Source organism: Pieris napi, chromosome 18, assembly GCF_905475465.1.
Source record: "Pieris napi chromosome 18, ilPieNapi1.2, whole genome shotgun sequence".
NCBI classification, from domain to species: Eukaryota; Metazoa; Arthropoda; class Insecta; order Lepidoptera; family Pieridae; genus Pieris; species Pieris napi.
This window is the reverse complement of record NC_062251.1, coordinates 4,295,094-4,367,182: the sequence shown is the minus strand read 5'-3', so window position 1 is coordinate 4,367,182 and position 72,089 is coordinate 4,295,094. Positions and strand designations below refer to the sequence as shown.

General features: G+C 36.3%; 4 protein-coding genes across 4 annotated transcripts; 2 read left to right on the top strand and 2 right to left on the bottom strand.

The window, feature by feature from the left end:
* Nucleotides 1-5,373: 5,373 nt before the first annotated feature.
* Nucleotides 5,374-10,504, bottom strand: LOC125058328. The gene is made up of 2 exons (XM_047662395.1): nt 7,521-10,504; nt 5,374-7,133 (listed from the first exon to the last, which is right to left on the bottom strand). The coding sequence occupies exons 1-2, from the start codon at nt 10,141-10,143 to the stop codon at nt 5,602-5,604; spliced, it is 4,155 nt and encodes a 1,384-aa protein (XP_047518351.1). The 5' UTR covers nt 10,144-10,504; the 3' UTR covers nt 5,374-5,601.
* Nucleotides 10,505-22,596: 12,092 nt separating this feature from the next.
* LOC125058358 (protein ANTAGONIST OF LIKE HETEROCHROMATIN PROTEIN 1-like) lies at nt 22,597-33,563 on the bottom strand. Its single transcript, XM_047662436.1, has 2 exons — nt 28,953-33,563; nt 22,597-23,540 (listed from the first exon to the last, which is right to left on the bottom strand). Exons 1-2 carry the CDS (start codon nt 29,243-29,245, stop codon nt 22,658-22,660), a joined length of 1,176 nt encoding a protein of 391 aa, XP_047518392.1. The 5' UTR covers nt 29,246-33,563; the 3' UTR covers nt 22,597-22,657.
* On the top strand, nt 25,678-28,332 carry LOC125058329. Its single transcript, XM_047662396.1, has 2 exons — nt 25,678-28,109; nt 28,193-28,332. Exons 1-2 carry the CDS (start codon nt 26,155-26,157, stop codon nt 28,254-28,256), a joined length of 2,019 nt encoding a protein of 672 aa, XP_047518352.1. The 5' UTR covers nt 25,678-26,154; the 3' UTR covers nt 28,257-28,332.
* A 30,273-nt stretch (nt 33,564-63,836) lies between the features above and the next one.
* Nucleotides 63,837-66,034, top strand: LOC125058865. Its single transcript, XM_047663007.1, has 5 exons — nt 63,837-64,064; nt 64,527-64,656; nt 65,095-65,178; nt 65,365-65,445; nt 65,931-66,034. The coding sequence occupies exons 1-5, from the start codon at nt 63,927-63,929 to the stop codon at nt 66,032-66,034; spliced, it is 537 nt and encodes a 178-aa protein (XP_047518963.1). The 5' UTR covers nt 63,837-63,926.
* The last annotated feature ends 6,055 nt before the right edge of the window (nt 66,035-72,089 follow it).

The following is a 72,089-nucleotide window of genomic DNA, read 5'->3' as shown; positions in this document are numbered from 1 at the left end:
TTCCCCATGAATTCGGTGTTGTCTATTGATGTCATGGATCCAAATTCTTTTCTTAACTGGTGAGTCAATTAAGGCTAATAAAAGTAAAACTTCCTCTTCATCACTATCCATCACTAAAATCAGATGCTCTGCAGAAATTACAACGTGACTGACGTGTATATTCTTTGGCGACTCAGAAATGACTAACTGGCGCAAATTTCTTACCTCTCTGAGCGAAACTCGACTACCGCGCGTTATTCTACCCACAAGGATAGCGAAATCCGTTTTCGTGTGAACAGTAATATTACCGCATACTCACTGGGTTTTCCCTGCCGCAGACGGTAGCAAATACCGCTTAGGTCTGAACAGTAATATTACCGCATACCCACTGGGTTTTCTCTGCCGCAGACGGTAGCGAATACCGCTTAGGTCTGAACAGGCCTTTACTTAGAGAAGCAATATTTACGCGTGTTTTGTGCACCCTAAACACTATTAGTCCGGTCTATTTAAGCCTAAAATCAGGAGGAAGGTTACATAAATTCCCATAAAGCTGAATATTGGCATAGTTGTTCAAAACATCATTATAAAGAAAATCTCAAAAGTCCTCATCGTTCCGAGGTGTGCTAAAAATTTGGCACGGGGTCAAAGGTCAAAAAAATGAGTTTTTTGCGATTTTTAGCGAAACGGTGAGTTTTTTCGCAAAATTACCCCAGTACAAAATTGTAGATCACGAAATTCTCTACAAAAAATATATTAATAATTTTTTTCCTAAAAGCCACCATTTTGGAGATATAACGTTCCGAAAAGTTGGATCAGTCGTAATCCCTCTATTTTGCACACGTACGCCACATATGAAAGTCACTAAAGGTGTAATAGAACTAAAATAAGTTCGCTATTATTTATTGTAACTTGCTTATGTAAAATATAAGTTAAACTACGAGAATCTCAGGTATAATGAAACCCCGTTCCTAAATTTGTACGTCAGTATAACCTTGGGATAACATCTGTCTTTTATTCTATTGTCCGCGTGGCTAGGGTCGTATACCTGCTTTATGTTGGCATGCCCAATATATGAAATACATACCGTTAGTCTTGAGCGCCACTGCGTAGGGAAAACATGTGCTTATCTTAACCTATCTTTTAACCTATTTTGTGCGTTTTAGATTTTTATAAGAAAAATGTCAGAATATTGTTTTATTTGTACTCATCTTTTAACTGAAAGTGAAACTGTAACTGTTGATCGTGGTATGAAGACACTGATTAATGCAAGTGCTGAAAGAGATGATGGATACTCGGAATTTCTTAAAAAACAAAAATCTGTGACAATACATAGCAACTGTCGTAAAATTTATACGCGGAAGTGTTCTATTGCTGCTGCCATCAAAAGAAAACGCGAAGAACAAGAAGCTAACACATCTACAGGATCTACAGTAAGTAGTCCTCCTCGTACTAGATCCCGTTCAAGTGATTCAGCTTTTTGTTTTAAAAAACTATGTTTATTTTGTGGCAATAAATTGAATGAAGAGTTGCAGAGAAAAAAATCCTTAGATCGTCGCAGTAAAATTTGTCAAGTAAGTACACTCCAATTCAAACATTCAATTTTGGAAGTAGCACGAACTCGTTCCGATGCTATATCGAAAGCTGTTGTTGCTCGAATCGAATTTGACTATGATTTAGTTGCTGCTGAAGCAAAGTATCACCAAGAATGTTATACTTCTTTTTTGAAACCGACTACTGGCGGTACAGTTGGTCGTCCTAAAGATGAAGCAACAGATCTGGCAATGCAGGAAATATTTACATACATTGAGAGTAGCAATGACTGTCAGTTTACTTTGGCTGAGTTAAAAGATGTTAGCAAAATTTTAACTTTAGATAACAGGACTATTAAGCTGCGACTTAAACTGAAATATGGCGATAAAATTATTATCACTGAAAAACCGGGAGCGTTAACATTTGTATGTTTGATAAACAGTCACCATGAAATTTTAAATCAATCTTGGTCCGAAAATAAAAAAATTAATAAACAAGAAGAACGATTAAAAACTCTAGAAGCAGCAGCATCTATTATTCGAGAAGATATTCAATCCTCGGTATTTGATAATTCCTACTACCCTCCACCAGGTCGAATGTTTGAAGATTTAAATAATGACATCCCACAGTCACTGACATTTTTTTTGGAGCAAATGATCTTAAAAAATAAACGATCAAATTTCGATCATTTAAAACTAGTATGCACCAATATTTGTCATAGTATCATGACTGCTATTCGACCAAGATCGTTCAAGTCCAAATTACAGTTAGGTCTTTCAGTTTTTTTTCATCGGAGGTTCGGGTCTAAGCGTCTTATACAAATTTTGTCGTCTTTTGGTTTGTGTGCTTCTTATAATGATACATTGATGTACGAGTCAGCAGCAGTTTTTCATCCTCTTCCTCATGTCCTACCACCTGAAAGTGGCACACTTATTCAATACGTTGCAGATAATGCTGATATAAATGTTAATACGCTAGATGGTAACAATTCACTCCACATAATGGGTATAATTCAAATTGTAACTCCAAAGCACTCTGTTTTACTAGAAGAACCTATGCAACGAATAAAAGAAGTTCTTTCAGCAAAACACTTCAAAGCAAAAGCTCATGTGCCAATACAGATCTATCAGAATAGTGATGTAGTTGGTTACAGTAAAATATATGTCCAAGATTTTGGATATGGAACTGAAACAGTATCTTTTCATAAAAATTCTGATGTAGTATGGTTTTATGGAAAGTGGAAAAATACATCATTACCTGGTTGGAACGGTTTTATTGAGCGCTTAACAAATTACCATACAAATTATTCAAAATCTCAGATTACATTTTTACCATTCATCCATCAACCAGCTAGTAACTATAATACTGTCTATACGACTTTACTTTGTGCATTAGAGAACGCGAAACGTTACGGCCACACTGTATGCATCGTGACTTTCGACCAACCCTTGTATGCGAAAGCTCGAGAAATTGTATCAGCCGCACCTGACGGCTCTGAAGTATCGAAGATTATTGTCAGACTTGGAGGATTTCATCTACTCATGTCTTATCTCGGAGCAATTGGTTATATTATGCAAGGTAGCGGGATAAAAGAAGTACTCTCAGAAATCTATGCACCAAAGTCATTAGAAAAAATGCTCAATGGTCATGCTTACGCAAGAGCTGTTCGAGCACATACACTACTCCAGCTGGCTTTAGCAATTACAATATTTGAACAAAAACCTATCACGGAATGACACACACAACACAATTTCACTTTTTATTTATTACTTAAAGAGAGGGACACTTGATTTATACTATAGAAACTTCTAAAACTTCATTATATTAGATAAACCTTAAATCCTATATAATACCAAGACGTTGTTACGCCATCGCGTTTTAACACACGCCTAACGCCATCTATTACTTAAACAAATAATTAATTTAGACATTCCGCCCACCAAGGACGAGTCCTTTCGACATTGCCATTGAGTTGCACAAAATTTTGATAGAATTACTTTCATAACAAACAAAAAAAATAACATGTTCAGTTAAACATAACATAAAGTTCATCAAGAAAAAACAAGTTAAAGAATTCGAATATTATACTAGGTAAATACGTTAATAATAAATCTAAAATCTACAACAATGAAAAGAAAGAATTATTATAACATTCGTAATTGAATCAAACTTGCCGCCCACCATGATGTAACAAAAAAAAACTAAAATCTACACTCGCGAGCAAACAAATCGACTCAAGCGCTACCTCCGCATTCAAAGATTGTTTTAAGTGAAAGTATACAACATTTTAATAAAAATGATATGTCATTTGAAAGCTTGAAACCTAAGCTTTACAAAAAAGGTCAACACGATTAAATAAAACCAATACCAACATGTTAATTTGCGCAATGAGCGCGTATGGGACAAATTACTCACTACGCTACCAGCCAGTTGCGCTACCCTCTACCCCTATAAAACCCCCGTTACCCTTCAACCTTTATCAATCACTTATCAACAGTTGACCAATACACATCTCCACAACATGCATTCATTGTTTTCAAGAAACCATGGATACCACACCTCAAGAAGCCGCTCAAGTTTTTGCCTTATTGCAACAAGGACTCAGACAGCGAGTAGTCGCTTACCAGCTTCACTTGAGTCAATCTGCTGTATCCCGAGTATGCAGACGATAGACAAGAGACTGGAGCATTCACTCGGAGACCAACAACCAGCCGCCTCCGTTGTACTTCTGAACGAGACGACCGTTTCATTGTCTCAACGCCCTGCGAAATCGGCACCTTACGTGTGTCGACGTGCAGGGCGAGCTGAGACGTGTTCGAGGTACAGCTGTCAGCGAGTGGATAGCAAGAAGACATCTGAAGGAAGCCAACCTGACTCCAAAAAGGCCTGCAACGGGCCCCAAATTGACTGCAGGCCACCGGCAAGCTCGGCTACAGTTTGCTCGAGAGCATCTTAACTGGAGCATTGGGCAATGGCGATCGATCCTGTTGACTGAAGAGTGCAGGATGTGTCTGCATGGTAGTGACAGGAGAGGCCGGGTCTACAGGCGTCCGGGTGAGCGATTTTCCTAATGCTGATTCGCAGAAATCGTTGCCTATGGTAGCGGTTCGTGTATGATGTGGGCTGGTATCTCGTTGGAGGGAAAAACCGAGGTCGTTTTCATGCCTGGAGTAGGCCGAAGAGCAAGACTGACAGCTGATGGGTACATCACAAATATTCTCCTGGAACATGTTGTGCCCTACGCAGGATTTTTTGACGAAGACTTCATCCTAATGCATGACAATGTTCGATGCCACACAGCGCGCGTTACTCTGCAGTTTCTTCGAGAAGTCGATTTGCGCACAATGAACTGGCCTGCGCTCAGTCTAGACATAAATCCCGTCGAGCATTTATGGGATGAGCTCAAACAAAGGGTACGAGCAAGAAATCCAGCCCATTCGAGCCTTGAAGAATTGAAAGCAGCTTTGTTAGAGGAGTGGGAAGGTATTCCTCAAGACACCGTCAAAAAATGAATAAGGTTGATGAAGAACCGAATATGGGCTGTAATTAGGGCTAGAGGGGCAATACCAATTAGTGAACCAATAAATATTATACTCTTTAAGATAAAAAAAACGTGTTTTATTAGTAAATTCTGAACACAACTCCTTTACCCAAAATCACAGTTTTACCCCATTTAACTTCAGACACCAATAATAAAAAAAAGGATACATGGATATTAAGAATGATGACATCTCATAAAAGCTGAAGTTTTAAGCTTTCAAATGACATATCATTTTTATTAAAATGTTGTATACTTACACTTAAAACAATCTTTGAATGCAGAGGTAGCGCTTGAGTCGATTTGTTTGCTCGCGAGTGTATTTCTGAAGTATACTTATTTTACTTAAAGGTCTCTTTATAAGGCCATTCTTACATTTTATGGTTATCACTCTAGTGATATTATCAGGACCAGTATGTTTTTCTACAATTTTACCTAATAACCATTTACACGGTGGCAAGTTTTCTTCCCTAACAATACAAATATCATTTATACAAGGGTCTTCAAGTTTCGAATTCCACTTATATCTTTGACTTAAAGTTAACAAATATTCTTTAGACCATTTTTTTCCAAAATTTTACAACAATTTTCTGCATGACATTCCATCTTTCTTTAAGATTTACATTAAAATTAATAACTGATGTGTCATCAACAATATTTACAAGAGGTTCACCAATCAAAAAATGACCTGGGGTTAATGGGAGAGGGTCATCTGCTACGTCACTAAGCAATGAAATCGGTCTTGAATTTAAGCAAGCCTCAACCTGTGATAGAACAGTAACCAGTTCTTCATATGTCATTAAATTATCACCTATTGCCTTGTTCAAATGTGTTTTAACAGATCGCACTCCGGCTTCCCAAATGCCTCCAAAATTTGGTGCTTGAGGTGGAATAAAATGCCACGTTGTTAATTCAGATGTGAGTAATTTTGCAATCTCATCAGGTATGTTTGATTTAGACCGATCAAACATGTCTCTCAATTGTTTATTGGCACCAACAAAATTTGTGCCATTGTCGCTATACAGATCTCGACAATAACCACGCCTAGCGATAAATCTTCGAAAAGCTGCAATAAAAGCCTTAGAAGTCAAGTCGGTGACTAATTCAATATGTATAGCTCGTGTTACCATACATACGAAGAGACAAATATAACTCTTGTAGGTCTTAGCTCCTCGTCCTGGAGAAAATTTTATATGATATGGACCTGCATAATCAACGCCGGTTGCTAAAAATGGTTTACTCGGCTTAAGTCGTGCATCAGGAAGTTGGCCCATAAGCTGTACTCTCGCTGCTTTAGAATGCCTTAAACAGGTAATACATTTCCGATAATACTTCTTAACCTGATCTCGAACTCGTACAATCCAATACTTTGAACGAAGAAAGTTTAGCATTATTTGAGGACCGCCATGCAAAGTCTTTTCGTGTGCATCTGAAATTACTAAATTAGTAAGGTGAGACTTAGCAGGTATAATAATGGGATGTCTTGCATCATAGCTTTCGTTGGCCATGCTTATTCGACCGCCTACCCTTAAAATCCCATTTTTGTCTAAAATGGGACAAAGAGTGCGTAACACGCTCTTTTTAGGTACTTCTTTTCCATTTGCTATAACTGTTATTTCTTCGCCAAATGCAAATTCTTGCACTTGCTTTATGTAGACTTCTAGTGTTTTTCGATCTTCTTTTCTCATTACAAATCTTCGACAATATGATATTACTCTCAACATTTTTACTAAATTAGAAAATTTAATCCATTCAAAATTTTCATTCCTTTCTATGATATTCATTGAAACTATTTTTTCTTCTTCATTTGTATCACCAATTTCTAAATCTTCAATTTGAATATTCGTGTTTCTTAACCATTGTGGACCTTCCCACCATAGAGTGTGAGACAGTAACTCAAACGGACTCAGACCTCTTGACGCGCAATCAGCTGGGTTTGTTTCAGATGAAACATGACCCCACTGAGAGTATTTCATAATAGAAAGTATTTCTGAGACACGATTACTAACGAAAGTCATCCATTTACTTGGTCCACCTTTAAGCCACGCCAAAACTATTGTTGAATCCGTCCTTCCATACAGATCATCTTTAGGTATTTTCATAATTTGAGATATTTCGTTAATTAATTTTGATGCTAGTACAGCACCGCATAGTTCTAGTCGAGGATTAGAAACTTTCTTCTCAATTGGAGCTACCTTTGTTTTCGCGGATACTAATCGAACTTCTATTTTATCATCTGAACTGATTACACGAATGTATACTGCGGCTGAGTAAGCTGAACAAGATGCATCTGAAAATGCATGTAATTCAACTCGACTTTTGCGCGTGTAACCTAACCATCTGGGAACTCTCACCTCCTTACTATTGCTTGTCAATTTTTGCAATTGAAAGCCACCAGATGTCATTAAAGCATTCATTTCACCGTATACTTCTTTAGCTTCATCAATAGTCTCAGTTCCTGTCATCAATTCATCAACGTAAAAATCAGTATTTGTAATAGACGCTGCCACTGGAAACTTCCTCTTCTCTTCATCTGCCAATCGTTGTAAAGTCTTTACAGCTAGGTACGGAGCACAAGCTGTTCCAAATGTTAGCGTAAGTAACTTATAATGTTCCACAGGCATGTCTGGATGTGGCCTCCATAAAATCCGCTGAAAATTAGTTTGCGCAGAATTAATTAATACTTGTCTATACATCTTAACTAAATCAGCAACAATACTAATTTGATGAGTTCGCCACCTCATTAAAATATGTCTTAAATCTTGCTGGATTTTCGGTCCAACCAAAAGATCGTCATTTAGCGAAACATCATTCATACCCTTACTAGATGCATTGAAAACCACGCGCACTTGAGTGGTTTCCTTATCTTCTCTCACCACTGCATGGTGAGGAAGATACACTGTAGTACTGTTATCCACATCATCTTCTGCAACTCGAGACATGTGGCCAAGTGTCAAATATTCTTCAATCACTTTTGTATACCCTTCACGGAACCAAAAATTATTAGATAATCTTCTTTCTAACGACACCAATCTTTTCATTGCAATATCCATAGATTGTCCATACTGACATTCTGGATCCTTATTTTTAAATGGTAATGTAACAATGAACCTTCCATTCTCATTTCTAGTAGTCGTAGCCTCATAAAGTGTTTCACACATTTGCTCTTCCACAGAAAGTCTCTTCTGAATCCTATCTGGTTCAGCCTCTATCTCCCAAAAACGTTTTAGATAATCATCTTCCTGTTTGACTTGCAAATGTAAACTCGTAATGTTAGCTGTGGAATAAGTATCAGACATTTTTCCCGATAAAACCCAACCAAAGGCCGTATTTTGTGCGATAAGTTTTCCTTTGGGTTGTTTTATTAGGCCATCTAACAATATATCTGAGTATACCTCAGCTCCTACCAATAAATCTATTTTACCTGGTATAGTATAACCTGGATCAGCTAATTCTAACGTAGAAAGTTCCTTCCAATCAGGTAAATCAATTCTGTCACAAGGCAGCATATCAGTGAGTGACCGTAACACGTAAGCATTAACTCGAATTAAACATTCTGGATTATGGCGAGATTCTAAATACAATATAACTAAATATTTTACATGCATTTGACCATCTCCCAGACCTGAAACATTACTATTAACAGATAATTTTTTTAAATTTAACAATTGAGCAGCCGCTTCTGTGATAAACGAAGCTTGCGAGCCTTGATCTAACAAAACCCGCAATATACTCCTATTTCCACTCCTGGACCTCGCCTTGACGACAGCTGTCGCCAGAAGCACTTGTTGATTGTGCCCTTGACGTTTTGCAAAATTTGCTACAATCGATGTACTTGGCACTGGATTCTCTTCTCCATTTTGAACTTCCTCCAATACATTATTAATGTGTGTGTCACTTCCTTCCCTCTCAAAATGCAGCAAAGTATTATGTCTTCTGCCACATTTCTTACAACATGTCGATTGTCGACATTTATTTACTACGTGAGTCGTTTGTAAGCAATTGTAACAAAGTCCTTTCGACAGAGCAAAATCTCTTCTTTGTTGAACAGTACGAAGTCTAAATTGCTTACATAAATTAATATAATGACTTTCTCCGCATAAAGGACAACTAAATTCCGTTCTTTTATTATTCTCTTGAACTGCCGCGTGAAACGTTTTAGGAACATGTTTTTTCACTTGAAAACTAGGTTTAGGTAATTGTTTTCCAGTCTCAACCATCTCTAGACTCCTAAATCTTCCCTCAAGAAACTCAACAAATTGCGACCATGTTGGCAAATCATCTGACAAATTATTTATGTGATTTTCCCACTGTTTATGTGTTTCTAAGTCTATTTTCGAGACTGTCAAATAAATTACAATAGAATCCCAAGAAGCCGTAGATATGCCCATATTATCCAAAGCCTTTAAACAAGAAGTTGTTGTATCTAATAATTGTTTAATTGCTGATGATGATTCACTAATTGTTTTCTGTGAAAATAAAGTCTTAAGAATTGCATTACTATTATATCTTTTGTTGTTATATCTTTTTACTAATTGATTCCACGCTTCTTCATAGTTGAGATCTGTAGTCGAATAATTTCCTATTAAGTTTAAGGGTTCTCCTACTATACTACTTTTTAAATAATGCAATTTCTGCGCAGGCGATAACTTTTCATTATTATGAATAACAGAACAGAACAAATCATAAAATGTCTGCCATTCACTATATTTTCCAGAAAATGAGGGTAGTTGTATCCGTGGTAATTTTATAACATCTACAGAATGAGCCTTTGCTTGATTTTCCCTACATGTTGAACTCTCAAACTGTTCTAACTTTTCTTTTAAATCTGTCATATATTCAGTATATATTTCTTGGAACGAATCACAAATGTCTTCTTCAAAATACGGAAACGACTTTACTTGCTCTGGAACCACTATTTGTATTAAATGCTTATGATTATCCATAAATTCCTTCAGCAACTCATCTAAAGTATTTATACGTGTTTGGACATATGCTTTTGTTATTCTCACTCTTGGACTTTTCTTATAATTTGAATGCGCCTTTTGTAGCCTTGAATGTAAATCCTCTTGATTTTTTATTATGTTAAAAGCCATTATTTCAATTTAAAATTACGTAAAGTCTATTATTTCAAATCACTAATGTTTTAATTATTTTAATTTACAACACTTTTTTTAATTAGTTCAAGATTTGTTGAAATTATTCTATGTCCAAGATTGGTTGAAATTATTCTAAGTCCATACTAATTACTATAAAATTTTACAAGTCCAATTGTCACTAATGAATAAATATTCTAAGTCTTTTGCATTAACTCACGAGTCCAAAGTCCATCTCGGGTTTCGGCACCATGAACAAAAACCTATCACGGAATGACACACACAACACAATTTCACTTTTTATTTATTACTTAAAGAGAGGGACACTTGATTTATACTATAGAAACTTCTAAAACTTCATTATATTAGATAAACCTTAAATCCTATATAATACCAAGACGTTGTTACGCCATCGCGTTTTAACACACGCCTAACGCCATCTATTACTTAAACAAATAATTAATTTAGACAATATTAAAAACAATAGATATTAATGATATCATGGGAGCAGATTTAATCATAAATATTGACCATATATTAGATAGCACTCTTTCATATTCAGATATTGAAAATGATAATGAAGTATCAGGTGCTTTACTTCATAAATTTAATATGAAATTGAAAGATTTTGAGGAACGAGGACCAACAGCGCAACTTTGGATACAATATTTTAATATGGTTTCACTTGCAAAAGAATTTTTGAGAGCTGAGCGTATGGGGGACTGGAAAGCTCATTTAAGTTGTGTAAAAGAAATGTTACCTTATTTCCACTCGTCAGGACATTTTCCATATGCTAAATCTGCACACTTGTATTTACAAGACATGATGCAATTACAGGACTCGATGGATCCTGAAGTTTACGAAAAATTTACCGAAGGATTTTTCACCGTGAGACGCTCAGATAAATTGAGTTGTGGAACTTCTACAGACATGGTTATCGAACAGTCTATGATGAAAGCCATGAAGACAGATGGAGGTATTGCTCGAGGAAGAAGTACAAAACAAAGTGTAATCAGTAAATGGGTTTACAGCATGCATGCAATGAACACAGTTTGTGAGAAATTAGAAGATCTTGCTAATGTTAGGATGGATACGACTGAACAGCATGTTGATGCCAGTGATTCACGTGTAAAAAAAGACGCTAAAGACATACGAATGCTTCTTGAGTGGTTCTCGATTCATGATCCTTTCCCAGAGGTTAACAAAGTCATCTCGATTGCAAGTGGTGTCGTTGGTGATAATACAATTAATTGCTATAAAGCACGTGAACTTGGGCTTATCTCTATTGCTAAAATAACTGGACTGACATTTAAAGATATTAAACTTAAACGCGCTGACAAAGTTGTTCCTCTTTTAGCTATGAGTAGCACCGTAAAAGTTCACGAAGAAAAAGTACCTGTTGACCCAGTGTTATTATTCCAACGTATGAGTGTTACTGCGGCTTTTCAAGATGAAATTGAGAAATATTTCGAGTATGAATTAGCTCCTTATCCGTTAACATTATTTGATGACATTGGAATGCGCAAGACCCAGAAGTCGGCTATTTACGATTGTTTTCAGACTATAAATGTTGATATTAATAACACTAATTCAACGTACATAATTGACGGAGGATTCTTATTACATCGAGTGGTGTGGGATAGCGAGGAAACATTTAACGTTATCTTAGATAAATACGTTCAATATGTACGTCGACATTTTGGTTCCAGAGTTACTGTCGTATTTGACGGATATGATGATTATACGAGAAATATTAAAGCAGCAGAGCAACGCCGTCGAAATGCTGCTTCATCAACTTCTTCTGATATTATATTCGATGAATCAATGACAGTTCCTACCAGTCAACAGAAATTCTTTGCAAATAATCACAATAAATCTAGGTTTATTTCGATGTTGAAAGCAAAATTTACTGCTGAGAATATATCCGTTGAACAAGCTAATGATGATGCTGATGTATTGATTATTGAAACAGCGATAAAGAAATTCAGTGTGACAAATACAACTGTTGTTGTTGGTGAGGATGTTGATTTACTCGTCTTGCTTACTGCTCGAACTCCAACTGAAAAAATTATTTATTTTTTTAAACCCGGAAAAGCCCAAAATCAATCGGAAATATATTCATCAAACAGTTTATCCAATTTTCCTAAATGTCAAAATCATGTATTGTTTCTACACGCAATAACTGGCTGCGATACGACATCTGCTTTTTACAGGAGAGGAAAAACAACAGTTTTCAAAATGTTTGAAAAAAAAGATTTACTACAATGTGCTGAAGTTTTTAAAAATAGTAATTCAACTCAACAACATGTTATCACCAACGGAGTTCAATTTCTTCTTGCTATGTACGGAGCCCCCAAAAAAACCACTTGCTTAGATAAGTTGCGATACACATCTTTCGTGAAAAATACGCGTAATAAAAAACAAGTCAACTTAGCTTCTCTTCCTCCAACCTCAGTAGCTGCTCATCAACATCTGTTTCGGGTATATTACCAAGTTCAAGTGTGGCTTGGTAATCAGCTGGACCCTAAAGACTGGGGTTGGAAGTTGATCGACAATACACTAGAGCCAGTTCAAACTTTACTTCCACCAGCACCTGAGAAACTTCTCAACACAATATTTTGCAACTGCAAGAAAGGGTGTAGTGCAAAATGTGGTTGCAGAAAAGTTGGACTGTTTTGTTCCCTGGCATGCACACACTGTCAAGGCCGATCATGCTCGAATGTTGAGTCACCAACTCTTGAAGATTCGTTTGATACCGATCAGGAATCGCTATTGGGGCAGTTTACGTGTGAAATAGAACAAGAAGAAGAAGAAGAACAAGAGGATGAACAGGAAGAAGAAGGAGAAGAAGATCAAGAAGAAGAAGAAACAGAAATCTTGGACAGTTATGAATCAGACGACTAACTTTTTATTTTAAGTATTTTATTTAATTACACCGCCGTTGTTTTTGCCCACTATAATATATAATATTATTTTGCAATAGTTTTAAAACATATAAAATCTCAGCAGACCCGTGGAATAGGCCTACTGGGGAAACCACGTTAAAAAAAACGCGCTTTGTACACTACCTCATAGGTGGCGTGGAAACGTGTGCAAAATAGAGGGATTACGACTGATCCAACTTTTCGGAACGTTATATCTCCAAAATGGTGGCTTTTAGGAAAAAAATTATTGATATATTTTTTGTAGAGAATTTTGTGATCTACAATTTTGTACTGGGGTAATTTTGCGAAAAAACTCACCGTTTCGCTAAAAATCGCAAAAAACTCATTTTTTTGACCTTTGACCCCGTGCCAAATTTTTAGCACACCTCGGAACGATGAGGACTTTTGAGATTTTCTTTATAATGATGTTTTGAACAACTATGCCAATATTCAGCTTTATGGGAATTTATGTAAACTTGAATGTGTAAATAGACCGGACTATATTGCTTGTGAGACGGATATATTTAGTTGCACACTGGCTGAATTCACAAGAATTTCATTATTTATAATTAGTTATAAAATAGTTTAGGTTTTTAAGTTTTTACTTTTTATGTTTATATTATGTTTTACGTTAGTTTTCTATTGTATTAAGTTACTGTAAAAATAGGAAATAAATAAATAAATAAATCTTGGCACAAAAAAGTCATAGCGCGCGACTCGAGAGGCTAGGTAAGGAGAATCAGTGGGGGTTGAGCTCATGTATTTCGTGGAGAAGTCAGCTAGCCAGGGTTGGTTTTGCCATCCCAACATTTACTCGCATTATACCACTCACTAGGGGACCTCAAAATAACTGGGAATAATAGTGTCAATTTAATTACTGAGTTCATTCACTGTTCTACTGATACCTGGTCTGAAGTGTACTGCACTCGGCCATCTTCATTCTTGGAATACAGACGAGTACTGTGTTAGGAATGATGAATCAGAAATAGGGTATAAGATAACTAGAGCTGATGACGCACCAACAAGGATGAGTCTGGATGATAAAATCATCGAGATTACGTGTGATAGAGATCTTCAGCTTTCAGTGTCCCCAGATCATTGCACTAATGTGCAAATTCATGTGTGGGATATAAAAAATACTACATCAGATCTAATGATCTCAGTCAGAGCTTTATTTGAAAGTAATCATGGTGTCTTCAAATTTCCTGATTCACTACACGTGGAGTCTAAATTTTCGATTCACAACACTACTCTAAAATAAAAAAATAAAATATGTTTATCATGAAACATAAGATACATGTATCACTTATTCCACGTCATTAAATTTGAATTTGTCGGCATCCCTACTCATCGGCAAAGAAGACAGAGGGTGTAGGCCGAGAGAAAAAGCCGGCGTAAAAAACTCTCGGTACTCTTTTAAAACAGCAAATCATCAAACAACACTTATTTAAAACAAATATCGCAAATTAATTAGAAGTAGCCTGTCTAGCACTAGTCCCAGGCCCTTTTATAAATCTATGATCAGGTCTTTAAACAGTTCAGGGTTAAATTACTTCATGCACTCAAATTTTAAAGGCATTGTTGATGATAAACTAGGGGGTCATGAATCGGGGGGAGGATTACTGGATCCTTTATTTTTTGTTTTTATTTTCACACGAAGTATTATGGTTGCCGCCTTACCATTGCGACCTCAACCCGATTGAGAAAATTTGGAGAGTTGTAAAAAGAAAGGTGGCAGATAAGAACGTGGCACAAGATCCAAAAGAAATTGTAAAATTAGCTGAAGAGACCTTTGAGTCTATTACGGAAGATTGGACAGCTCAGTGCACGCATGTCGAACATTTAGAGGAGGAGTATTTAAAAAATGTCGGCCTTATGGATGAAGAGATGAACCGAATAATTATATATACGGCTAGTGATACTGAAACAGAATCTGATTCTGTTTCTATCCACTCTTCAGACAGTGATGTTTCTATGGCCGCTGATCACAATTATTCAATAAACATTGTTTCTGCGCATGCCAAATTTATTGTACGTCCAAGAACTATATATAGACAAAATCCATACCTATTGCGAGCATGTCGTTCTTTTAATGTGGCATATCGGGAGGTTGATTTGTATTTATTCTGCACTAGTGTTACTAGAATGAAGAAAGCCCTATGTGATCAATAATTTGAATTAGATTTTAATATAGCTGCCTTGATAGTTTTTTGAGCATTAGTATGTAAAGATGTAATAATACCTAAATGTAGAAACTGATAATTGGCGTTCATCATATTAATTATATAATATTGAACCTTTTTTCGCATTGAAATATTCGCATGAACTGCTAACAGAATTTATAGGTTTTCGAAATAATCCTTGCCTTTGGAAAATTAGAAGCCATGATTACAGAGACTAAAATATGAAATTATAAAAATATACGTACGGTGGAAAGAGATGGTACCATAGATAACGTCAAGAAAAAAATTAAATTAATTTTCTTTTCGTAATCCAGCTTTACTGTCGTTGTTTCTTAAAATGTAGTATGATATAATTCCCAAATAACACAAAGCTTCTCTTGACGACATCGCGATATAGTATGAGCAAGTTTCACGTGTGTCTCAAGCCTAGTAAGTTCACGATCTTAAAAACCGCGTACTTTAAGTTCGTACGTCTATCACCCACTTAAGAGACAAGCATATTTTGCGAACTTCGTGCTACCCGCCGCCACTCGGAGATCTCGGTAGGCCCCTTGCGCACTAGCGGTCAACCGCGGGGGCGGCTAACCGCGCGGTCTGCCGCTTTCCCAGTTTAATATGCAACCGCCTGTGATTGTACGCACTTGACCGCCGCAAAGTTTCAACCGCGGCGGTTGAATGGAGAGCTGCGGCCCGCTCCGCGGCTGGCCGCCATCTTGCTTGTACGCACTTGCGATTTCAGTTTGCGGCGAGCCGCCGATGAGTTAGTACGTGAGTCGCAGTCATGAACTTCGACACAGAGAAATTCATTGTTGAAATTCAACAACGAGAATCAATTTGGAATTGTCAAGGAGCAATATATAGGAATAGAGATTTAAAACGGAAACAATGGAAAGAATTAGTAGACATTTTTGGAAAAGATTAGATGACAACAGAGGAAAAAAGAAGTCTTGGTAAGTATTTATTATAATTATTATTATCCCTACTAACATTATAAATGCGAAAGTAACTCTGTCTGTCTGTCTGTTACCTTTTCACGCCTAAACCGCTGAACCGATTTTGATGAATTTTGGTATAGAGATAGATGGAACCTTGGGAAAGGACATAGGGTACTTTTTATCCAGATCCCGATCCCGGAATTATACGGGTGGAAACGCAGAGTGCAGTTGTGTATCGTATATCCCTACTAAATGAATTTTGGTATAGAGATAGATGGAACCTTGGAAAAGGACAAAGGCAACCTTTTATCCCGATCCCGATCCCGTAATTATGCGAGTGATAGATAACGCAGGGTGCAGTTATGTATCGTATATGCCTACTAAATGAATTTTGGTATAGAGATAGATGGAACCTTGGGGAAAGACATAAACAGTCTGTCTGTTTCGTTTTCACGCCTAAACCGCTGAACCGATTTTGATGAATTTTGGTATAGAGATAGATGGAACCTTGGGAAAGGACATCTTTATTTTTTATCCCGATCCCGATCCCGGAATTATGCGGGTGAAAACGCGGGGTGCAGTTATGTATCGCATAATTCAAATACTCCTAGCCAGCTTTTAGAATACTTTCTGCCTGACATGTCCATCAGGCCCATCGGCCTATACACTATGAATGTGTGAGTGTGACGATGCTTGGTGTGGTGTGGCGGGGCTGGCGGGCGCGGGCGCGCTGCGCGGCGCGGCGGCAAAGACGTGCGGGGGACGCGGATGGCTCGGTGGGAGGAGTGTAGATCACAAAGTATGCTTACCCGAACGGGCAGACACGTGAGGGCAGACGTCGTTGGCGGACGCATGCGATATCTACAATTTTGAGCTGCAACGTATTCGCTTTCTTTACGTTTTCATTGGTGTTTAGGGTTTCTTGGATAAGCATTTTGTGTTATTTACTTAGTTGTTTTGGTTGTTATTATTAGTTTAGCATAAGTTAGTAGTAGGTAGAATTATAGTTAATAGGTAAAATAAATACTTTAATTCATTTTTTAGGATAGGTATAAAATTGTAGTAGATTAGTAGGCAGGTTTTTTTAAGTTTTTTCACATTTAGTAAGTAGTTACGGTACCTAAGATGGTCAGCATAGTTTTTATTGAGTATTAATAGGTAAGTAATGTTGTTTTGTGAATAAAATAGTTCCAGTAGTTTCGCATATAATTTTATCGATTCATTTTGTTTTTATTCCATGTGGATAGTATATTTTTTTTAACATTTAGTTTTAGTTTAGCAATTCGTTTTGTTTTTGTTTTATTTCATGTGTATAAGTACCTACCTTAAGTATAGTTTCGTACTCAGTACCTTTAACTAAATTTTTTTGTCAGCTAAAGAATTTTTTTTTGCATAAGTACTTACCTGTTTTTATTACTTTAGGTAGGTAACTGGTTAAGTAATATGCCTCGCAAGCGTAAATCTAATTTAGCGCGTAGCTCTAAAAGAGCTCGAACTGCGCAAGTAGCTAGATCTCAAGAATCTGAGGAGCAGACTCAGGCCCGGCAGATTTTAGATGCTGAGCGACACGCAACGCAAAGAGCTGCCGAGACCTATGAACAAACTCAGGCCCGGCAGATTTTAGATGCTGAGCGACACGCAACGCAAAGAGCTGCCGAGACCTATGAACAAACTCAGGCCCGGCAGATTTTAGATGCTGAGCGACACGCAACGCAAAGAGCTGCCGAGACCTATGAACAAACTCAGGCCCGGCAGATTTTAGATGCTGAGCGACACGCAACGCAAAGAGCTGCCGAGACCTATGAACAGACTCAGGCCCGGCAGATTTTAGATGCTGAGCGACACGCAACGCAAAGAGCTGCCGAAACCTATGAACAGATTCAGGCCCGGCAGATTATAGATGCTGAGCGACACGCAACGCAAAGAGCTGCCGAGACCTATGAACAGACTCAGGCCCGGCAGATTTTAGATGCTGAGCGACACGCATCATTGATAGCTGCAGAGATGCCAGAAGAATCCCAAAGACGACGTGTGTTAAATGCTGAACGGCAGTCAGAAAGGAGAAATGCGTTTACAATGTATACATGGGGAGCATTCCACAATGCTGCTTTTGATTATGACCCATCGATTGAGTATAATAACCATCGATTACTTCTCATAGGTGGAATGGATAAAAAATGTATACATTGTGAAGCACTCAAGTGGAAAGAAGAAACTCCGGGTATGTGTTGTTCTGGTGGCAAGGTTTCAATTCCAATACTTGGAGAACCAGAGGAACCATTGAAGTCTTTACTTTTAGGTGATAACAACGAATCGCGGCGTTTTTTAATCAAAATAAGGAAATATAATTCATGCTTTCAAATGACGTCATTTGGTGTAGAAAATGAGGTGGTTATGCCTGGGTTTTCATCTACTTTTACAATCCAAGGTCAAATCTATCATAGGATTGGTTCTTTGCTTCCTACAAATAATGAGCAACCAAAATTTTTACAGATTTATTTTATGGGAAATGAAAACGACGAGGTTGACCGCAGGTGTCAAAACATTCAATTAGTAGAAAAGGATATTGTCTTAAAGATTCAGAGAATGTTGCATGAACATAACCGCCTAATAAACACTTTCACAACAGCCTTAGAAAGAATGCCGGGAGATGATTATAAGTTGGTGATTCACCCAGATCGTACACCAAGTGGGGAACACGAAAGACGATATAATGCACCTTTAATAAATGAAGTCGCAGCCATGGTTTGTGGTGAACAGTTTGCTTCCCGTGATATAGTTTTACATGCCCGTGATAACACACTAACTAGGGTGCCGGATACACATAAATTTTACGATGCGTTACAATATCCGCTAATATTTAGCAAAGGGCAAGAAGGGTATCACTTTCAAATTCCACAAGTCGATCCTGTAACTGGCCTGCCCTTGCCTAACAAAAAGGTATCATGTATGGACTTTTATGCCTTTCATATCATGATTAGAGAAAATGATTTTAATATTATATCACGATGCAGGCAACTGGCCAATCAGTTTTATGTTGATATGTACGTTAAGGTAGAAAGTGAACGATTACGATACATAACATTAAATCAAACTAAATTAAGAGCAGAAAATTATATCACCTTCAAGACGCAGTAGCGAATGACGCTAATCTAAATCCAAATGATATTGGTAGAATGATAATTTTACCGTCTTCATTTGTAAATAGTCCGAGGTACTTACACGAATATACTCAGGATGCGTTTGCTTATGTACGTACATATGGTCGCCCTGACTTATTCGTTACGTTTACTTGCAACCCAGCATGGCCGGAAATAGTAAATGAATTAATGCCGGGTCAAAGCGCGATTGATAGGCATGATGTAGTCGCAACAGTTTTTAGGTTGAAAGTTAAAAAACTTATGTCTGTTATTTCCAAAGGCAGAATATTTGGAGAAGTGATCTGCTTTATGTATTCCATAGAGTGGCAGAAGCGTGGCCTACCACATGTCCACATATTATTGTGGTTAAAAGACAAGTTGAGACCCGATCAAATTGATAATATTATCAGCGCAGAAATACCCGATCCAAGCACTGACAAGACACTTCATGATATTATAGTTAAAAACATGATTCAGGTCCACAGTGCCCTTGCATGAAAGATGGAAAATGCACAAAGAAATTTCCTCGCAAATTACACAAAGACACTGTCCACAGTGAAAACGGATTTCCACTCTATCGTAGAAGAGCACCAGCAGACGGAGGTCGAATGGCATCTGTGAAACTACGAAATGGGAGTTACGTCACTATTGATAATAGTTGGGTGGTCCCTTATTCCGCTATTCTATTAAAAATATTTAACGCCCATATAAATGTTGAGGCTTGCAGTTCAGTGCGCGCTATCAAATATATCTGCAAATATATTAACAAAGGCAGTGACCAAGCTATTTTCAATTTTAGGAGCACAGAGCTTGCAAATCGCGTAAATGAAGTACATACATATCAATCTGGTCGTTATGTTAGCAGCAACGAAGCCGTGTGGCGGTTATTAGGGTTCCCGTTGCACGAAAGGCACCCCACCGTTACACATCTAAGTGTACACTTAGAGAACGGTGAACGAGTTTATTTTACAGAAGATAATTTCCACGAGCGACTATCTACTCGACCAAAAACCACCCTTACAGCTTTTTTTGAACTTTGCATAAGAGATGAGTTTGCAAGAACTCTTATGTATGCTGAGGTACCGAGATATTACACATGGGACGCAACCAGAAAAACTTGGAAACGCCGAATTCAAGGAACTTCGGTTCAGAACTGGCCTGGTGTCAAATCTGGAGATGCCTTAGGACGGGTTTACACAGTCCATGTTACTAACATGGAATGTTTTTGTTTAAGGATGCTTCTACACCATGTGCGTGGGCCAACCTCTTTCAATGATCTCAAAAAATACAACAATCAAGAATTTTCAACATTTCGAGAGGCATGTGAGGCAAGAGGATTATTGGAGGATGACAATCATTGGAATATAACACTGGAAGAGGCTGCACAATGTAGATCAGCGGCCAAGGTGAGAATGCTTTTTGCTATACTAATAGCGACATGTGGGCTTTCAAACCCTCAACAACTGTGGGAAAAGTACAAAATTCAAATGGCCGACGATATTTTACACAGAGTACAACATCATAATCCAAACGTTACATACAATGATTTCATTTTTAATGAAGCCCTAACAAAGATAGAAGACCAAGTCATAACTATAACTGGGAAAGATTTGTCAGATTTTGGGTTGAGCAGGCCGCAAAGAACTGGGGAAGTTTGCAGTGATATAATAAGAGAATTGAGTTACGATGCTGCTTCTTTACAACAACAAATAACTGAGTCTGTTCCGCGTCTAAACCCAGAACAAAGATTAGTTTTGGAGAATGTTGTGCAAAAAATCGAAAGTGGCGAAGGTGGTTTATTCTTTTTGGATGCGCCAGGAGGCACGGGTAAAACATTTCTTTTAAATTTACTTTTAGCCCAAATTCGTAAAGATAAAGGAGTTGCTGTTGCTGTAGCTTCTTCTGGAATAGCAGCTACGTTACTTAATGGTGGCCGAACGGCACATTCAGTACTTAAACTGCCATTGAACTTAGCTCATGAGGAAATGCCAGTTTGTAACATTACTAAAAATAGTGACCGTGGACGAATGTTACAGCAATGTAAGCTGTTGGTTTGGGATGAATGTACCATGTCCCACAAAAGAGCGATAGAAGCACTAGATCGGACCATAAAAGATATTAAGAGTAACCAAAGTATCATGGGTGGTATGGTGGTACTTTTAGCTGGCGATTTTAGACAGACTCTGCCGGTAATTACTAGAGGCACGCCGGCAGATGAAATAAATGCATGTTTAAAAGCGTCTCCATTATGGGTGCATGTAAAAATTTTTTGTCTGACTACAAATATGCGAGTACAACTGCACAGTGATACACAATTGGTGCAATATGCGGATGCTCTTCTGAAAATCGGAGAAGACCGTATGGAAACAAATAGTGACGGAATGATTACATTGAATCGTGAATTTTGTAATGTTGTCTGTAACATGGATGACTTAAAGAACAACGTCTATCCCGATCTTGCAACCAATATGAAGAACAGACAATGGCTGTGCGAAAGGGCAATTTTAGCACCGACAAACGAAGTAGTGGGGCAGATCAACGAACAAATCATGTCAGATGTGGAAGGTGATTTTGTTGAGTATCTGTCCGTAGACAATGTCATGGACACTGAGCAAGTGACATCGTTCCCTGTAGAATTTCTTAAGTCCTTAGAATTATCGGGGGTGCCTTCCCATAAGTTGAGGCTAAAAGTAGGTGTCCCGGTCCTGTTGATGCGAAATCTTGACGCACCAAGAATGTGTAATGGCACACGTCTACAAATTACACACCTGGGACGCAATATTGTGAGAGCAATAATTATGACAGGAACAGCAAAGGGAGAAGAAGTGTTAATTCCCCGTATTCCAATAATCCCTACCGATTTGCCATTCCAATTCAAAAGAGTACAATTTCCCCTGAAAGCAGCATTCGCTATGACGATAAACAAAGCTCAAGGACAGACACTCAAAGTAGCTGGTGTTCATTTAGAAAAAAACTGTTTCTCCCATGGGCAACTGTATGTGGCGTGCTCACGAGTATCGAGTCCACAAAACCTACATGTTTTGACCAAAGAAGGAAAAACAAAAAATGTCGTATACAAAAACGTATTAAACTAAGTTAAGTCAGGGATCAGGGTCAGGAAAAGTCTACCTATGTTAATCTCAATAATTCAATGTGCCGGCTTCATTAGAATCGTTTCATTATAGTTTCAGAGCCTATTCAGTCCAAACAAATTTACACGAAGTAGTAGTTCTACGCAGACGAAGTCGCGGGTAACAGCTAGTTATATTTATATAAACGAAACTACACATACATTCAACATCTTAAAACATAATAAATACGTCTATTTTCAATTAAATCATATTTCTTTGCCATTCTAATTTCCCATCAGTCATAAAATATTGGGCAAACAATTCTCTGTATCTCAACGCAGTTTTAGCGTTCCTTCTTAACCCTTCCTGTGTTAAGTTTTCTGTCAAAGTGCAACTGAGTGAGTCGTCGTAACAATAACCATCTCGGTCTCTTACAAAATTATGTAGTACACAAGTAGCTTTTATAATATCTTTTGCTAGATCAAAGTGAACATTTAGAGGTCTATGAAATATACGCCACTTGTTTGCATAAATTCCAAAACTGCATTCTACATATCTTCTTGCTCTAGAAAGCCTGTAATTGAACGTTCTTTTAGTTTCATCCAAATCTTTTTTTGCGTATGGGCGCATCATATTCGTAGATAATGCAAATGCCTCGTCGCCTACAAAAACGTATGGCATACATGTCTCGCTGTTTTGTGAAATAGGCTGTGGCTCTGGAATATCCAATTGGTTTTTTTGCATTCTTTCGTAGAAAACAGAATTTTGAAATAATGACGAGTCACTGAATTTACCAAAAGCTCCAATATCAACCATAACAAATTTGAAATTACTGTCGCATACTGCTAATAAAACCAAAGAGAAAAAACTTTTATAATTAAAGCACATTGAGCCACTGTTATTAGGTGCTATACATCGTATGTGCTTGCCATCGACAGCACCTAAGCAGTTAGGAAAATTAGCTCTTTGAAAAAAATAATTCGCAATTTTTTTCCAAGCGTCTTTTTTTGGTTGAGGCAAACAAATATCTTTCAGACAAAACCAAATTGCAAAACAAACTTCTCGTACGATTTCTGCTACAGTGCTTACTCCAATTTTGAATGTATAATGTAGTTCCGCAAATGTACAACCTGTTGCAAAATATCTGAAACAAAAATTTTATAATTACTACATGCATTATTTAATTCAATTTAGATATGTACCTATATTATACTTCTATTACTTTATGACTATATCATTAACTTGTTTGTTGTATTGTTCTAGGAAAAGAATTACAAAAAAATGGAAAAACATCAGGGATAATTTTGTGAAAGCTCTTAAGGACAATGTTAGCAGGAGTGGGTCAGCAGCTAAGAAAAAGACTCAATACATATTTTACAATAATTTAATGTTTTTGAAAGACACAGTATCCATCAATGAAACTGATTCAAATATACCAAGACAAGAAAATGATGGAAATGAAACAGAAAATGTCACTGACCCAGTCATACCACCACCGCCAAAACGAAATAAAAAGAAGATGATATAGGAGTTGAATTGATTAACGTCTTAAATAAGAATGTCGAGTTCAGAAAGGTCGAAGAAGATGAAGATAGACTGTTCTTTTTGTCGTTGGTTAGTGAAATAAAAAAAGTGCCTGAACATATACGCCTACGTACAAAAGCTAAAATAATGCAAGTCATTACTGAAGCCCAAACGTCTGGATACAACTACTGTAACTCTATTTGGGATTACGTGCGACCATTTAACTACAACCAAGGGCCACATCAAGGATATCAGACACCATCATTTGCTAGAAATAATAACCCACCACCACCACCACCGCCCTCAGTTCCACCTACACATCGTGGAACATGGAATGAAGGAGAATCTGTAACTTCTCCTGAATCAACATATTCATATGTCTCAAGAATCTGATTATTTAGATCTTTTTAATGATAATAATTCTCAGTAATAGTTATAGTTTCCTACTTTTATTGTTCTTTGTGGTTATGAATACACATTGCGATTCAAATTAAAACATAATAGGGTCATTCCACGTCAAATCGACCAATAGTTGGACTCGACCCCTTTCGATTTGGATAAATTTTGGTCAGAAGTTATCTTTTATCTATAGGATAGTTCTGCCAAACGAAAAAAATTAAAAAATTTTTTTTCAAAAGTTATGCAAAATCCAAAATTTCACTATTTTCCATATTTTTTAAATTTATGTTTCAAAAATCTCGAAAACTATTGCAATTAAAAAAATCGCTTATGGTAAACTTCAAAGGGGATACTTGGGGCTATTAAAAAAAAAATTTCCAAAAAAAAAATTTGAAAAATCTCCAATTTGTGAAATTTTGAATTTTTGAAAATTGTCAAAATTGACCGTCGACAATAAATTTTTGGCTCAAATTTTTTTGTGTACTACCTTGTACCAATCTTAAAAGATCCTGAAATTTTTGGAATTGTGTTTTTTGTTTTTTCAAAAATATGAATTTTTGAAATTTGTTAAAAAAAAATTTTTTCTTAATTTTTTTTTTTTTTATTCAGTTTGGCTAATCGCGTAATTTTGATATTTTGAACAGTTGAAATTTCATTTAGTGGCATAATGATGAGAAAAAAAAACATTAATGACATTTTTTGGGATCATTTTCAAAATAAAACTCGTAAAAAAAATTGTGGCGTCCTCGTCGTCATTGGTAGCTGAAATAGAAATTACCAAAATAAATTATAAAATTAAATTATTAAAAATGTACTTACCAACTTCTACGTATAGACCGAGTCTATTGTTCTCCGCGGCAGGCGGGGGGCGAGGCACGCGCATTCCACAGCGCGCTCCGCCACCAGTACGGCCCACGATTTCTTAAGCGACACACGTGCAACTCGCTGCCGACGCCGCGGTTTATTTTTTACGAATTATATACATCGTTGAGATCATACAAGTTTTATTATTATATATATAGTGTTATATAGTGTTTATACGACAACGCAAACACTTATAAAATGATACTGACACCTGTATTATCATTTGATGTTAAAGTAGAAGAAGTGGTGACATCTGTGGCGTGACGTTTGAATCTTTAGGTGTAAGATAAAGTTAACCTTTCTGATTTTTATTTCGAAGACAGTCATCATTCTAAGTGTCTAGAAATAACTCTTTCTTCAAATTCTAAACTTATAACAATTATCTTATCAAGTGTTTAATTTGAGGACATTATCTAGTTAAAATTTTGAGTGCAGAAAAAAATAAGAGATTAGTGATGGAAAATAAAAAGTGTTCGATTGGATTATTTAAGAATGAAATATGCTCTGAAAAAAAATTTATTAATTGCAAAGATTTTTCTGACGAAGATCAGATTACTCTGAATTCTAGAAGTGGTACAGATGTTAGTTTTATTTGCTCTCAACATGACAAACAGTATCGTATCAAATATACTTCAAATCAAAAATCTTGTGCTGATCCCTTTAAACTTCATGACAGTATAGTTCGTAAATCTTTGAGACCAGTCAGTTTAAAATTGTTCGAACAGTGTAAGATTAGGTTACCTTCCATTATACCGGGAAGTAAACTATGCATTTCGTGTACTAAAAGAGTCTATAGTGAATTACCAGAACATCAAAATGAAGTTGAAATATTTGAAAAAACTGTGAATGTCGAAGAAAGTCAACTAGTTGAGAGTGTCTCTGAAGATTCCGTTTCCAAATCATCAAAACCATCCGAAACACCTGACCAAGTAGGAACTCCAATATTAATTCAAAGCCTGGTGGACGAAAAAATGTCCTCTAATTTATCTGAGAACTTGCAGTTGTCAAATGTGACAACTTCAACATCTGAAATGTGCAGCTCAACCGGTGAAACTTTTACACCTACTGAAATACATCTAGATCGCCTTAATTCTATTGCCAAAATTTTTAATTTATCTCCTGTAAAAAAAATAGATTTAGATCGATCAAAAACATACGCTCAACGGAAATATCATGAGATGACATCGAAACTGCAATCATGCTTTGAACATCTTATGGAAAATGATTCTGACACAATTAAAAATAAACAATTGAACATTGACGATACTCCTGAATTAACCGGAAAAGAAATAATAAATCAGCTAAAAGAAAAATTTAATAACTGCAGCAAAGTGAGTGAAAAATTACAGATTTTATCTGTTTTGCCTTTAAGTTGGTCAACAGAAAAAATTGTTGATGTTTTTGAAGCATCTACATACATGGTGAAAAAAGTAAAACAAAAAGTCAGTGAAGATGGCATTCTATTCACTCCACAAAGAAACAAAGGTCATTCATTATTAAAAACTACTGAAGAGAAAATTCAACAATTTTATCGAAATCAAGATGTAAGTAGAGAGTTACCAGGTAAAAAAGAATTTAAATCTGTTCATGAGAATGGTCAACGGGTTCCAAAACAAAAACGGCTGATTTTGGGTAATTTAAATGAAATTTATCAATTGTTCAAGCAGAAATACCCATTTGAAAAAGTCAGTTTTTCAAAATTTGCTAGTCTGAGACCCCCTGAATGTGTTCTAGCAGGTTCATCTGGCACTCACGTAGTTTGTGTCTGTCTCATTCACGAAAATTTTAAACTGTCATTTCATGGTGCAAAACTTGACAAATTAAAATGTAGCGATGAAAGTCAACCGTTTTCTTCATATCGAGATTGCTTGAAAATGGTTATTTGTCCTCGGCCTACGAGTGACTGCTATTTGGGAACCTGTAGTAACTGTCCTGGCTCGACCAAATTAAGAAGAACGATCGAAAATATTTGCAATGATAACTTTGTAGATGAAATAACGTATAAACAATGGACTCAAGTAGATCGATGTTCTTTGGAAACGATTGTGAAATCAACTGATGATTTCGTTGATAATTTGGTAGAATCTATTCCAAAATTCCTTCAGCATGATTTTATTGCTCGTCAACAGGCTGAATTTTTTCAAACTACGAAAAATAATCTCGAAGTTGGACAAGTACTTGTTGTTGCTGACTTCTCAGAAAATTACTCATTTTTACTTCAAAACAGTGTCCAAGGAGCTTATTGGAATAATAGTCAAGCGACAATCCATCCATTTGCTTGCTATTATAGATCCATTGATGAAAATGTCGACAATATAGTACCTCTAAATTTGATAATCATTTCAGACAACTTGACGCATAATACAACAGCAGTTTATAGTTTCCAGGAAGTACTGACATCGTTTCTGAAAAATAAAATCCCAGACATTTCTAAAATAATTTATTTTTCGGATGGTGCAGCATCTCAATATAAAAATCGGTACAATTTGCTGAACTTGCTGCATCATGAGGAAGATTTTCAAATACCAGCGGAATGGCATTATTTTGCAACTTCACATGGAAAAGGTCCAAGTGATGGTTTAGGCGGAACATTAAAACGGAAGGTTGACAGAGCCAACCTCCAATCTAAAGCTGACGACCAAATTCAAACACCTGATGAGCTATTCCAATGGGCAAAAGAAAATGTTCACGGAATCAATTGTGACTTTGTTTCAAATGAGCAGATTCAGCGTACTCAAAAAAAACTTAACCAGAGATTTAAAAATGCTCTGCCAGTACAAGGAATCCGAAATTGTCATGCCGCTATTCCCATTTCAAGTGATGTGATGAGAGTAAAAACCTCATCCTCATCTGAGGAAGGAAAGGATTTCCGGTTAAAAAATACAGATATCTACGAGTTCGTTGAAGAACCATATATTAAAAGCAGGTAAAAATCTGAAATTTCTGTGTTAGTACTTTATCTATTTTAAGTTTGGGTTTAAAGATTTAAGTCATATTATCATTTTTCAGGTTAAGAAAAAGAAAAGGAGCAACAACAGTAACTGAAGAATTGAAGAAAAAAAATTTTTCGTAACAGAATGTCAAGTAAACTTACACGTAAAAAGCCCTATTAAATAAATTAATAACCAATAATAAACAAATATCATTAATGTTTTTTTTCTCATCATTATGCCACTAAATGAAATTTCAACTGTTCAAAATATCAAAATTACGCGATTTGCCAAACTGATTAAAAAAAAAAATTAAGAAAAATTTTTTTTTTAACAAATTTCAAAAATTCATATTTTTGAAAAAACAAAAAACACAGTTCCAAAAATTTCAGGATCTTTTAAGATTGGTACAAGGTAGTACACAAAAAAATTTGAGCCAAAAATTTATTGTCGACGGTCAATTTTGACAATTTTCAAAAATTCAAAATTTCACAAATTGGAGATTTTTCAAAAAAAATTCTTGGAATTTTTTTTTTTTTAATAGCCCCAAGTGTCCCCTTTGAAGTCTACCATAAGCGATTTTTTTAATTGCCATAGTTTTCGAGATTTTTGAAACATGAATTTAAAAAATATGGAAAATAGTGAAATTTTGGATTTTGCATAACTTTTGAAAAAAAATTTTTTAAATTTTTTTCCTTTGGCAGAACTTCGTTATAGGATAAAAGAAAACTTCTGACCAAAATTTATCCAAATCGAAAGGGGTCGAGTCCAACTATTGGTCGATTTGACGTGGAATGACCCAATAGCTAGCAAAAACATTTTTTATTTAAAATACATACCTTAACGTTATAACTAATTTCTCTTCGGGTTGGATACAGTCACGAAATTTAGTATCTTGTCCTTTGATGGTGACATATAAAACTGTTAGTAATTCTTCAAATGACGAAACACTCATTCTAACATAGCCAAAGAATTTATCTTGGTGCTTCTTCAGTTCTTGAAAACAACTTGCGAACTGGCCAAATTCATTACGTGTTTCTAGTAAAGGATGAATCCAGTATCTTTTTTTATTTTTCTTTCGTTGTTTTCGGGAGTAATAATAAATAACACAAGCTATCTCGACGGCGTCCATTTTGTTTATGAGGTACGCGGGCCGCTCTGGTCCAACCGCTTAACGCGTTATCATCGCGGTTTTTTCGCGATTGGCCGCCATAGCGGTCAGCCGCGATGAAACCGCGTTAAGCGGTTGGACCGCTCAAACGAACCGCCTAGGCGATCAATCGCTAGTACGTATAAGCCCTTAGACTGGACGGAAGCGATTTCGGTCCAAACCATCGATCGGCGACCAGTTAACTAGACCTCTGCTTATTATTTCTGTTTTGTTTCTCTTGAACTCCTGGTACTAGCAAACATTTGGACTTGGGTGGCGCTTGAGTTGACCAAACGAAGAATTTAGTGATTTCAGAGCCAGCAGTACTGAAAATATGATTCGTTCTCCTAACAAATGCAATTCTGACCCTAATCTAATACAATCAGTATTTTGATTTCAATTTTGTTAGTTCCCGAATAAAGCGAAAGCGGTGTATCGAGCAATTATCAGATTTTGAGGACTTTAAGCAGGAAATGATGGATATGTTTGCTACATTATTGACGCAGGAAAAAGCTATTTTGGCTACGAACCAAGAAATTGAAAAATCTATCTCCTTTCTGTCCTCGCAATACCAGGACTTGTCTCGAAAAGTCCGTGACATTGAGGAGGTACGAAAAAAGGATCATGAATACTATTTTATAATAAACTCTCATTAATATATAAAAAATTGTTAATTTTAAGACGCGGACTCTATCACGGCGGTTGAAACAAAATAATTGTATCTCATAGCAAAACCAACCCTCAACTGCCTAACCCACGTTCAATGTAAATATTTTCCTTACTTAACAATAAATAACAACATCATGAAAAGCTTATTTTAACATAGCTTCCTCGGCCCCGGGGCGTAAGTCGCCGGGGAGGTAGGCCCACTATCAATTAAATTTAAAAAAAAAACCATTCTCTCTTGCCACTCATAAGCACCTTACTCTGATGTTGTTGTGTATTATTTCATCTCAACCATCAACATCTTCCAATCGTAAACGACGCGCAGATACACTGGCTGCGGATGACTTACTGGATACTTTAAATAACCAACTAAATTCTGACTTATTTAATGTTCGAGAAGATGAATATGATGCTGTGGGTAAGAATATACAGCGACAGAGACAACCAGAATCCTAACATAAAAATTGCTGAACGATGTAATGTTTGCCGCACAAATGAATACCATAACTACGGACACAGCCCTATACACCCAGCAACGTGGTTATAGCACCTACAATAGTGATAACGTTTAATAAATAATTGTAAACACCTACTTTAATAATGATAATGCTTAATAAATAATTGTAAACACTTACTTTCATTATTCTTTTAACACGTTGAATATTAAAAATTACCGTACTTCGATAACTGCGCAGCGAGATTTGTCGCTTACGTAAGAGAGCGAAATCTTTCAAAGACAGACTATCACAGGCTGCTAAATTGTGCAAAGTCAATGCCTTTGGATAGTGCTGAAAAATATGAGCAAAAGAGCTCCAGTCTCAGAACTGGTAAATGACACAAAGGCGCAAATCTCTAAAAGGGAAAAGAGTGGCGTCACGACGTATTTACTGTGAACGACCAGACCATCATTTGATGCTCCCCATTTGATAAAAGGTATGAGGAACAATTTTTTCTTTTCTTCCGTTCAACGCCCTTGTTTTGAGAACTGGCAGCAAATGTAAAATTAGAAGCATTAATATGTATTTCTTTACTGACGAGTCATAAGTGTACATTATGTTACCTACATGATTAAATGATTTTTTACTTTTTTTTTATAACATTCATATCTTACATTCACAGCTCACATACGTTGCCACGAAGATGGTCCGACAAAACGAGCAAAGGTTGTAAAGCACCTATTTCCTAAGGGCAATATGCTAGTGATTGTTCATGCCTGCTCTGAACAAGGATTCAATCCAGATGCTTTGTTTATCTTAGGGCAAAAAAGGAAACAGGAGATTATCACAGTAATGTGAATGCTGATATTTATCAGAAATGGTTCTCTTATTCAGTTGATAACTCATACCATCAGCTGTCTTAAGGTATTCAACGATTAGCATATGGATGGCTAATATTTGGATTCTGGCATTCAATCAAAATTATGATTATATTTTCACTATTTCAACTATTGTCAGGTGTCGAGACCCAGAGACATTAAATGACGCCATAAACTTTGCAATTTCCGAGGAGAAAATAATGGAAGCTTCTCGGAAAAGATATAATAATCCTCTAAGTCAAGGGCCGCCCAATAAAAATAATAATTCGCGCCCTAACTACCAATTCAGAGATCGCTATCAAAACAAACCAACATCAACTTATGAACGCGCTCCGAATAATGTAAATTTAAGCAGTGCACAGCCACTATTCTGTCGATACTGTATAGCTAAAGGGCACGTATTGGAAAACTGCCGGAAGCGCGAATTTAATAATTAAAGATTCCAAAATACAAATCAAAATCCACGTACATTCCAACCACGAACTAACAATAGTTCTAACCACGTAAACTTTGCAGATCCGATATCTTACGAAGATACCAATAATGATGAAGTTGTCGATGATTTAAACTGAATCCTGATTCGCGTCAGTGCCGTGCGGGTCATAGAATAAAATACGGCACAACATATAACAACAATGTTGTCAATTATAGTATTCCCATTTCTTTACCCTCTAAACAAAAATCCAACTCCTTGACTCCGCTACATGATAGTCAATTTCGTAAAACTCCAATATCCTCGCAGGCTAATCCAAATCCACAGGCTCCGCGACATGGTTGCCATATTATTGACCAACGAGACGATATTGTGACTAAATCCTCTGTATCCACTATACCTAAAAGTCCCACTAAATCTTATGCTTCCGCCGCGAAGTTTGGACTTCCTAATTCCACTGTATCCAATACATCCACAAACTCTAACTCCAAAGACACACCTACTGTGTTCGAGGTGACATCCAATGCCATAAAGAGATCCTTACCATATGTATTACTCCAGAAAAATGTCTGAAATCCCAATCAAATTCCTAATCGATTCAGGCTCGTCAGTTAGCCTAATGAAATAATCTTGCATCGGTAAATGATTAGATTGAAAACTACAGTTCATTATTAAATTAATTAAATAATCAATAAATCGAAAATTAATGATCAGTTTCAATAAAAAAAAATATATGATAATAATCAATCAAATGCAATTAATTAATTATTAATTGTTTTTTTATTAGATTTCGAACAATGGATAAACCAACGGCTAGCAGCATGGCTGATGAAAATAGCTGCATAATATGTATACACCTGGGTTCATCTTCCGAAACAAATTCAAATTTAGGTGAAATTATAAAAATTTGTAGAGGAGTAACCTCTTTACAGGCTTCTTCAACCGAACGACAAGATGGATTGTAACCTCACCTACAAACTTAATTTGTTTATGCTCATTCAAGTTGTCGACAAAGTTTGGTACAACCGAGTATGTGTGATATCGTATTTAGGGCTTCCGCAAGATATTTTAGTAACAATGAACAATATGGGTACTACACAAGTCAGCCCCATAATAACAAAACACGGCCAGAAATACACTGAATCCGATTTATTCATCAGCACATTCACCTTCAACAGCTAGTACCTCTCAAGCTGATATTGGTCAAAGCAGTCCAAGTGAATTGCAGTACAGCACGGATTCTTTTCATGACATCAATCACATGCACGTTTTAATATTAAATCTCAGGAATTCCAACACCAATGAATTTGGACGTCTTTTCTTGAAAATGTCAGATTTCCAAAAGCGAGGAGGGCTTCTATAGTCTTCGAGAAGATAATGAAATAAAATATATGCTGCACTAGCCACTAGGAAACATGTTCGCTCAATGTACGCAAGAGGGCTGTGGAGCATGAGTGTTTCTATTGGAGATGCGCGTACGGTCTCCATCAGAGCGGATGCAGGAACGCGGAGAGCAAGAGGTTCGCGAAGATAGTGGATTAGCTAAAGGGGATTAAATCACTAAAATAGTACAGTAAAACCTGTAAAAAGAGGGTATAAAGTGTGGACTAGAGCAGATAGCGAGACTTGCTACGTTTTTGAGTTCCAAATTTACACAGGGAAACGTGATGATCAATCAACTGAATTTGGATTAGGAGCCAATGTTTTCAAATCTCTTACACAGAAGCTAATAGAAGAGCACAATATAATAATGCTTTAAGGATGGTTGGGATTGTTGGGGCTCCCGCTGTACTGTATGGTAGGTATTTTTGCGGATGCACACGTGCATGACTTTTCATCAATCATCCGCAAACGGACAGCCTCACTGATGCATGGGGTTCGTGGGAGTACTAACAATACCCTGGTGGTTATAGATAATAAACCCGAATGTGCTGTTTTGCGACACTGGGTTCATAAACATGCCCATGTACCTGGTGCCTCAGAACAACGCAGATTTATGAATTAAATGTTTTAATAATTTTAATCTACTATCAATATATGGACTTATAATGGTTTGAATTAAAAAAAATGTAATAGATGACGGGTTCCATTTCACTTTTGACAATTTTTTCGCATCCTATGAAATTACGCAATATCAAAATTCTAAAATCATTTAATCATATGGGTAACACATTGTACACTTATGACTTGTCAGTAAAGAAATACATATTAATGCTTCTAATTTTACATTTAGTGCCAGTTCTCAAATCAAGGGCGTAGAACGGAAGAGAAGATGTGGCAACACTGTAAGGGAAACAGCTGTTCAATTTGAGTCCTTTAAAATTTATTTTTAATAACTTTGTTATATATTTCCTTAAAGTTTTTCCATTCTGTTATTAAATATTTAATTAGTGCTGTGTTTAGCGAAAACCGACGAGAGTCGCAGATGGAAGACCGAAGCCGAAAAAAATCTCCGATGCCGTACTGCTATTACCATCATCGCTACGGTATGGACGCGAAGAAATGCGCACCACCGTGCAATTTCAAGCCCATTAACCAGTCGGAAAACTAAAAGTAACGCTGGCCGCGGCGGGGTCTGGCGTTACCGAATCATCACACCGCCTTTTCGTTACCGACAGGGTAACGAAACTTACCTTTTTGGTCGACACAGGAGCCAATATCTCCGTGCTACCAAAGAAAAAAGGCTCACGCGAAAAACCATTGCCGTTTCAACTGTACGCCGCCAACAACACTGTAATTCCAACATACGGAGAGAAGTCACTCACACTCGATCTTAACCTCCGAAGACCATACACATGGAAATTCGTCGTAGCAGATGTGTCCAAGCCAATCCTGGGAGCAGATTTCTTACAGTACAACCACCTCATTGTCGACGTAAAAAACCGACGATCGATCGACGGGAAAACACAGCTGGTAACTAACGCTCAACTCAGTACTGCGGGCATACCTACAGTTCGTAGTATAGACATTGAGCAAAATTACCACAGCATACTAGCAGATTTCCCAGGCACGACTAGACTCACTTCAATGAAGCTTAGTCCTAAACATTCCGTCGAACACTTCATTGAAACAAATGGACCGCCTCTTCACTGCAGGCCACGCCCCATTGCGCCGCATCGCTACGAAATGGTCAGGAAAGAATTTCAGAACATGATTAACCAAGGGTTAAGCAGACCAAGCAAAAGCCCTTGGGCATCACCTCTTCACGTCGTGCCTAAGAAGAGTGGAGAGTTACGCGTGTGTGGCGATTACCGAAGGCTCAACGCTATAACCAAGCCCGATCGGTATCCCATACCACGCATACGTGATTTCACATACCAACTCGCAGGGAAGAAAATTTTCTTTACACTCGACCTCAACCGGGCGTACCAACAACTGCCAGTCAGCGAGCAAGATGTGGAGAAAACAGCTATCATCACACCATTTGGCCTTTTCGAGTTTCCGCGCATGTGTCCAGGTCTAAAGAACGCCGGACAGACATTCCAACGCTTAATTCATGAAGTACTGCGCGAACAAGACTTCGTATTCCCTTTCGTTGATGATCTACTGATAGCGTCAATCGACGAGGAAGAGCAACGAAAACATCTACGCACCGTATTACAGCGACTAGAAGAATACGGCATTACCATCAACCCATCAAAATGTGTTTTCGGCCAGCCAACTGTCAAATTCCTCGGTCATCAAGTCACGGCGAAAGGAATACAACCACCCCAAGAGAAGGTACAGGCTATCACAGATTTTCCAAAGCCACAAACCGTAGAGGAACTGCGACGTTTTCTCGGTATGATTAATTTTTATCGCGAAAATATCAAAGACGCCGCCACCATAAGCGTCGCTAAATACCTACCTGCACAACATCAAGAAGCGTGACAAAACTAAGATCGACTGGACCGCTGAATCATCGCAAGCTTATGAAGCATGTAAAGAGAGCATAAAAAAACGCCGCTTAACTCGCTCATCCGTCTCACCATGCGACGCTTGCGATATTCAGCGACGCGAGCGACAAAACAGCTGGTGCCGCACTCAACCAATTTGTCAACAACTCATGGCAACCACTCGGCTATTTTTCTAAGAAATTCAGCGACGCACAGACTCGCTACAGTACTTACGATCGAGAGCTACTCGCCATCTACATGGCTGTCAAACATTTTCGCAAAATGTTCGAGGGACGAGAAATAATAATATTCACGGACCACAAGCCGCTAACATTCGCATACACAAAAACGAATACAAACAGCGAATCACCGAGACGCACCCGACAGCTACTTTATATCAGCGAATTTACCACTGATATGCGACACATCAGTGGGTCTCAAAATGCAGCCGCAGATGCATTATCACGCATCAACGCAATCACATGTCCATCGCCGATCGACTACAATTTACTTGCAAAAGCTCAAGAGCGCGATAGCGATACAATTCAAGCACTCGGTTTACAGAGCAACTTATCTTTCAAGGAAGTAAACCTGCCCGCGTCAAACATCAAATTACTCTGCGAAACTTCAACCTCATACATACGTCCGTACCTACCTGAAGAATACCGACGTACCGCATTAAAGTAAGTACTACTTTACGTATATATATAATAATAATACTAATAGACCTGTGCCATTAGTCTTAAATCACTACATACTTAACTTGAGTATTTACACTTCTTATTGGAAGCCAAAACAACACCTTTGTAGCATTATGATGACTCGCAGAGGCCTTGCCTTACAAGAAGAGTCTAAACTTAAGCTAGCGCTAAGGGAATTGAATGCTTCCAGGGAGTTGTGTGCTCAGATAACATTAGAGAGAGAGAGGACAATGAAAGAGAACTGTTGGAAGTGCTAGAGGCCAATAAAAAGCTTAAAGCCGAACTATTATTGATATTTCAGCAAAATAACACACTTCAGGATGAGTGTGACTTGCTGAAAAGTCTATTGGACAAGCTTGATGGCTATGGCTTAGAATATGAAAGTGCCTTGAAACGCATAGCTGATCTTGAAAGGGAATTGTATGAGGCTAATCAACATATTATAAAGCTTGAAGAAGCCTCACACCAAAAGTCAGAGACTATAACACAAGACCTTTTTAAAGACTTAGTTTGCAATAGTTCACTTTCAAAATCTAATTCCTCTACAGCATATAAAAATATTAATGGATGTAGTATAAAAAGAATAAAGAAATACATTAAAATCAATAAATTTATAACTAAAACTCAAAAATTACTCAAAAAGTACAACATTGTATTAGATAGTAAAAAAATAATGAAGGAAAATATAAAACTTAAAATTAATATTGACATGCACTTAATTGAACTTGAAAATAGTAGGATTAAATATGAATTTGACATCCAACAACTGCAGGAGATCTTGGATCTTCAAAATATAGCAGATTCCATGGTATCAAAATTCAAGGAGTCACAAATGATGGTTTCTAAATACTCGACTGCTATGGAAGATCTTATCAAGATCTCCACACATGCAGCACAATGCTTTGAGCTTGAAAACTCAAGCCAGTCTGTACAGGTGCCATCACCAGTATGTAGGATTAATAACATTTCAAAGCCAAAATTAAATTTAATGTACTGTGACCAAATAGGCCATCAAATGAGCCAATTTTTAAATAAGGAACAAAATATTATAAACAGCTGTTACCCAAATGCTACTTTTCAATATATTATAAAGAACATTGTAAGAGAGACTTCCAGTAAAACGGATAATGTAATTATATTTATAGGCAATAGAGGGAATTTAAACAAAAAAGAGCTTATTAGCTGCTATGAAAATTGTGCTCACTTAATATCTTTTTAGTAATGGCCACATCTACAGTCAACAGCAATATTTCAGACCTACCTATTACCTACCATCTTTCTTATGAGTGAACATAAGAACGATAGTTCTAAAAAGGCTATTCAATGTCCATCAACCGTACTACACTATACAAAGCGCAAGCGTGTTCATTTGGCCATCAAAAATTAATTTTTACTCTACTCCAGCAACAAGAGGGTGAACAATCCACTTTCACAACTGCATTTTAGGTTGTGTATAGCCCGTGGTCTCATCAACAATTATTCGTCTAGGAAGAGAAACCTGGAGAGTCAATCACAATACTCCATAAAACGGCAAAAAAACTCTTCACCAATCGACAAAAAGAACGAAACGCGAATCTTACGTTCGAGGAGCTTACGACGCAATTCACGTCCGTTAACTCCTTTAACGTCAGACCCATCTGATATGACTCCTATGACTCCAGGGCACTTCCTCATAGGCCGGCCGCTGACTGCTTTGGGAGCGTTCAAGTATTCCGTAACGAATTTTGGGGGAGGGAGAGTCATTTTGTAAAACGTTACGTTACGTTACCTGAACCACGTCAATAGATTAGCCGATGCACTAGCGGTCTGCTTGACGACCGATGGCTGGACTTCAGTAACCAACCTCGCTTACATCGCCTCAACAGCGCATTTGTTAATAAAGATGCCGAGTTAGAGAGTTACTTGGTTGCCTTCCAAAAGATGAGCGACACACCGCTCGAAATCTTGCAGATTTAATGATGGAAGAAGTCGGCAAATGAGACTTAATTCATAAGGTATCCGCTATCGTAACGGACAATGCGGCCAATATTGTGGCTGCTGTTAAGATAACTAACTGGAGGCATTTTCCATGTTCTACCTATACATCAAATCTTATTGTGAAAGACGGTCTGAAAAGTTTATCAGAGCAACTAAAAAAAGTGAAAAGTTGAATATTTTAAACGAAGCAACTTTAGCAAAGCTTCGTGAGATGCAAAGTCAATTAAACATTCCAGTCATAAAATTTAAACAAGATTGTCGATCGTGGTACTCGGTAATTCGGAGGATAAGCGATATAAAAGTCGCCGTTGTGAGAACTCTTGCTATTGTTAATCCTACAATTAATACAACAAATCACGGTGATTGGATGATAATTCAACATGCTATAATATATTGAATTTTCTATGAAATTACTATAGAAATAAGCGCTGAAAAACACGTTACATTTTCTAAAATTATTATTTTTATAAAAGCTATGACTGACCATATAAATAGCTCACAAAATACAGAAGCAAATGCCATTTCAGCAATACGCGAATTACTTAAAACTTTGAACAATGACATAAAATACATCAATTATATGGAATGAACAACTAAGGCAGCGGGCTACATTTTTAGATCCCCGTTTCAAAAAGTATGGTTTTAGCAGCGACGACAGATATGAATCCACTTTAAAACAAATCAGACATAAGATCTCAACACATACAGGTCCAGGATTAGAAACTACCACTATACATCAACCTGTAATCGAACCTAGTAGTAAGTAGATCGATGATTTGGAACTCTTTTGATTCCAAAGTTGCTATCATTGAGACAGACAATTAATACCGTTCCTCCACTTTTCGTGTTTCCACGCGTTCATTATAAAGATAATATTCTCGAAGGAGCAACCGAAGGAAGTCTCGGCGTTTCAAATAAAAGTGGCTGGATAAATACCGATATATTCGATTCTGTTTTAAACACATTCAAAAGCACACACTCTGCACAAAAGATAACCCCCATATTATTGCTGTGTGACAATCATGAAAGCCTCTCGAAGCCATCAACTACGTCACAGAAAATGGCATAATTTACCTATCTTTTCCACCACATACATTCATACATTTAAATAAAAGTAAACGTAACCTCTTGGAAACGACGGACAGTGTGTATCGGCTAAAAAGGGCGAAACTTGCCGCAGTCTGACAGTTTACAAATTACGGAGGGAATAAAAATTGTTGGATTTGCGTTCCCTAATTGCCATCATTTCCCATAAAATCTGATAAAAGCCAAGAGGCTGATTGCAGATGGATTAACGTTTAAAAAAATAAAAATAAAGTAAAAATTGCTTTCAATAATTGACATAAAATGAACCCAGGCAAAACACAGACAATTTACAATATTCCAAAGCTTGTGAAAATTACATTTTTTTAATCATTCACAATTATTAGATATACTATCGAATAATGCTATTTTTTTCAGTAAATTTTAAGCCAAGAATAGTATTTTTTAAATGTAGGTAAGATGTTGCACACTTGTGATAACTGCTAATAGCTTAAGTTTTTGAATAGACTGGTTCTGTTTATTAAAAAAACAAGAAGTCTATCAATATCCATACTTAGCACCTAATTTAATAAAACCGCAATGACAAATAAGTTTAACCCTTAAATGCATCTTGTATCGAAAACGATACAACGTAAACTTCGTTCGAAAGTCTGTGAAATTCGTATGACAGAGTGACAAAGCTGTTTATTGATAATGTCTTTGACTCCTTGAGAAACGAAATAAAAAAATACTGCATCTGTGGCACTAGCCGCCATTTTCAAAAGTTTTGATGTGAAGGAGATTTGCTAATTGACTTTTGAAGATTTTGAATCTAAGGGTCGCCGCACACACACCGCGACAGCCACAAACGCCGCCACGAGAAGCTAGAAGCGGCTACAGTGAAATTAGTCTCGAGAAATTTTTGCATATGTAGTGGTGTGTATATTACTCAGATCTTAGAGCGCGTTTCCACTATATCGTTCTGGCCTATACAAAAATGTTTCGATATCCTAACATTACTATTTAATATTATACTTATCCCTAGCAACACTCTGATTTTTGTTATCAATAAAAACAAGTTTTTATTTAAAAAAAAAGGTTTTGACTTTATAAAAAAAAGGTGTGTGCGCGATTCACACACGATAGAAGTGAAACTTCAAAGAGGAGAGACCGATATATATTTTTTTTTCCTTTCATCTAGGTTTTTAAAACTCCGGGGGGTCTACGGGGGGGTCAAAATTTATTTTTGGCCTAGGACGCACCGTTTCCGAGATATTTCAATCTAAAGCAAAAAATCGTCACTTGATAGTGGAAAGTGGAAACACGCACAAAACCAGAATAAACCAGTTTACGCTGTCCGCAGGTGCCACGTGCAGTCCGGCGTCAGTCGCTTGGTACTGTTAGAACATAAAGCACACATTTCATTCAAAAATTATAATTATTACGTTAATTGTTAAATTTTGTATTTGTTGATTGTTGTTATTGTTTGTTATTATTGTTATAATATTTGTTGAAGTGTTTAATTTGTGTGTAAGTGTTGCAACTTTATATTGTTAATTAAAAATGGCTCCAGTGTTAAAACATGGTCGAGGCAAGCCTTTGACTTCTCAAACTAAAGAAGTTTTGTACTGTTTGTACAAATATTTCGAAAATGAGTGTAATAACAACCCGAGCAGTATTATGACTCCCACTCAATTAGTTGCTAAATCAACGGGAATTTCAATAGCATCCGTCAGAAAGGTAGTATCAGAAAGCAAATGTCGACCTTCAGATCAGGAAGTAACATTTAAATCTCCTAAAAAGAAACCGAATCGTAAACCTACAATAGTAATCGATAACTTTGATCAGCAAGTTATCAGAAGAACAATTCATGACTTCCACATCACAAATAAAGAAATTCCCACTTTGAAAACTTTGCACGCAAAATTAAAAGAAGATATCGATTATAAAGGTTGTGTCAGCACGTTACGAAAACACGTCATGTCATTAGGTTTTAATTGGAAGCAAACAGAAGATAACCGGAAACTTCTTATGGAAAAACACGAAATTAGATACTTGCGAATTAATTATTTGATGAAAATTGCTGAATATCGTGAACAACGCCGACCAATTGTTTACACCGACGAAACATATATACATACATCACATACCCTCTCGAAATCTTGGTCAGATGGAAGCACTTCAGGTTTGAAGCAACATATATCGAAAGGCAACCGCTTAATCATTGTTCATGCCGGTGGTATGGATGGCTTTATACCAAATGCATTGCTTATGTTTAAAGCCAACCAAAAAAGTGGAGATTACCACGACAATATGAACTATGACAACTATTCAAGGTGGATTCAAACTCAATTAATACCCAACTTACAACCAAATAGTGTTGTTGTTGTTGACAACGCACCATATCATAACTCAATACAAAATCCTGCACCGAATAGTAATTCTAGAAAACAGCAAATGATTGACTGGCTGACATTGCGAAACATTGAGCATTCATCCACGTTGCTTAAGCCTCAATTATATGAACTGATTCTGCAAAACAAGGCGAGATTTGTAGAGTACAAGATAGACGAAATATTACGACAGCACGGTCATACTGTGCTGCGTTTACCACCATACCATCCGGAGTTTAATCCTATAGAAAATATATGGGGGATAGTGAAAACATATGTCGCAAAAAAGAATGTCGCAATGAATATGAAGGTTATAATGTCATTAGCTGAAGAAAAAATGAACGCCATAACTGTAGAGGAATGGAGAAAAGTTTGTCTGCATGCTATTGAGGAGGAAAACAAATATCAGGGTAGAGACGCAGCTTTAGACACAATATCAGAACGAATCATAATTAATTTAAATAATTCATCTGATGAAAGCGAGGATGGGGATGATTGTGATATGCCTGGGGTTGATGAATTATTAGAATAAAACATTTATGGCCGGAGAACACCTAATTCATACACGTCTTCACTGAAGTGAAAACCGGCATTCACTGCTTGTAATATTTGGAACTGGCTTATCTGCCTCATACAGTTCCATAGATTACAATGCAGTGGATACACATTTTCACGTCCGTATTAGTACGTAGTGCGTATGCGTAGACGTGTACGCATTTGGTGTGCTCCAGCCACAAACGTATATTACCTTTAAAAAAATAAAAACTAAAAATAAAATGTTGTTTTTTTTTTTATTTGCTGACCATACACTACTACAAACGCAAAAAATTCTCCAAGCTAATTTACCTGTACAAAGGTAGCTGAAGCGCCCTACAGCCACTTGTGGCCGGTGGTCGACACTTGCGGTCGGTGGCTGCTACTTTTTTTAACCCTTGCGTGCAGTATCATAATGGACTCTGACGAAGAAGGTTTAATTGCGCTACTTTTGATAAAAAGACGTCGTCGTAGAAGATGAAACCGTAGTTATTGGATACATCCAATTTTAACGAATGTACACAAATGCAAAGAACATTTCGATAATCTTCTAAACCATCCTAAAAAGTTTTTCAAACATTTTCGTTTAAGTATAGGTACGTTTTGGGAACTACATGCTTTATTATATGCTAGATTAAAGCACCACGACACCAACATGCGGAAAAGCATTGCACATGCGGAAAAACTAGCTATCACATTGAGGTAAGTGGAAATAATCGCTATGCATTGTTTATTCTACTAGAGAATAGCTAGTTATATAACCCCGTGTGTCACCACCATAGGATAAATCTATTTTATATAAACAGAAACCATTGCAACATAGTAGTAGAAATATCCTTTATATTTCATTAGCCGACTACGAACCGTTCTACGAACCACTCTTACTAAGTAGTAGCTTTAAGAATAGTAGTTGTAATTTTCAGTTTTAAACGGACCTCAAATCGGACCGGGTGTATTCATTTTAACTTTAAGTTTTTAAAAACCCTTTTTCGCGGACCCACTACTTGACTGGCGCTGAGGACAGGATAGTCGCTCTAGCTGCACGTACTTCTCAATTATCGGTTCGAGCATCAAATTCTGCTTACCTAAAAAGGCGAAACTACGTCGCGATTGCTAAAAACGGCTATTCAAAAGAACAAATAAATTTGTCAAGAACGAAAATCCAAAAGTGTTAAGGGTGTTTTGTGCGAGTGTTGAGACAGCGATGTACTGTTAAGTCACCTTTCAAATCCAGCCCTCTCCACTTTTCTTTTGTTATTTTGAGATCGATCTCTCATCTTAACGATAATTTAAGACTTTGTTAGAGTTAAATTCATATAAACGTAAATTGTAATAAGTAAATTAAAGAAACATAGAAGTAAGTAGGTTAGTGCATATAATTCTGAAACCCCTAAAGTAAGTGTACCTAATTATAAATTTACATTCACATCAAATTTTGTGAACCATAATTATTGTGTAATTGTTTAAACAAACTTAAAATGACGGAAATTAAGATACTGCCACGTGAATTTACAATAGCGAAAACAACCCGGAGCAGGAATAATACCTGTATCATTTATTAACTAGCAAGTTAGTAGGCAAGGCTGCAGTATTAGTTAGTGAGAGACGGGACATTAAAACATGGCTAGAATTAAAAGCATTATTGATTCAACATTTTGGCGATTCTCGCTCGGAGGAATGCATTGCTATTGAATTGGAAACTATGAGATTACAAAACAATGAAGGCTACATCGATTTCTGTAATCGAATTCAACATGTTAAAAGTTCTTTAATCGCGAAAGTAAACTTACTTACAGACAAACAAAAGCGAGTAAAATCACAATTGACTCAAACCTTGCGAAGAATGTATTCTTATACAATCTTCCCGAGGACTTAATTCGAATCGTACGATTGAAAGGATGTGATGATAGCCTTGAAGCTGCCCTCTCCATCGTATTAGAAGAGGTCAACTTCAAATACCAATAGCCCATAGCACTATGTTGAGGTCTAATATTCAAAAACCATCCATATTGATGTCATCCCCAGGGCAATTAAATAACCAACACCTACGAAATAATTCATTTGTGAATCCATCCCAATTTAAACCACTCTTTTCACAGCCGCAGATGCAACAAGCCCCACAAAGTAATTTTAAGTTTGGCATTCCCCAAAATACAGCATTTAAATCTAACTTTCAGCCCACTGCATGGTTATAGACCACCATTTCAACCCTCAATATACAAGCCAAAATTTCAACCTATAGGATATAAACCCTACTTTCAGCCCACAGGTTGGTATAGGTCACAATTTCAACCGACTGAATATAGACCTAATTTCCAACAGAATTGTGGCGAACAATAATATCACTCCTCTTTTCCACCGCGTCGGTGATTTTACCGCTATGTGTGACGACACGGGCGCGGTGGGTGGAGCCTGCAGCCAGTGGCAGCGCGACTTCGACTTCTTTGTCTTTCCACTGCGGCCACTACCTAGCCTAGAAACTATTATTATATGGTGCTCGCCTCTCGCGCACCTATAGAATCAATTCAAATTTGGAATCCCCAACCAAAACTTTCAGCGATTTCAAAATCCACCAAATCAATTTAAATTTGGCATTCAAACAACACAACAACCGTATAGACTAAATAGTGCGTTAAAAATTGATGTTTCTATGAGGACAGCTCCTCCTCAAAGACCCACTAATATGAATCAACTATTTTATAATCAACTGCAGGACGATTATGTAAACTTCCCCCAATCAGAATACTTTTTTATTTTTATTTTTTATGATTGGACAATTCACACCAATCGACCTAGTCCCATGCTAAGCTGGTGAAGCTTGTGTTATGTGAACTAGGCAACGGATATACATACATATTATATATAGATAGACATATAAATACATATTTAAACACCCAAGACCTAAGCACAACACCAATTGCTCATCACATCGATGTTTGTCTCAGCCGGGGATCGAACCCGGGACCCATGGATTCGCAGTCAGGGGTACTAACCACTAGACCAATGAGCCGTCAACCCCTGATACTTCACAGGAAACTGAAACCGAAAATTTTCAGACAGAAGCCTCGTCCATAAACCCGACATAGTTCAAATTAATACGCAAAGGGTAAATAAATTACCACATATTTATATCCCCGAAATTGACGCTAAATTTATGATAGATACTGGCTCTACTAGATCATTTATGAGCCCTGATATGGCAAACTTTTATTTTTCTGATTTTAAGTACGAAGAACCGTTGGAGGTGATAAGCACTAAAGGTACGGACAGACGTGCTCATTACTAGCACGAAAGCATGCTTTTATTGAGCAAGTGCTCATTAGTAGCACGTGTGTCATGTTATGAGCATGCTTATTTAGAGCGTGCTCAAATGCTATGCATGCTACCTGAGGCGCGGGTAGGTGGGGGGCGTGCTCCGAGCTCGTCTGAACTATCCATTTTGTCTCGATCTGCGGCGAACGACTGTTTTATGCAATTAATTGATGTAATTAATTAAAATTAAACCCGCAATATGTCGCGTTGGGGAGAAGAAAAAACTTAGCTTTTTGTGTCACATTATAGAAGTTACGAATGTCTGTGGAACACACATTCTCCTTTATATAAAAATAATATTGCTCGTAATAATGCTTATGAGGCTTTATTAAAGGACATGAATGATTCAAGTTTAACAATGAAAATAATTAAAACTTAAATTAAAAACCTAAGATCTGTGTATCATGCCGAAGTAAGAAAAATCAACAATTCGAAGCGGTCCGGAGCTAGTGCAGCAGACGTTTATAAATGATATAATATGATTATACGTATTACGTATATAATATGATTATTTTATTGAGTTCTGTACGGATAGCACTATCACTATATACTTGTACATCCATTTTGGCCGAGAGCCTGGTGCCAAACAGCACGTCTGTCCGTACGTTTGCTTTGAGCCTATTTAGGAGTAAGGTACAGTTACACATGCTTATTTCAAGCACGCAAGCATGCTTCAACCGAGCACTTGCTACTTACAAGCACGTGTGTCCAAGCATTGCTTAAAATTAGCATGCTTATTTCGAGCAAGCTCAAAAATCGACAGGCGTGCGATTTTTGAGCATGCTGCCTGCGGCGCGGGTGGCGGGGGGCGTGGTTTAAGCGCGTGTTGACAGGTTTGCTTATTGAGCATGTTGGGATCGATCAGTTTCGCAGCAGGAGCAAGCGCGCCGATTTCGCGCCAAAAATGTCTCGCTGGGGCGACGAGAAGACTTTGAAATTTGTCATTCTTTATCGGAACAACGAATGCTTATGGAATCCTCGCTCACCACAATATAAAAACAATGTTTCGAGAAATAATGCATACCAGGATTTAATAAGCAACATGGACGACCCCACTTTAACTCTGAAAACTATAAAAACCAAAATAAAAAACTTGAGGTCTGCTTACCATACTGAATTAAAGAAAATTGAAAGTTCTAAAAGATCAGGTTCTGGTACCGCTACCGTATACAATCCATCCGCAACCTGGTTTCACGAACTACATGCGTTCCTTCGAGACAGTGGCGAGTACAGGGAACCTATTTCTATGGAAGTGGTGAGTCACGGTTTTTATTAAATAAAAATGCACTTAATTATTTTTAATATTATTCATATTCTTTATTGTATAAATATAGTTACTTAAAATAATTAAGTAAAAAATTTTGAGCAGTCAGCCTAAGTAGCTGACCACTTTAGTACCTTGTCACACTAACAAATTTACGTAATTTACCAAGCGTACATTTGTTACTTTGACAAAGTACTAAAGTGGTCAGCTACTTATGAGGCTGACTTACAACATTTTCTACTTAGGTTATAGTATAATTATTCATATTTTTTATAAGTATAGGGATTTAAAATTAAGAAAGTGTTGTTTTTGAGGCAAAACAATGAAATAATGTTGGTGAATTTATATCATATGATCTTGCCACGGTACCGCCTCTGTAGTTATAAAAAGTTGCGCATAGGCATCTCTTATTGCTTCCGCCCGTCGAGAAGCATGATTACTGTAGCGTGAAGGTAGTAAACTTTCCAGAGTTCTCTGCAGTTTTGCCCTCCATGATCCTGGTACAACAACACGTTGTTGTATATCTTCAAAGTCTACACATCTTTGCGTGATGTACATGTCAGATGTTTTCCGAAGCCAGTTGTGTAAAGAGCAGGCAGCTAATGTAATTCTATCGACACTTTTGGGGGTCATATCTATAGCATTCATAAGAACTCGAAATCTTGTTACTAAAATTCCAAACGCATTTTCAACGATTCGTCTGGCTCTCGATAAACGGTAGTTAAATATTTTTTCTTTACGAGTTGGAGTTCTTCGATAGGGCTTCATAAGATATGACTTTAGAGGAAAAGCAGCGTCTGCCACAATAACTGATTGGTTCGGTAAATTAAGACTATTATTTTCCAAGGCTTGTGCTAAATTTGATTGTTGAAAAACACCTCCATCAGAAGCTCTACCATTAGTCCCAACATTAACGTACGAAAAACATACATGGTCTTCACAGAATCTTGTTATGTCTGGACTTTAAAAGAGACTGTGACCTCTGAATTTGTTTCGGCGTTTCTTCTCGGAGTAGTCAGATAGGAAACGTCGATCTAAAGTTTAAAAAAAAAATATGTTTGACGTGTAAAAGTGTTTTGTAAAAACCTACTTACAAAAAAAAACGTTTCAGAGTCCGCTCAAACATAAATTTTACTTATATTCCATAGATAAAAATTATGACTCTTTTTTCCGAATAACGTGTTCCTATGCTCTTTGGTGGTTTATTTCTTTTCTTTTGCTTACGGGCTGTGTATAGCTTGGATTATTTATTTTAGACAAACATGGCTACTAACAAAAAGGAACGCGAAATTGAGGAAATGCTTCGCATGTTGGAAAACGGAGAGCTATCTGAGGACGAGACGTAGTCTGATGGCGAAGATAGCAAGTTTTATCCAAATCCTAGGGATTTGCAGTCTGTTCTTGAAGAAAATTCGAAAAGTGATGGGGAGGGCCGTATTGGTGATGCAATTTTTGGTGACCCAGTTGGAGATGGTTGCCAAAACCTTGCAGATACAGAGGATATTCCAGATCCACCTTTGATCGACGAGGTGCTAAATGTAGTGCGCCCAGTCCCACAAATATGGTTAGAAATTAATTTGGAAAAGGCAGGCTCTTGCTTTTCGTGAAAAACAAATTAATTTTTAAGGCAATGAAGAGTTATTACGAGTATTGCATTGCATAGCCAATGCAGAGTCCATTCCAATTTTTTAGTTCCTTTTTCGGCAACGATCTCATTGTAAAAATAGTAGAAGAAACTAACAAATGCGCAGTCCAAAAGAACCCAGAAGGACCTGTCATAGTAAACGCAAAGGACATCCTCCCATACTGGGTACCGGACAACCTGGGTATTTTGTCTTTTATGCCACTATCCCAGCACCCGTTCTTATTGGGGTAGATATGGGTTTACGACTATAAAAGACACGATGGCGGTGAGCAAATTTGAAAAAATAAGACGAGTGATACACTTCACAGTGAAGTACAAGTAATCCCAGGCATCTTTTATATCCATCATCATGTTGACAATGATTGTGCCAGCATCCAGGTATCAAAGAAAAACAGATGCTTTTACTTTTATTTACATTATTACATATTTATTAGTAAAATTGTATACAATAATGTGCTATTTACTGCTGTCAGACTAATATTAATAATAATTTATTTTTGCAGATTTGCCTCCAACTTTGGTGATAGTAGACGACCAGATAAGTGAAACAACAGAACAACATAATAATAAAGATTTTGTGACGAAGGTAATTATTGATATACATAAACTGTTTTAGTAAAATATAGTCTACTTTTAAAATATTTGTTAAAAATCATTAAGAACATCAATATTATTTAATCCATTTATTAATTTTAACATTTTTTATTAGGATTGGTGAGATAACACACCGCAATTGTTGAGGACACCGGTGTCACAGGCACTCTAACTTGATAGTGCAGTGGATAAAAATACTCCTGTGACTGACAATAGAGCGAACATGATTGAGAAGCAGAAACTAAATTGTAAGACCTGGATTTCTAGGAGGAGGCCAATCCATACAAATATGTCTTCTTCTTTGGAACTGTTGCATAAAAAGAAGATAGAAGAGAGAACAAAGGTTTTACATGACCTGGATACTCATATTAAGAAACAAAAAAAAACAAAATACTAATAACATTTTTTTATTTGGAGCTAATAGAATCTCCAAACCCTCAAACAAAGAGGAATAGAAAGCTACTTAAAAAGCCGCGTTTTGCAGTACAAAAGTTGGGCGAGGCGACTTCATTAGAGGAGAGAAGCTTTAACACCCCTACATTATTCGTGGTGGTGCAGCAAGAGTTCCACAACCCAAAAGTTTTGCAATCGCTAATTTAGATCACGAGCGAAAGGAAAAGGACCATCCACTTCTCACTCTGTGGAGTCAGGCTCCAATTTTGAAATAGATGACCTCTATGTGTGCCGGCATTTATATGTGGGCGAAATATTGCCTATGTTCAATTTACCTCGGCTTGTCAGGCACCTGGAAACCCGGGAGCAGTGTTTGGCTTTTGCTGAAAAGCATGGGCTCATTTTAGCCAACAAAATGTGCCGTGTACACCGCCAGCTCATGCGCCTGGATTTGACGGCTAACAACACAGTTAGGGCCTTTGTATGTAGCAGAGGGAGCTATAGAGCCAAGTCCCGTACATCAAGGGCCACAGGAACATGGTTCGAGAAGTCAGGGTTGCCATTGCCACGAATATTTTATTTGATGTACTGTTTCGCACATCGCAAGTCCCACGAAGAGGCCATATTCGAGGATCCTCTTCGTGACGAAACAAATAAATGCTTGTCTAGGGCCACCGTCACAGACTGGTACAGTTATTGCCGGGAAGTAATTGTAATTTATTATTTAGAAACTCAAGAAATAAAAGGAATAATAGGTGGCCCTGGAAAAATAGTACAAATTGATGAAAGCCAATTCGGCCGGCGCAAATATAACAAAGGTAAATAAGTCATAATTAATTATAATTTTTTAATCAAATTATAATTTTTTAAATAATTACTTATTTCTATTTTTAGGAAGACGAGTTGAAGGGCACTGGGTCCTAGGTATGATTGATGATGGGAGCGAGGTCTTGCGCTTGGAGGTGTGCCCGGACAACGTGCGGTCTGCAGAGGTCCTGGTGCCTCTGATAAAAAAGCACAATTTTAAGCTCAAGTACGACCTCATATGGAATACTGCTCGCATCTCTGGGCCGGTGCTCCCAAATACCAGCTTCTTCCTTTTGACCAAATTCAGCGAAGGGCTTGTCGAATTGTCAATCTCCAATGTCTTACTGATCGGCTTGATTCTCTCTCGCTACGCAGAGACATTGCGTCTCTGCGTTTTTTACAAAGTTTATTACGGAGAGTGTTCGGAAGAATTGTTTGGGTTGATCCCTCCTGCCTCTTTTCAACACCGTACGAGCCGAACGACCTCTAAATTTCACCAGCATCATCTTGATGGTTGGAGGTCTTCCACAGTCCGTTTCACTAGGCATTTTCTTTTGCGAACTAGCGAACTGTGGAATCGGCTTCTCTCTTCCCTCAGAGATACGATCTCCAATTGTTCAAAAAGCGAGTCTACTCCTCCCTGAAAGGCTGGCAACGCCCACTAAAAATGGGTGTCTATGGGTTGCGTAGACTGCCCTTTTTGGTCGTCCCCGCAAGCTCGTTTGCCCCCCTATTATATTAAAAAAAAAAACCACGTGGCACCGATCCATACAGATTGCTGGCGTGCTTATGATAGTCTGGCAGAGCACGGGTATCTCCATAAAAAGGTTAACCATAGTGACCCGGATAATCCATTCGTTGCAGCAGATGAGACTCACACACAGCGTATTGAGTCCCAATGGCGTGTAGTGAAAAGATTTTTTTTATAAAGACAATTATAATCATCCACAAAACTTTGACGATGTGATTGTGGAGTATTTGTGGCGAAGAGAGGTAATGAAAAATAAAAAAGATTCGTTTATGAAATTAATTGAGGCAATCAATTATAAAGGGTGTCCTCGAAGAGAGGTAATGAAAAATAAAAAAGATACGTTTATGCAATTAATTCACACATTCCAAAATACTTATCGACGCTTACGCGAAACCGGTCGTATGGACAATGTTACAAGGGGCATTGTGGTGCGCCATAATGTTGAAGTCGACGAGAGGATTCTGGCGCTTTTTGAAGAAGACCCGACTAGAAGTATCAGAGACGTAGCTTCATTGCTAGAAATATCGACATGGAAAGTGTGGAATGTACTTCGTCAAAACAATAAATATGCCTTTCACTACACTCCTGTACAAGGTACATATTTTTTCTCATAATTCAACCCTATTCGCTCATAACAATGGTTTTATTTACAATGGAATAATAATACACTTATCTTCTTAATGCCTTTGTGAAGCTGGTATCAGTACAGGAATTTTTATTGGTTACAGGTCTTGAAAACAATGACTTTGACAACCGAGTCCGGTTTTGTAGATTTTTGCTGCATACCGACGTGGATGATCCTGACTTTTTAAAAAGTATTTTGTGGACGGATGAATCCAAATTCACAAAAGAAGGAATATTGAATTTACATAATTTACACCATTGGTCGTCAAAAGATCAGAACTCAAAAGTAAAACGACAAAGGTCCTTTCAGAGAAGATTTAGTGTCAATGTTTGGGCAGGAGTGATTGGCAATAATATTATTGGGCCACATTATTTGCCGGATAATCTTAACGGAGATAATTATCTGTTTTTTTTACAAAATGAGTTTTTTACAAGATGGCTGAGTTGCCCATTTTTAATGAAAACAGGCGGATAGTATTCCAACACGATGGCTGCCCAGCACACTGGAGACTAACCGTGCGAGAACATTTGTTAATGTATTCCCAAATTCGTGGATTGGAAGAGATGGTCCTTAGAGGACTTTTACATCTGGGGACGAGCCAAAGCAATTGTGTATGCGACGGAGGTTGAGACAATGGAGGAGTTAATCCAGAGAATAGAAGATGCTTTTGTCACTATCCGGCAAGTCACAGTCACATCCTGCCAAGCCAAAGCCAAGCCATGCCATGTTGACCAACTCTCCAACCAACCGCCATGCCTGCCAACCGCAAATGCCAGCCACTTGGAGGGGATGAGTCTATATGAGCCAAAGCCAGCCATAATACCTGCTTTTTGGAAGACGTAACAAATAAAGAACAAGACGTGTGCTGTCACTCTGCCATTTTATTTTCACTGTCAATTATAATAAATTAAAATACAATTATCAATAAGGGTCGGACTTATAAGCTAGCCGCAAGAATTTGGGGTTGATTAATATTGGATTATGTTGGGGTTGGTTTACCCTTTTAAATAAAATGTTGACGCTCAACTAAAAAAACATTGTGGCGAGAATTGGAAGTCTAGGGATGATTTAGATTTTTACAAACAGGTGATCTTACGAGCAGAAAACGAGATCAATGAAACTGAAGAGGGTGAAGAAGTCTGTGAAGTTGCAGTGCCCGAATCTGACTTACGAATTTAACTACAATAACTTAGTAAAACGTGATTTATCGGACTTACGCATATCAACATAATTTGCTACATTGCACTTTTTGTTAATTATAGTGACTTTTTACTCTTATCACCTTTGTTTCTTTTTCTTCACTGTACATTATACCGGTTAATAACATGCTTAGAAGCGAATATGCTAATGTCCTTTCCCTTAGACGCAGATTCACCACTGTCTAATATGAGATGCAAAGTCACCACTGTCATATTGGTTTATGGAGTTTTTATCGAATTTATATTAGTTGAGCATAGAGTACTTATTGATTTTAGTTTAAAATACCCTCCTTAATATTAAAAACAAACATTTTAATACATAACCTAATACAATGTTGCCTAGCCAACACTTCTCTGAATGACCTAGATACAATGTCTGGACAATTTACATATGGTCAGATGCACATAGACAACACGTCATGTGATCACACGCGGTAACATCCAATCGATTTGGATCGGCGTGTTGCGGATGTTGTGAAGATGACGCCATGCGTCAATCTTTCGAGTTTTTGACACGAATGTCAATTTATATACTTACATAATATTTATGATTTCCCCCTGGACCTCGAAAGCAAATAGACGTGTGTGTTTAATTTAAATAACTTTTCTTAAACAAAATATTTTAAAAAGTTTGGTTGAAATTCGGAAACAAGTACCAGGCGCACAGAGCGAAAAGGCGATTGTGAGACAACAACAACATCAAACCAGCAACCAAGACAGTTGGACCTTCGCCTCAACCAAATTCGGTGCGACGACAGATCACGGTAACTGGTAACGAGTTTACACTATAAACGACCGCTTAAACTTCGAACTTGGAAAATGCCCAAAGTTCTACGTACCCCACGTGAAACAATATTCTGTTTATTCTGAATACTCCAATAAATATAACTGGTAACAAAATTATTCCACACAGAAATAAGATTCTAAAAGTTATGACATCAGAAAGAGAAAATACAGAAGTAGAAGTAGAAGCTGAACACCTTCACTATTTTCAGCTAAATGAATTCTGAATTTGCAAGCGCCGTGGTGTCGCGTGTTGGTAATGTGCACGATGGACATCGGGTGTCGACACGATGTTTCCACCTTTATAATTAAATAAATAATTTGGCGAACCACCCTTAGTTGCTAGAGTTGGCGCAGATGTCAATCACCAAAACTAAAGAGAGTTATTTCCACCTAAATCTGATGACGTTGAAGGACCTAGCGAATTGTATGACGGCGACAGAGATATGTCGAAGACTCCACCAGAAAAACCTTCCACAACTGAAGATATTTTACACACCAAAACAGAGGATTGCATGGAGACACAGAGAATTGGTAAATACTATATCAGATTAGCTTCCACCAATATCTCTAGATCCGAAAGTTAAAGCCCCAATAGATTATTTTTATAGATATGTCCCAAAACAATTATTTAGTGTCATGGTAGATATGACTAACTTATATGCCGCTCAGTCGAGCAAGCATACATTGAAAGTTACTAGTACAGGAGAATTAAAGGTTTTATTTGGATTACATTTAGCCACAGGTATACATTTAGTTACCCTTGTTTGAAAATATACTGGGAGATAAACATTAGTATTGCTTCGCAGGTAATATGGACAAGAGACCGTTTTTTTGAATTACTGAATAATTTACATCTTGTTGACAACACGAGGTTCACAATTCCGGCTGATTGCAAAGCTATATTTCACATAGTGACACTCATTTATGTCAGGAATCGATACTTAGTTACCACTTGTACAACAACTTTGCGTTGATGAACAGATGGTTCCTTTCACCGGAAAACATGTAGCCAAACAATATATAAAAGGAAAACCTTGTCCATGGGGTTTTAAGGTAGTAAATTGATGATGATCTTATCAATAATGTTGCGTGCACAAACCAAACAGTAGTAAAGAAAAATGGTAAAAGCTTGAATCTGACTAAAGAACTGAATTTGTACATTAGCATATCATTTGTAAGGTCAACCATTAACTATCCGTGATTGAGGCGATGTTGGGAAGGAAAATGGCTAGTGGCTGTAATTGCTGACATGCCTCGTAATCGTTTTATGCAGCTAAGAAACTCCTTGAAATTTGTGTATGACAATAATATTGGTACTGACGCCCGGGTTAAAGATAAACTCTGGAAAGTGAGACCATCAATTTACACAATTCGCCACAATTGACAGGCGCCAAGATAAAAGAAAGGAACACAACGACTAAATTATAATTCCTTTTACGGGATCATGTGCATCAAATAGTGTTGCCCTGGGAAAACTAAACCAGTAGGTGTAAAATCATTTATGCTTTTAAATAATTGTAAATTTATAATAATACATAACTTTAATCCGGTTAAAAAGTTTTTTCTTTAATCATTTATGCTTGCTTATCCTAATGGATTAGTTTGCGACTTAGGGAAATACCACAGGCGAGTAGGCGACTTTTTTTTAATAGAGGTTATTATAAAGTACCTCGATTGAAAAGAGCAGAAATTTTCAGGAACAAAAAGAAATTAAAGGAGTTATATATAAAAGAAGACTACTCAAAAGAAACCTTGGAAATACGGAAGTCCTTGCAACCCAAACTAATGGAAGAAAGGCAAAAAGGAAACTTAGCGTTCATAAAGTATGATAAACTAATTGTCAAAGAGAATTCAAGGGCCGTAGACAAGAGGAAGATAGATAAACCAAACTCTCCGCGAGTAGAATTACAACCAAGAAAACAGCAAACACTAAGTTCGTCTAGAAACAACAGAATAAATGCATTCGATGTGATGAGAGGCCGATCTCACGAGCCTTCAACACTGCCAACAAAAACTCAGCAATAGCAAATGTATACCGGCGATCGGAAACAAAAGTATAAAGATACAATAGAAAAGAAACACTCTCCCCCAAGCCGGCTGGTCCCCGTGGGGGAAAACGACCACAACCCTCCAGCAAACACAAATAAAACAAATGAAATATTAAAACAAATGCATCATACTATCAGAACATTGGAGGAGGCCTTCACCTACAGAGGAGTTCTTACAGAATGAAGAATAATAGTTTAATAGTATCGGGTTAAGGAAAAACTAACACAAGTAAATTTAGGATACAATCTTAATTACTAACAAAATGAACAATTAGTAAGTAAACTAACCTAATCTAATATAAGATCTTGTTTTATAAGCTGTAAGAAATAAAATGCTTTTTTATTTTATTTTTTTTATTTATCCCAATGGATTAGTTTGAGACTTAAACATATATAAGGGAAATACGACTCCACAGACTACGAGATCCTCAGTTTGAAGCTACGAGTTTTGCGTTAGGAAAAAAGGCAGTACGGTCTTTAGCTGACTCCCTTGTTCCTGGACATACTATACACATTGACAGATATTTCGTCACAGTTAAATTGGCTGATAAATACCATCAAGAAGGTATTGGATAGACAGGAACTATCCCAAAAAATAGAATACCACCTGCTGCCAACGACAAACTGATTGACGACAAAGCCTTAAAAAAACTTGGCAGGGGAAGTATGCGTTCCATTGTTAGGGAAGACGACAAGGTTTTAGTAAATTATGATGATGATGATGATGAAACTGCTGACATTGATCCTCCTCTAGTAGTATCAGAAGACCAAGAACCCCCTCACATCTTCATTCGACTTGCAGTCTTCATCGCGTTATTCATTTGGCAAAAGAATGGAAAATTGAAACAAAAGGAATCTGCTGTATGACACAGATAAAATTACTTTCTTGGGGACTTCTGCTGCTCTATGTATAAAACCTAGAAACTTCATATAATTAATTAACCATATAACCACTAAAGATGTTTTTAAAACATTGGTAGGGAAGTGGGGGGTCACACCAAGTAGGCGACTTTTTTTTAATAGAGGTTATTTTAAAGTACCTCGCAGTGGGGTACCTACGTTGTAACACTTTTACGGGGCAAGTTGTAACTTTTCACTTATAAGTTCTATGATTTACGCATTCATACAAATTATTTCTTTTCATGTTTCGAATACTTTTGGGTTGAACTTGATTGATTGTATCCATTTCAGAATGAGACACAACAAAAGAAAAAGTGAACGCGTTTCCACCAGATTGCATTGGACCTGGAAATTCGTCGGGGTGGATGACGGAAAAAGAATTTATTTTATTTCTGGATCATTTCATCAAGTTTGTCAAACCGTTGGAGCAAGAACCTGTCCTCCTATTACTCGACAATCATCATTCACATGTGTGGTGAAAAAAGCAAAAAAAAGTCACGTTATCATGCTATCGTTTCCCCTCCACTGTTCAAATAATCTGCAGCCGTTTAGATGTTGGAGTATATGGCCCGTTCAAGAATTACTTAAGCCGAACACGGACAGCGTGGACGCATAACAACCCAGAGAAAACTATTACCATATACGACATTCCACCTCTCCAAAATAGCCAAAAAAAAGGAATAGAAAAAGTAAAAAAGAAAGTTTTTAATTCTGATTCGGAATCTGAACCCGAGGAATGGTTTTGTTTAGCTTGTGGGAAAACTTATGAAAATTCAAACGAGGAGTGGATACAATGCATGATATGTAAGATGTGGGCACACGTGAAATGTGCAACAGGAAATAAGATCTCATTTGTTTGTCTCAATTGTGATTCTCACCGTCGGTTTTTTTCAAAGCCGTTTCTACCAACAATCGTTATAGGTTTGATCAAAAGTTTATTTGGGATCGATAGTTGAATAGTTGTTAATTGGAATAGTACTGCTAGTTTCATAAATACAAAACAAGTAAGCTTTCATAGCCAAGAAGCGACAAATTGTTACAACTAGCCCTCCGCTCCCCTAGAAATGACCAATTTATATTTAAAGTAATCCCAGGTCATCTATACCATTTACAGAATATGATTTGTATAAGTTATTTGTTATATTGTTATACATGTCAGTAATCAAATTTCCTAGCACAAGATCATACTGTTCACCAAAGTTTGGTTATGAGCCCATTTCTACAACAATTCCACTAAACAAGTTTGAGAAAATAAAGTTATCATTACATTTTCATAACAATGAACTTCACAAACCTATGGGTGATCTAGAACATGACAGGCTTTATAAAAACCACCCTGTTATCAAGCATCTCAATGAGAGGTTTGCCACGGTGCCATTTCTGCGGATGAACAAATGTGTTTTACAAAAATACTTGGGCACTTTTTAAAACAGTATTTGCCCAAGAAGCCCCATAAATGGCTTCAAATTGTGTTCTTTGTCATGTGATGGAGTATGCACACAAGTTAGAGGTATATTCTGGACAAGAGAATTCAAAAAAACTCCCAGGTGAACCAGATCTTGGTACAACGGGAAATGTTGTAGTATGTTAGCTTCGGGGAGTGCCAAGAAGGCAAAACCATATCATATACTTTGAAAAATGTTATACCTCTTCGCCTTTAGTAATTATTTTAGCTAAAGGAATTCAGTCAGTAGGAACTGTGCAACAAAACAGGATACCAAATAATAAACTGCCAGAAAGGAAAGATTTCATGAAAAAATCTGTGCCAGTAGTTTTCAGGAAAGAGATTCTATCCATGATGGTGTAGATTTGAGTTGCGTAGCTTGGAAAGACAATAAGATAGTTAACCTGTTATCTTCTTATGCTGGAGCATTGCCTATAACTAAAGTCAATAGATTTGACAAGGTAAAAAAGGAAAAATTGATATTACTTGACCAAGAAAACAATAAACACATCAAAGGAGTAGATCTTATGGATAGCTTTTTAGGCAGCAATCTAAAAAGTGGTATTATTTTCCATCTTTTTGATCTTGCTATAATAAACTCTTGGATTGTTTATTAAAAAAATGCTCAAAGGGGTGAACCTAAAAAGAGTCTGCTTACAAAAAGAGTGCAAAAATACAATCAAAAATGAAAAGGTTCTCCAGCTCCACCTGGTTCTGAACATTGGCCAAAAGTAGATCAAGTTAGTAGGCCACTCTGGTGCAATTTTCCCAAATGTAAAGGCTATTCCACAATTTCGTGTACTAAATGTGGAGTTAATTTGTGCTTGAATAAGAATAATAATTGTTTTTTAATTATCATAAAGAATATTTTTTTTATTTATTAAGAAGTACTGAGCTACTAAATATCTGACAATAATTGATGATGTAAATTTCCATCATATTGTTTTTTACATAATTCTTATTTTCATTTATACTTTTCCTTTTTAGAGCATTAATTACATCACCCTGTTTTGTTTAAAAACAAATAAGGAAAAAACCATGCAAAGAGAGGTTAAAGAAATACTTGATTATTTATAAGAAACAAAACAGTTTCAGTTTCTCTTCTTTCATAGCCTTCAGTAAAAAATGCTAGAAGTAATGGGACAAGAGTTGGCCTTTTATCTCAAGATGGTATGAGAGTATCAATATAGGTAAATTTTACCAATGATTTCAGAAAAACAATATCAAGCAGCTACTGTTGAATTTTTAGAAGACAAAGATAGACTTTCTGAGAAGACAATCTCAATTTAGCATACATTTGATGAATGGATATTAGATGTTGCATCCTTTAATTTGAAACATAGCCTGGTACAAAGACAAAATAGCTGCCATAAGTGGGCCGAGGCCGAAAGAAAAATTGTTGGCACATCAATCAACACAATTCAATTACACAGTAGTACACATCACGTACGATATAAGACCTCAAATGTAACGAACATTTTAGTATACTTTAATTTATCACAATTGTATCTATATTCTTTCTTTCCCCATTTCTTGGCCTGCATGGTTTGTGCGTCAGCCATGTTTCACGTTCAAAAGAGTTATTTTATAATTTTCCTTTGCTATGCTAAACCATTTTAAATATTAATCTTGCTAATTATTTTCCAACAGATAAGTCATTCTTGACTCTTGAGACATTTTCACAGTTTATCTTTTTTTTAATATTTTTCATTTTATATCAAATGTCAACCATTTTGTTCCATCTTTTGTTTCATAATTTATTGAAACTTTCCTGTATATTTAGAAGTCCGCTTGCTTTTTCTTTTCTTAATTCTTTTCGCCCATGGCGCAGGCGTAAGTCCGCTTGCTTTTTTATTGTATAAAAACCACTAATAATCACAGCCCGTCAGCTTTCGTATCAGCGGTCAGCCAATTAGGCATGTCTGATGTCGATTTGAAATCGATTAATCGAAAAATCGATTATTTAGAGTAATATAATCGATTTTTCAGATCGATTTTGAACCCTACATCGATTCATTGAATCGATTCATAAACCTCCCGAATCGGACCGATCGGATCGTTGCCATTAAATACAGTTGAAAAAGAAGGTTTCACATACTTAATGAAAACAGCAGTGCCTTTATATAAGCTTCCTTCACGGCAGACAATTACACAAATGATAGATGACAAATATGATGTTCTTTCTTTGCAATTTAGAGAAAAGCTCTTAGAAGTAGAGTCAATATGTTTAACTACGGATATATGGACAGATACACATAATACTAGAAGCTACATGGGTTTAACTGGACATTTTATACATGAAAGTGAACTGATTAGTATAAATTTTGGTGTGTCCCAATTAACTGAGCCCCATAATTCTGATTATTTATGTCAAATATTAATAACAATGACTGAAAAATGGGGTATAACCCCAGAAAAAGTTGCAGCAGTTGTTACTGATTTGACTGACTTCTATCCAATTACTTGTATTTGCAGTAAATGGTCATCAATAATGTCCTGTATCTTTATTAGGCAATTAGTCATGTTTGAAATTGGCTCGATTAATCGAAAATCGATCTTTTAATGTTCGATTTAAACAAGAATCGATTCTAGTATGTCCGATTTGAATCGAATCGGAGATCGATATTTTTTAAAATGAATCGACATGCCTACAGCCAATGCCAATAGTTATTAGTTGCATTATCTCATATCTACGAAGTGCGAACCTGAGTCCTGAAATAGCGCTCTACAAAAGAAGCAATACCCCGTAGAGTGTAGACAGCTGACAGACTATGGTATACTCTATACTCTATCTACGCAGTACGCAATATCCATTATCCATATCAATATTACCTGATTGAATAAATATCTACCATTTTGTTAGGTAAATTATTCAACGCTTTGCAATTTTTTTCTTGTTATTAATGTAATAACATCAGTATCTAAAGTCAGATTATTTTATTATAATAAGGGCAATCTATTAAATTTATTATAATATAAAGCTACACTGGGTACCTAACTAATGTAAAAAAAAAACTTTTTTCAAAGGCTTTCAGATATTTTTTAATAGTAACACTGTGTACAAAATAAGTTGTGAAGTGAAAATCTCTAAATCTAATGTGCTGTATAATCATCAATTATTACGAAGAGACTCCAGTGCAAAATTTACGCTTTTGTGTTGTGATATCAACATTTTAACGAGATAGAGACTTACTGTGCTATATTGACGCTTTTGTGTTGTACTTTGCTATTTCATGTAATGAACTTGAAGTGTAAAATGCTCAAAGTGCGGCATAATATCTAAAGAAGATTTTTAATAAAATTGTTAACCATGTACACTCCTCGTATTATTTATCTACATGAAATAATTATTCCTTAAAATTCTGTACTTGCATACCATTATAAATTCTCGCGCCATACGATAGTACCTATGGCATTACCTGGAGCGTGTGTGTAAGCATATTTTTACTATGAAGTTGTTCTTCTTCGCTAGAAGTAATAGTGTTCTGTGATAACTACTAACTTGTATGTTGACACTTGACAGTGCAGGGTTGCCAGAAGGAAAAAAAAGCACGATCGTACCCTAACAACACAAAAATCATATATTCCAAGGAAATTATTAAAAAGAAAGTGTAAAGTTTTTATTTAAAATGACTAAAATTCATTTTAATTTATAATTTTTTTTTATCTATTTATTAGACTTATACAAATTTTCCGCGGTCGTATTTCTTTATAGGTATTTCTTTTGTTTTATCGTATTAATTGCTTGGCTAATAATGTTCCATTTAGTGTTTCATTGGATAAACTATTTCTTAATCATCATTAATTGAATGTCGACGGGTTTTATTATTCTTTGTAGTAGTACTAGTTTCATCAGTGACATTGGTAGGTTCTATACAGTCCAGTTTTGATAGAATGGGGTCATATAAGTCATATCTATTTTTAATTTCTTTAGCGCTTTTGATTATGAAAAGCCGACAGCGATGAAAAAACTCATTGTTGGCAGAAATCTGACGACGAAGTACAGGCTGTATAATTTTGTTCAATACTTGAATTCCCAAACCTGTTGACCAAATTTTTATGTATTTTATAATAAGGAGAATGTATATCTACCAGGGTGCCTATTAAAATTTGGCCGCTAGTACTTTGGGAATACATTTCGTTCACTTGTTATTTAAATAAAATATCGTCTACATTACGGCAATATTCATAAAGATTTTAAAAAATCACGGGTGCCTTTGATCACCTGGCCGCACTTCTTAGGTAGCCAGATGTAAACAGGTACGATGTCGATACATTTATACGTTCATAACGTACATTTATTAATTATATATCAAATCGAACCTAATTTTTTTCTAATAACTATCGTATATGGGTGCTTAGTTAAATCTGGCCGCAAATAATGGTAACCTGCTGTTAAGTAAAGATGATAAATACATCATTTGTCAGACAAGGATAGCGAATGCCGCCTGTGCGACGCTTTTGATCTTAGACCATACCGGCCACGTAAATGTAAGCACGATGTTCATAAAGCTCAAATTAGAAAGAATGTAATATCAATGTTAACAAGAATATATTTTTAACAAACCATTCCAAATTATATAGAAACTTATTTGAAAGAAATAGAAAGAGAAAAAGAGAGTACTAGGATACATAAAAAGAAAAAAGTGCCGGGTAAACTTACAGGTATTTTTCCATCAAATCATTTTCCATAAATCATACAGCTACGAGTACACATTGTTATTATAATGTAAGCGTTATTTGAGACTATTCGATAAAAAGAGTATAAATATTATTATTGGTAAATATTCCGTATCGCGGCACCAGCGATTTTGAGGCTGATTTTTTTTTAACATTCGCGTTATTATCTGTAAACATCATAACAACTATTGTAATGATGGCGCATGAAAAATAAAATCAATTTATTTAAAAATTCCGCCTCCGATTTTTTAGATACACTCTAGGGGTATGGCGGACAAGACCACGTGGATAGTGGGGTGCTTCTGATTCGGTTTTGGGTACTTTTTGATTTTTAATTTGGCAAAAAAGGTCATGCGCCATCAAAACAACACTGGATATGGTGTTGAGAACTCATGACGAAGTCATAAAAAAAATCAGCCTCAAAATCGCCGGTGCCGCGATACGGAATATTATATATTTATAATATATAATATAAATATATATTTTATAAATATTTAGAAAATCCTTGGTTTTGCGCTGCTCATATTTTTACAAGATCTAGCAGTCGTTCGTTTGACAGCATTTGTGATATTACTATAGTACAGTGTTTTGAACGAAAGTCATCATTTAGTTCTGTATTGCTTTAGAATGAAACCAAGTTCCTATTATTCATTCATCAAAGTCATTATATCTAGGCCAACGGGTGATCACTTTTCTGTGACTGACGTCGGCGACCTTTTTGGGTTAAAATCATGGTGACGTCCTCACGATGATTTTCTTGATAAACAAGTATTTAACGCTGCGTACATAGCACACAATTATTGGAAAACGCACAAAGTAAAGCCTATTGGTGCACAGCCGGAGCTCGAAACTACGACCACAGACAAATCGACCATCTGGATTAGAGGAGTTGCACGCTCAAGGCACTGGGTCAATATTGCTCAAAGTTGATATCAAACTGATTAATTTTTAAGTTTAAATGTTATTTAAGATATTTATACAATTATTGTTAGGTTTAAGTGATGTTCCTATGCCATTTTATAATTATCATGTCTACATCTAGATAAGTATTAGCATCTGCCTATAGTTTATGTTCCTTTTGACGTTTGAGAAATTTATCACGTTTTAATCTGTTGTGTCAACTATTATCTGTTATTATTTTCTATCTATTAATATATCTGGCCTAAAGGTCTAGATACCAGGCCATAAAATCCAAAAAAAAAAAATTATAATTAGAATAGAATTAGATACATTTTAATATTTGAAATTTTGAAATAACATATTTTTTATATTTTTACCTACGTGATATGTGACAATAAATGGTTAAAATGGGATTACCAAGTGTCTGCCGTTGTTGTTTAGCTGAAGGAATGCACAGAGACATTGATATCCCATACATTAATGATGAAAGTAAAGAAATTTATTCCAACATGCTTCAGGAATGTTTTAATATTGATGTGAGTATTGAATAAATATGCATTTCCTTTTATACATTTACAGTCCGCATGTCGTAGTATAAAAAGTAATTAAATAAAAGAGCTACTTGTCTGGACTCCAGTTACATAAAAGTAATACAATTCTGTTAAAACAATAGCAATACAGTATAATAAGTTTATGTATTGTAGAGCAAAGACAATCTTTGTACAATTAGGTTCTAGTATTAGATAGAGTTCATATCAGTAGAAAAAATATTAACATACAAAACACAGTTCAACATATTATAAAATTAATCTAGATATATCTCTTGTAATTAAAGTTTACTACTTTCAGTTAAAATTAACCTTTTATAGTTAAAATTGAGATTATACAAATAACCAAATTAGTTGTATAGAAAAATGGTAGGCTTAACCGCTGCCCAAGGAATGCTTTTTTAAACTTTGTTCCTACTTCTTCATCTTAGAAACTAATTCATATTACAGCTATCTACACAGGAGAAATCAAAGTCAATATGCCTTAAATGTATTACACGATTAAGAGATGCCTATGATTTTAAGCAGCAAGTTGCCTATTCCGAAAAGATGATTACTAGAGTATTGCAGGAGAGAATTGGTAATATATTTACTATACTTTATTAGTTCATTGCCTGTGTCTATCTCTTGACAGGTTTGTCATAACCTATAAGTCCTATAGACATAATTGCCCGCTGTGATTTCAATTGTGTCTAAAATTTCTTAAGTGTAGACTTTGCCCAGCATATTTTCACGCCTAACATAGTTTAGTTATGCCTTATGTAATCTCAGGATTTAAATTTATGGGTCTTCTGGACTAGGAATGCACCAATTACATGCTAGCTAAGAGCAACTTTAAGTGGATCTAGGCCTCAGACTTCTTCGATCATTTTCTTTTATTAGTAAGTCACACATGTAGTTGATGATAAGCAGGTGTTTTCACTATGTTTGCTATGCTTTTGAGAGGGTTAAACATTGAAAGAAGCTAGTACTTGTTCCCATGCACTGTGAATGGAATATAAGCCAGTTTTGATTTTAGTTGAGGCAGTACCTATCAAGTGTGAAATGAAGTCTGAAGATGAGAATTGTAATGATGCAGAAGACGGCCTATTCTTAAATGTTGGTAAGTTAGCTGGTTTTGTCACTGGCAAATACCTAAATAAGTTTTCATAAGCTAAACACCAAAAACATTTACATATTTTAAATAAAAAGAAATGATATAAAAATTAATTTATATTATATAATATATTTATATTTGTAGTAATTGTGTAGACTAAATGTTTATAAAGCTATACATGCTAATTTTCAGGCATTATATATAGTTGGTATATGGAAAGAAACATTACATTATGGACAAGGGAAACTAAGCCACGTAATTTCTATGTTTTAGGTATTTTTAACTTATTACCCCTAATGCATTAAAACTGTTAGTATTATTGCACTATTTTAATGATTCTCATTATCTCTTTCCGTACAATTGTGATTCCGCTGTTATAAAAAGAGATTGCGAGATTAGAATTATATTGACATTAGTTGAGTACCAATTCTGTGAACCAAGTGATTTCCAAACAAACTTTGTTAGGAAATGATTAGGGCCCTACCACCATTTAAACTTAGATCTAGTTGGATATGTCAAACTAAATTTGAAATTTGACATATTTGACAGTGCTCAAGTGGAGATCCACACTTAAGGTGTTTTTTGGAACATAGATTGCATTGGAACAATAATTGTTTTGTGTTGGTACTGAATAATAATGAAACTGATTATAAATCAATGAAACAGACACAAAATTCCCCTGTCTGTCCCCATGTCCCAGTATAACATGAACAATTTTTTTATATGGAGCAAAAGAGTTATATTTTTTTTTGTTTTAGTTAAAGAAGAATTAAAAAAGAAAACAAAAGAAAAAGTTAAAATAAAAAAACCAAGGGGATCAAAGAGAAATTTAGCTCTTATAAAAAGAATTTCAAGTGAGTAGTCTGTTAAATTATTTGAATGATGCAGTACATTCAATTATATACCTAACAAACAGTGCAGAATTGATTTTTACTAGCTTCTAAAATTATCTACGGTGAACTTGCTTAAAGGTTCTGTACAGTACTGTTTCTTATCTGTATAACATCAATGAAACTTATATCTAGTTTAGTTTAGAGGCCATAAAACCAATTCTTATTAAGTTTACAGTGTTTAAAACAAGTTACTAAGAGTTACTGACAATTTGAACATAATCGTAGTTATCATTAAATTTATCTTAAATATCAACAATGTTGAAACTTATTACTATTTTTCAACAATAATTTATATATTGTCATAATTATTGAGGTAACGCTAATTAGTTTAATATTTCAGATGACAAGAAAATGAAAAATATACTTAGTACAGTAAATGAGCTAAAATTAATTACAAAACCTCAACACGAGAAAGACAAACATAAGGAAAATCTGGCAATACTTTTAAAATACTCAAATGTATTGCCTTTTAAGGACAAATCTTTGGTTGGATTCATCTGTGGATATTGTGATAAGACCTATGAAGATCCATTAGATCTTAGGAGCCATACGGAATATGACCACAAGAGTGAGAGGCTAGAACTATACACACCATCGGACTTAAATGACTGTCAAATAAAACTAGAGGTCTCTAACCTAAAATGCACAATATGCGAAGAACATGTAGAAAATTTACAAAAACTCAAAGAGCATTTAGTGAATAGCCACAATAAATCCATTCATAATGACATTAAGGACCACTTAACTCCCTTTAAATTGACAAAAGGCGATATTTTTAACTGCATAATGTGTGCTTCAACTTATGAAACATTCAAAATGCTCAAACAACATATGAATGTACACTATAATAACTATGTATGCCATTGTGGATCCACATTCATAACAAAGAGATCTCTGACTGCACACAAAACTACCCACATTGAGGGTAGTTTTAAATGCGATTTATGTGAGAAAATATTTTCAAATCGTGCTAAGAAATCCTACCATGAAAGAACATCTCACTTAGGCTGTAGGAATATTAGTAATTGTCCGTATTGTGATGAATCATTCAGAAGTTATTATCAACGGAACCAGCATTTGGTGAAGGTACATAATACAGAAGCTCAGTATAAGTGTAATATATGCAACAAAGGGTATATTCTCAAGAGCCTTTTGATGACCCATATTAAAAAAAATCATATGATGGAAAGGAATTACCAATGTGTAGAATGTGGGTACAAGTTTTTCAATAGTAAAACGCTAAAGGCACATATGGTAAAGCACACTGGGGAGAGGAAATATGCATGCGAGATATGCACTAAATCATATGCAAGGAAGTATACGTTAAGGGAGCATATGAGGATACATAATAATGATAGAAGGTTTAAATGTGAATTATGTGGTAATGCATTTGTGCAAAAGTGTAGTTTGAAAAGTCATTTGCTGTCCCACCATGGTATGAGTATTCCAGCTTGTGAGATTTCTGTTGCATCTTAAAAAAAAATGTACTCTTGAAGTTTTATTGCCGCGTCCTTCAGCCATAGACAAAAATACTTTTTGAAAGGCTTGCCAAAATTCTACTGCTTTACTTTTCTACTTTCTAACAAGTGCGTGCGTACAATGTACACAATACACATGTCAGAAGTGAAACTTCTTTGGCAAACTAATTATTAACTCTTGTTCATATTTATACAAAACTAAACTTTTAATTTATTTCTTCGATACTAAAAACACGTGGCATTTTAATTTTCAATTCGTCATTTGTGATTTCAATAAATTATTTTGCATAAAATACAAAATACTAATATTTCATAAATTCTCTTTACGAAATTTTAATTTTAAAAATATAATTTCTATAAGTTAATTCACCCTTCGCACTCTCTCTCAATCGCTCTCTCCCTTTTTTTTTAGACAAAAACGCTGCACATCTTCGTGACGTTCCGTAATGTTTTTGCTTTAATATAAACTGAAAACGTTAATTGGTCACATTTAAAGGACGAGATACCATTTAAAAACCTTCGTTAATTTTGCCTGAATCTTAAAAACAATTCATTAATCATTTTTATAGTTTTGTATAAATTGTGATAAGGTGTCTACTGTCTTGAGTAATTGGATGGTGTTAATCCTATACAGATCGTTACGAAAAAATTAAGAAACATTCATAAGCTCTTACATAAAATAAACGACTACAACGGTCAACCAAACATATTAATTATTAAGTTTACTCGTTAGAAGTATAATCTATAGTCTATACTGAGATAAGTAGTCTGTGCATTTTATGCATTCATTCATACCTAGTACTCTGTAGTCTGTACTATATAAGCATTTAGCATTTAGATACCAGGCCATAAACTCCAAAAAAAAAAAAAAAAACCAAGCATTTAGCATACGCTCAAGTCGCTGCGGCCTGTGAATATCACGTCGGCGGTCGCCGGTCGGGGTCACATGTTCATATTTTGGCACTCCAGGCCACCAGACAAGTACAAGAATCCGCGTGAGCTATTCTCCGCGGATATCTCAACCACCGGACAAGACACCAGGGCAGCAACTGCGGCTACGACCGCTGGTCGCCTCGCTGGGCCTCCCCCGGGGCCACCGGGGGTCTCACCCGGCGGAGCTTGACCGCGAGCCGCGTAGCTGCCCGAAACCAACGATCAAGACACCAGGGCCAAGTTGAGATTACTCCTTGGCCCCAAACCACCGGATTTGACACCCCGGACAGGACCCCATCGGCTGCGCGCAGCGAGTTGAACGTCTCCTCGCCCTGTATCAGCAGGGCGCGAAATACCACACCACCCGAAGGGGGCATAGCCCCGAACGGGCCTAAACACACCCCTCTCGAGGGAGTGTGTAGCAAATTCCACGACGGTGTGAATATACGTATAATATGAGGCATGAGCATTCAGCCTTCAGGCGGTTGAGGCCATAACCCATTCTCTGTATATATGTACTATATATTATTTTTCTATGCCATAAGCCATTGAGAATTACATGGATTACCTCCGGTTGATATGGCAGTGCTAGAATTAATAGTGGTCTCAGTTCTGTGTGGCAGTGTAGTTGTCAACGTTTTCAAGTTTTCGTTTTTTTTGTTTATGCTTAAGGTCTTATATATGCTTTTTAAGCTATATTCAATTCCTCTTGTTACATATACAAGAAGATGTCAAGATCAGTGGTTGGAATGGTTTTCTGAATAAATATACATTCTTTTTTTAACCTCAATAGTTAAATATTGAGGATGCTCAGTTTGATACATAGTATAGCGACATATCTGTTTTTCTCCTAATGTGGATAGCGTTAATAGTATTTGATTTGGCTCTTTGACGGTGGACATTATTTTATGTTTAACAATGTTAAACATTTCCTTTCCCATACAAGTTAATACTTTGGTTGCAAGACCTTGATAGACCACATGATAAGCATTATCTGAGCAGGGATATATGGCTGCGTTATTACAATAGGTGTATCCAAAATTTGGATGGAGAATTTTTTTTGAATCAAAAGCACATACAATTCAGTGGAATTGTTATCGCTTACCTCACTTTTTGATAATTGTACTGCTGTCCCAGTTGATAGCATCAATGTTAGTTCACCATGAACAATGTTTCTGTATTTGCCCCACTTGTTGAAGCTTCTTCCGCTACATGCCCTATCATGACCTAGATCACCTGCCAAGGTTATCCACCTGGTATATGTTTCGTTAAAGCATTTGATTTGAAACTCCTGACCATATATGAATGCATGATTTCTAAAACCCACCGTATGCCAAAGTAAACATTTTGAAATTTCAGAAAATATGATTCTCAAAAAAAAATGAATGAGTATGTAAAATTTTTAAACTTTTAATCAAAATATATTATACTAGTAATAAAATTGACAATACAAAAATAATAAAAATTTCCAAGCTAATTAGCAAAACAAACCTAAGTTTTCAAAACTAATTATTAAATTAAAACTTTATAAACTAAAAGAGAACACACAAAACTTTTGGGAAATACTCTTATGTTAGAATCAAAAATTACCTATTAAAATGTTATAATTATAACAGTATCTTAAATGCCATTAGGAACACTTATGAGATCATAAAATCACAACCATATTTTGTTAGTGTAAAGTATAAACTTTCTTAAAACATATCAGTTAGGTACTCAGAGGTCGCTGTGTTACTCATTATAAATTTTCAGTCTTCACAGATTTCCAAAGAATGATTCATAATATTTTTATTAATAAGATTCAGAAGTTTTTTTGCTTGCGTTACATTTAGTTTTTGGTCATAAAGTTTCTTTGGTGTAGTATTTTCAGATTGATTTGTTTTCTGCTGTTTTCCCTACAAAGTGTGGACACTGATTTAAATTCATTCTCTTGATATGAGGTCTTATATTGAAACTTGTTTTTCTTGTATTTATCTATTTTTAGTACTTTTATATCAGACCATTTAACCTTCTCTTTGTCATTAATGGTATAGTTACTGCAAGCCAAAGATTTCAAATCAACTAAACTATCATGGGCAAGTTCTTTAACTATGTAAGGCGAGCCTTTTATTTTCGCAGTTTTAATTAGGGTGATATATTTTAAAGCTCGAGTGATATTCTTTTGGATATTGGAATGAATGCCAAGTTTTAATTAGGGTGATATATTGATGGTGGTACATAAATGGGCGTCGATTTTAAAGCTCGAGTTATATTCTTTTGGATATTGGAATGAATTCCGTAGTGACTACGGAATTCATTCCAAAAGACTACGGCGTAGTCTTCGTTTTGTGTGTCCTTTCATTAAAAACTTATGCATTACACAATATCTTACTTTTGGTAAAGTATTTGTGGCATATTGGTACATCGATACCATGAATTTATTTTTTCTGCTGACCGCACCAATTGAAAGGATGATCATATTAAAATAAAACCATTTAGTAAGTATGTTTTTAGTCTTTATTTAGAAACAAATCATACAAGTTTAATCATCTATTTCATCTTCGGCTTGTGTTGTGGGCCATGTCAATATTTTATTATAAAAATCTTGATGAGTGTCAGGAATGTAGCTAATAAGCTTTTTAATATCTTGAATTTTCTTTGCGTTTATGGAGTTCACAGTTACATATGCTTTTTCACATGGCCACCGCACTCTATGGGCAATAAGTAGTTTGAATGTAACACATAGGGTTGTTAATAAGTTCATGTGCCTGGATATAGCCCTTTTAATTAAATGTCTAAATTCTTTGAAGACAGTGGGTTGGAAATAGATTTTCTGTGATCTGATGACACCTCTGCCTTTGGTTTCCTCTGATATTGCTGTTTTAGTTTAATATCTTGGCCACCAGTTCTTGATGTTTAAAAATAAGTCCCCATCATTTAAAACCTTTACCTCTAATCTGCCTATTGTTTTTAAATTTCAAATTCCTCAGTAGCAATGTATTCACTCCACTTTCATATCATGTATTTGGCTGGTTTTTTTTGTTTATTGTAGAGGCTCTGCAAGTTATCATATAATCTTTGTACTTGAGTTTTATTGAATCTCATGGCTCTGGCAATACTAGTTGGGATTGGCTGTCGCAATTTCAATTCAGGAAATCTTTTAAGGAATCCATTTACCCAGTCTCGGCCAGCTAATTTTGTTTACTTCGGCATACTCATAAATCAACTTCTGGAGTTTCTGCATTGTGAGACCATAATAAAGATCATCACTTTGTTTAATATATTTGTATATATCAGTCTATTGCTCTTTGGTGAATGTCAAATTAAATCTTACCATGCTGTTTGCTGTCTTCCCAGCTTTTAAACGTTTTAGCAGCGTACTTTCCTTAAGTCCGACTTGAAATGCAGCTTTTCTTTTACTGGCACGCTTTAATAATTTGGCGGCTTCCAGCTGTTCATCTGTTACGACGCATCTATCCGAAGCTTTCCTCAGATAATTTCGAGGCATTTTTAATTTATATAATATGTAGAGGAGGAATAACGTTAACCATGATCTTCCCGCAGATTCATTATGTGCTTTAAGTTATTCTTTTCCGCTAGCTGGTAAGCCATAGATCTGATGTCCCTGCGTGTA

What these genes read in the sequence shown, in the direction of transcription:
- LOC125058328 (XM_047662395.1), bottom strand. Translation starts at nt 10,143, where the DNA reads ATGGCTTTTAACATAATAAAAAATCAAGAGGATTTACATTCAAGGCTA. An exon ending in AAATACTGATTTTTACGTTG is followed by an intron (nt 7,134 to 7,520) that starts ATGAATTGATGA and finishes AAATACCTAAAG; the next exon opens with ATGATCTGTATGGAAGGACG.
- LOC125058329 (XM_047662396.1), top strand. Translation starts at nt 26,155, where the DNA reads ATGTCCTCTAATTTATCTGAGAACTTGCAGTTGTCAAATGTGACAACT. An exon ending in GAACCATATATTAAAAGCAG is followed by an intron (nt 28,110 to 28,192) that starts GTAAAAATCTGA and finishes ATCATTTTTCAG; the next exon opens with GTTAAGAAAAAGAAAAGGAG.
- LOC125058358 (XM_047662436.1), bottom strand. Translation starts at nt 29,245, where the DNA reads ATGGACGCCGTCGAGATAGCTTGTGTTATTTATTATTACTCCCGAAAA. An exon ending in AAATTAGTTATAACGTTAAG is followed by an intron (nt 23,541 to 28,952) that starts GTATGTATTTTA and finishes TTTTTGTTTCAG; the next exon opens with ATATTTTGCAACAGGTTGTA.
- LOC125058865 (XM_047663007.1), top strand. Translation starts at nt 63,927, where the DNA reads ATGGTTAAAATGGGATTACCAAGTGTCTGCCGTTGTTGTTTAGCTGAA. An exon ending in AGGAATGTTTTAATATTGAT is followed by an intron (nt 64,065 to 64,526) that starts GTGAGTATTGAA and finishes TTCATATTACAG; the next exon opens with CTATCTACACAGGAGAAATC. An exon ending in AGTATTGCAGGAGAGAATTG is followed by an intron (nt 64,657 to 65,094) that starts GTAATATATTTA and finishes TTTTGATTTTAG; the next exon opens with TTGAGGCAGTACCTATCAAG.